The following is a 72,089-nucleotide window of genomic DNA, read 5'->3' on the forward strand; positions in this document are numbered from 1 at the left end:
TTACAAAACTCACGATTTTTTTTTGAATGCAGGCACCCAAGTCGCGAAATCATTGAATATATTTACATACTCGTACTTTTTAGAAATACAACTCTCAGGACCGTCACACCTATTCACAGTTACCATCCGCACACAACATCCCCAGCTGCCACAATACCAGCTAAGGAACTTTTATTACTATTCGCCTTTTATTTCCTGCATTGCATAAGGCTACCATTTTGCCTTCCGAGACTAAGCTCTGTCTCCATCTGCATTCTCTGCATTGCATAAGGCTACCATTCTGCCTTCCGAGACTAAGTTCTGTCTCCATCTACAGTGCATAAGGCTACCATTCTGCCTTTCGAGACTAAGCTCTGTCTCTATCTACATTCTTTGTATTGCATAAGGCTACCATTCTGCCTTTTGAGACTAAGCTCTATCTCCATCTGCATTTCTGCATTGCATAAGGCTACCATTCTGCCTTCCGAGACTAAGCTCTGTCTCCATCTGCATTCTCTGCATTGCATAAGGCTACCATTCTGCCTTCCAAGACTAAGCTCTATCTCCATCTGCATTCTATGCATTGCATAAGGCTACCATTCTGCTTTTCGAGACTAAGCTTTGTATCCACCTGCCTCGGCTGAAAGATTGCCACTTTTATTTAAATCCTGCACCGGCTGAAATATCGCCACTTTTATTTACATCTTGCATTGGCTGAAATATCGCCACCTTTTATTTACATCTTGCATTGGCTGAAAGATCGCCACTTCATTTATACCTTGCATCGGCTGAAAGATCACCACTTCATTTACATGTTGCATGGCTGAAAGATCGCCACTTCATTTATACCTTGCATTGGATGAAAGATCGCCACTTCATTTATACCTTGCGTCGGCTGAAAGATCGCCACTTCATTTACGTCATCTCATGGGATGAAAGATCGCCAAATTATCATAGGGCATCATTCTTTAGAGGCACCATTTTCATAGCCCGAGAACACCATGCCATGGCCCGAGGATCCCTTTTAATCTTTTGCATATCATTATTCAAAGGCATCATGGTTCGGAGGCATCATCCTCATAGCCCGAGAGCATCATTTCATGGCCCACGAATCCTTTATTATACGCTTCATGGCCCAGGACATCTGGTCCAAGGACGTCATCCTAACCGTCCAAAGACAGCATTCATGGTCCAACGGGAACTTGCATCATGTTTAAATTTACGCATAATATACACTTGTATTGCTTATTTGTAGGTAAACCGGAAAACCACGGTCGTCTCAGTAGGAGCAATCCCGCTCCAGTTCCTGCATCCCTATTAGACTTTAACCATCTATCCCAACCTGAGTATCGCGTTCGTCCTTGGGAAAACCTCCATCGGCATATTCCGCCGATGGATCCTGAACTACATATGGCCTGATTCCTATAAGACCAGGGATATGTAGGCAGCTCAGGAACCAGAGCACGGTCAAATTCTTCAAACCATTTCGTTTAGTCAAATTGGTCATCATATCTTTACCCAACAACTCTTTCATCCTTCCCGGGTAAAGAGGGACAACTTTTGATACCCAATTTTTTCCTATGTATTTTTATATGCAAAATACTTTTAAAATAGCATATATATGCATATATAAGTATGTCCAATGTTTTAGTATTTTTCCTAATTTTTAAAAGATTTTTAAATCAATTTATTGCCCTATTTTACAATAAAAAAACAATAATTGTTCCTCAAATTATCATTTTAGTGAATAACTTATTTTATTCTCACATTTATACCAAAATATAGCTAAGGTAATTTTGTACGCATTTTTTCAAATTTATTTAGTATTTTTAAAGCTAAATTGCATATAATTACAATTTTAGCCTACTTTAAGATTTAATAGCATTTTATAATTATGAAATTGATTCCAGTATTTTTAATTTAATATCTATATATTTTTAATTAACTCAGTACCTTTAATTTATTTTTAGAAATCATTTTACTATTTTTTATAAAATAAAAAGGGAAAACGTGGCTATTTAAAACTTAGCCCTAACTATTTCAATTTTAGCCTAAAATCAGCCCCAATTAAACCCCAATTCCAATTCAACGGACCAACCCAATTTCTAAAATTACCCGCCCCTAACCCGTTTATTTTACCCGCCCGACTTCCCCTTTTGATCCAGGCCGTTGATCATTTTTGATCAACGGCCAGAATTCCCTCTTTCCTTTTTAATTCAACAACCCCCACCAACCTTATCCAGTTTCGCACCAACCGCTGTCTCTGAAACCCCTCCCATCTACCAAATTCTCTCGAACATTCCCTAACCCTAGCCACCTCTCACCGTCTTCAACCTGGATACCCACCGGAACCCATGGCTTCTCAGGCCATGGGAGCCCTATACTCACCTCTCCTTGATCTTATACGCTTGATACTTGAATATTCGAGGCCTGACCTTGAAGGTTTTCGCCCAAACCTCTGCCGATTCAAGGTTTCACGGCCATCTCCGACCTTGCTCCGGCGTACCATGGTGTTTTGAGCCTGGTTTTGACTTCTCCGACTCAGATCAGACCTTTTCCAAGCCTTTCTCATTTCTAGGGCTCTTCTGAAACCCTAACTCTTCGAGGCTTTCTCCGATCTTTTTAGATTTGTTATGTATTTATGCTCTATTTGAGTTTTCATACGATTTCCCCAACTTTCTTTCAAATTACTTCCAAAATCGCTTCTTTTTCGATTTAGGGTTTTCTGAAATGCTTAAAATGTTTCTCCGACTTTTCTTTTCCTTTTCTTTGTGTGTATTTGTCTCTACAATGCTCATATGTTTCCTTTTTACCACACATGTTCTTCTGTGCTTTCTGTTTTTCGTTTTCCTACTGTGTTTCTATACCATGCTCTCACATGTTTATCTCATTGTGTTTTCCTATATGTTCTTTTGCTATACTTTTCGGGTGTTCTTGTGTTCTTCTACTGCATTTTCTCTACTAAGTTCTTAAGTCTCTTTGTTTGCCTTCTACTGAACCTTGTTTTAAGTTTCTTCTAAAAGACCCGTTTAAGCATGTTTTCCTCTACTATTTCTTCTACTCTCATTATGCTTCGAATATCTTCACTCTATTTGCTTTGAACTTTCTACTGAAGTTGCTTGTTTTCTCATGAGTTTCTGAAAGAAATCTCTGAACTCGAGGTGGAAACTCTAGAATTTGGGGGTTCTGCCGAGGTTTGGTCATGTGATTGAACTAGGTTCTGTTTGAGAACCCTTGACTCTTTTAGACTAATCTCTGAGTCTGTGAACTAAGTTTGAACTTCTTTGTTTTCACACAATTCTGAGTTTTTTAAATTCTTCTACACTAGACCCTTCTACTGATTGACATGACAATTTTCTTTCATACTTAACGTGTCTGTATGCTTTTTATATGTGATAAGTCTTTCTTCAAAAAGGTTTTCCAATTTGTGATTGGTTCAGAATCCCTTTTTAATAGGACTAATTGATTGTTGCTGATTTTCCTTAAGTAAAACCTTTCTTCACCTTTTCTGACTGGGTTCATTCCTACAAATCTTTGGACTTCTGATTTCTTGGCTGTTAACTGATTCCCTTGCCTTATTTGCACAAACCGTGTACTATCAAAACCTTGTCCTTAAATAGACCTTTATGTATTTACCCCTATTATACTACTTTGCACAAAGTGTTGATTAATTTTTTTCCTTAATGGGTTTATACCCGTTTGTAATCCGAATCCCTTAATTAAAGGGAAAACTTGTGTAATTGATTGACAATCGATTTTCAATCTATTCTCTTACCTAATTTTTGCTTGCCTTCTATACTATAAAAGGGCATGACCCCTTTCTCACCAAACACACTCTCAACTCAACACTTTTACACTTCAGACTTCCCACCCACAATCTCAATTCTCTTCTAAACTCATCGTATTCTGACTGCCTGTTTGCACTTTGGCTTTACAAGACTACTGCTTTCTTCTTATTTGTTTCTTTAAGACTGGTATGTTCTAGTTTTAGCTTCAACATCATCCCAATGTGTTTACTTATAGCCTTTACATCCATGTCTACTTTACTGTCTATGTGGAGTTAAATGTTTAACTAGCATGTCAATTTCTTTTTACCTGTTTCTTCTGTGAATCCCTACACCCCTGTTTCTTTCTATGTGCTTTGAGTTGTAGTTCAGGACATGGCAATATGAAAGTTATTGTTCATGTCTGGACTTGATCCATTAGGGGATCTTGACTCCCAAAACAATGTGTTTTAACAAGCTTGTAGGGTGTGCCATCACTTCTCATTGCTAGGTATGCCCACTAACCTGTCTTTGCTTCTTTACCACTTCCCCTTTCCCCTTTTTCAAACTCTGCATTTAAACTCACTCTTAGCTTCTAAGTTCTGCCCCCCTCCTGTGAGCCTTGCCTTGGGACCTTGAGTTCCCTCTAAACTTGGACACCTAAGGACTGGCCCTTCCACATTGCACTATGACTTAATCCTGCACATTTGGGTGTGAGCACTGCCCAGAGTCCATTTGAGGATCTTAGGAAACTCTGACGCATCCAAATGAGAGAAAGGCTTTGGATTCTGATCTTTGGAGTTGGTTCATCACATATTTCAGACATGGAGTCCGAATTAGGCTCCCCTTGGTTGTACTGTTAATTTCTGATGTAATATTGCTTTTCTTATTCATTCTGGGTTGTAATAATTTGTAATAACTATTGGGGGTGGCTAGTGAAAAGGGACGGGAATGACTGTATGCAAAAAAGGGTAGATATCATGCCTATAGGCTTATTAATTTCTGCAGATACCATGCCTATTTCTGCATTCTCATCTTTAGATAACATGCCTATAGGATTATTAATTTCTACATCCACGTAGACATCCTACTCATAGGTTTACTTACAGAATTCTGCACTTGCATATAGACACCATGGCTATAAGAATTCTTGCATTATATAGGTACCATGCCTATAAGAAAGTTTTGCATCTCTCATATAGATACCATGCTCGTAGTTAACTAGAAATTCAAATCCTGCATATGCATCCGTCACTAGACAAACCTGTCTATAGGATTTAAATAACTAACAGCATTTAGATACCATGCCCATAGGATTTCTGCACTCTCGCTACGTCTGTAAAAATGTTTTAAATCAAAAATGCTTAGAAATTATGCCTATAGAAACTATCAACCAAATCTGAACCGCCTCACTCGTTTTAAGTTTAATCTGTCAGTGGTAACGCATTATCAACTGCAGAGCTTGTATTATTCTATTAAAAACTGGCAACCTTTCTGTAATCAGTTTTCTTCTTTATTTCTGAAACTAATAGATGTCATGCCTATAGGTTTCATCTAACACCTAGGAAAGCCTTAGGATAAAAGTTATAACTAAACCAGGGTTTGTTAATTACAACCAGCGGGTAGGCCAAATTTGGACTTCTTATCTGAAAATATGTGATAAATCATCTTGCTTTAACTTATTAAGTTTGATTAGACCTTAATCAGTACATGTAAGACATGCTAAACTCTATGCTTTTCTTTGATTTAAAGAGGTCTATTTGAGCCTTTCTATCTGTTTATGTGCTTTCCCAATACTTACTACATATATGTTTTGATTGCCGCCTTAGAATTTTGTCATTTTAAAACTATGAAACCTCATACCCCTTACCTTTTAGAATTAGTAGTCCCAAGTACCTCTGGGACTGATAGGATTTGGGCGGGTAATAACATGCAATAAGTAAACGAGACTATTCCGCGCTTTAATACCTTAACGGGCTGGGAAAGGGTAGATATGGATATGATGACCACGCGATAACATCTCGTGTAGCCCCTCTTTGAGGAGTGATTACCGGATGTTGTGTGGGGTGATCCATATTATTTTTAAACCTAGGACCCCCCCCCCCTCCCTTTACTTGTTTATTTTATTACTTTCAAAATTTCCCAAACTATTCTCTCAAAAAATTCAACTTTCTTTTATTTCTTTAAACTTTAATCTATTTGCAACCATTATGTGAAAACCCCCTCATATTTGAAACTTTTTTTACTTGCCTACTTGTTATTTGTACTTAAGGTCACAATTATAGTATGGTCGGGAACCACACTAGTGGATCCTAAGGGGTGCCTAACACCTTTCCTTCGGGATAATTTCAAGCCCTTACCCGATTTCTGGTTTTTTAAATCAAACTCTTCTTAGTGTCCTAATGCAGTTTAATCATTAGGTGGTGACTCTTCTCTTTTAATAACCGTTAAAAGAGTTGTCAATGTCATAAACCTGATTTCGCGAGAAAAAGGGGGCGCGACAGATGATGTGATCACATGTATTGTTTCAGTGTTCCACAGAGATGCTTTAGTGTTATTTGACCCTGGTTCCACTTACTCTTATGTGTTATCATATTGTTCTCATCATTTGGATATGCCTCATGATTCTTTAGATATGCATGTTCATCTGTCTATACATGTGGGTGATTCTATTATGGTGGAGCATGTATATCGATCTTGTGTGATTATTATTGGGGTTATGAGACTAGAGTTGATATCTTATTGCTCAGCATGGTTGATTTTGAGTTGATTTTGGGTATGAATTGGCTATCTATGTACCATTCTATCATTTATTCTCACGCTAAGATTGTGACATAAGCGATGCAGGGGTTGCCTAGGGTAAAATGGAGAGGTTCTCTTGGTCACACTCCCAGTAGAATGATCTAATATTTGAAGGTCCAACGGATAGTTGAGAAGGGGTGATTGGCGTCTTTGGACTTTGTGAGAAATGTTAGTATTGATACTCCTGTTGGTGAGTCAGTTCCAGTAGTGAGGGAATTATCAAATGTGTTTCCTGCAGACCTGCCAGGCATGCCACCTGACAAGGATATTGATTTCGGCATTGATTTTGTATTGGGCATGCATGTTATATCTATTCCTCTGTATTATACGACTCCAGCAGAGTTGAAGGAATCGAAGGAACAATTGCAAGAGTTGCTAGATAAGGGGTTCATCAAGCCTAGTATTTCACCTTGGGGTGCACCAGTGTTGTTTGTCAAGAAGAGGACGAGCTATGCGGATGCGTATTGATTATCGGCAGTTGAATAAGGTGACCGTCAAAAACAAGTATCCACTATCGTACATTAGTGACTTATTTGATCAGCTTCAGGGTGCCATGGTGTTCTCGAAGATTGATTTGAGATTGAGGTACCATCATTTGAAGATCAGGGCTTCAGACATTCTGAAGACTGCTTTTCGGACTCATTATGTCCATTATGAGTTTTTGGTGGTGTCGTTTAATGAAAAATACCCCAACAGTATTCATGCACTTGATGAATAGTGAGTTTTAGCCCTATCTGGATTCCTTTGTTATTGTGTTTATTGATAATATATTGGTATATTCTCGCAGTGGGGAGGATCATGAGCAACATTTGAGGATCGTGCGCTAGACTTTGAGGGAGAATAAGATATATGTTAAATTCCCCAAGTGCGATTTTTGGTCAGACTCGGTAGAATTCTTGGGTCATGTGGTATCCAGTGAGGGGATTAAGGTGGATCCTAAGAAGATTGAGGTAGTTCAGAGTTAGCCCAGACCTTCTACCTCTATAGAGATTCGGAGTTACCTTGGATTGGCTCGGTATTATCGCCACTTTGTGGAGGGGTTTTCATCTATAGCAGCCCCATTAACTAATTGACTCACAAGGGTACCTTATTCAGGTGGTCTAACGAGTGTGAGTAGAGCTTTCAGAAGTTCAAGAGTGCTTTGACTATAGCTACAGTTCTGATTTTGCCTTCGATATCGAATTCATATACAGTCTGTTGTGATGCTTCATGGGTTGGCATTAGGTGTGTATTGATGTAGGATGGTAGGGTAATTGCTTATGCTTCGCGTCAGTTGAAGCCCTATGAGAAGAAATACCCAGTGTCTGATTTGGAGTTAGCATCCATTGTACACGCATTCAAGATTTGAAGGAACTATTTTTATGGCATGTCTTATGAGGTGTTCACGGATCACCGGAGTCTCCAGCACCTAGTCAAGCAAAAGGACTTAAACTTGAGGCAACGGAGGTGGTTAGAGCTACTAAAGGACTATGATATCACCATTTTTATCATCCTCAAAAGTTCAATATGGTAGCTGACGCTTTAAGTAGGAAGGCAGAGAGCATGGAGAGTATTGTTTTTATCCTAGCTAGAGAGAGACTGTTAGTTTTGGATGTGCAGGCTTTGGCCAATCGGTTCTTAAAGTTGAATATTTCGGAGCCTAGCAGGTTTCTTGCTTGTGTTGTATCACGGTCATCCTTGTTTGAGCGTATCAAGGTGTGTAAGTATGATGATCCCCACTTGCTTGTCCTTAAGGACACGGTGCAACACGGTGATAATAAGGAGGTGAATATTAGTGATGATGGGGTATGGAGGCTTTAGGGTTGTGTGTCTAATGTGGATGGATAGTGGGAGCTAATTCTTAAGGAGACCCATAGTTCATTGTATTCCATTCATCTGGGCGCCATAAAGATGTACCACGATTTGAAGCAACACTACTGTTGGAGAAGGATAAAGAAAGATATTGTCAAGTATGTGGCACGGTGTTTGAACTGTTAGCAGGTTAAGTATGAGTATTAGAGACCTGGTGGTTTGCTTTAGAGGCTAGATATACCGTAGTGGAAGTGGGAGCATATCACCATGGTTGGGCTGCCATGAATCTTGAGGAGATTTGATGCGGTGTGGTTCATTATGGATACACTGACCAAGTCTACACACTTTATTCCAGTTATGAGTACCTACTCTTCAGAGCAACTAGCTCAGATTTATCTTCGTGAGATTGTTTACCTTCATGGTGTGCCCGTGTCTATTAGCTCAAATCGAGGCAAGTAGTTTATATTGTATTTTTGGAGATCATGCAGCGTGAGTTGGGCACTCATGTCGAGCTGAGTATAAAATTTCATCCCTAGAGAACGCACTATTCAGATCTTGGAGGACATGTTACGAGCCTATGTTATTAACTTCGGGGTAAGTGGGATCAGTTCCTACCGTTAGTATAGTTTGCCTACAATATCTATCAGTCAATTATCCATATGGCTCCTTGTGAGGCCTTCTATGGGAAGTGATGTCGTGCTCTGGTTGGTTGCTTTGAGCCTAGGGAGGCTAGGTTGTTGGGAACTGATATTGTCAGTGATGCTTAGGAGAAGGTGAAGTTGATTTAGGAGTGGCTATGTACAACATAGTCCACGCAGAAGAGGTTATGCTAATAGAAAGGCTCATGATGTGGCATATATGGTGGGAGAGAAGGTTCTACTTAGAGTTTCACCTATGAAGGATGTGATGAGATTCGGGAAGAAGGGCAAGTTGATCCCTCGGTGTATTGGTACATTTGAGGTGCTAGAGAGAGTTGGAGAGGTGGATTATAGACTTGCCTTGCCACCTGATTTATCAGGATTCTCCCAGTGTTTCACGTTTCCATGCTCTAAAAGTATTATGAGGATCCATCATATGTATTAGACTTTAACACTATGCAGTTGGACGAGGATTTGACTAATGAAGTAGAGCCAATGTCCATTTTGGACCTACAGGTTTGAAAGTTGAGGTCGAAGAATATAGCATCAGTGAAGGTTTATTGGAGAGGTTAGCCGGTTGAGGAGGCTACTTGGGAGACCGAACAGGAAATGCAGAGTAGATATCTTAACCTTTTTGATACCCCAGGTATGACTCTAGAATCGTTCGAGGATGAATGTTTGTTTAAGAGGGGGAAAATGTAAAGAATTCAGCAAGTCGTTTTGAGTACTTTAACCTCATTTCCCCTATTTGATGCTTTAAATATGTGCATTTGTTGTTATGTGACTTGCGGGGGCAGTTGGTTTGGTTTCGTGGGAGTTTTAGATTGAATTAGGACACTTAGTCCCTTGGTTAAAGGCTTAAGTTGTAAGAGTTAAATAGAGTTTGATTTTTGCTTAGACGGCCCAGGAATGGTGTTTTAATTGTTCCATAGGTTCGTATGGAGATTTTGGACTAAGGCGTATGTCCAGATTTAAATTTGGAGGTTCCTAAGTTGTTTTGGTTTGAATTGGCAAAAGTTGAAGGTTTGGAAAGTCCATAGGTTTGATCGGAAATTGACTTTGATTATATCCAGTTAGAATTGTGGTTTCGAGGGTTGAAGTTGGTTTGTTGTGTCATTTGGCACTTGTATGCACAATTTGAGGTCAATCTGAGTTGTTTTGATGTGATTCGGCATGAGTTTTGGTTGTTGAAAGTTCATTAGTTCCTTAGGCTTAAATTGAGATGCGATTCGTGGTTTTTGATGTTGTTTTGTATGATTTGAGGACTCAAGTAGGTTTGTTTTATGTTTTGGGATTGGTTGGTGGATTGGAAGAGGTTTCGGGGGCTTCAGGTGTATTTTGGATGGGTTTCAGACCATTTTCCTTTGTCTTGGACTGCTAAATTTCTGATGTCTGATTTTCTTCATTGCGATCGCGACAAGGTAGTCGTGTTCGCGAAGGATTGGTGTGAGCTGGTTAGTTGCCCTTTATCGCATTCGCGGTTGGGCACTACATTCGTGAAGCAGTTGGGAGTTGGGAGCTTTTGGCCTACACATTCGCGAGATCCTGGCCGCATTCATGTAGGGTCGGCTGAGTTCTTCATAAAGTTCGTGAATGTATGGACGCGAACATGAAGGGTATTTAGAGGAAATCATCATTTTGTGCTTCTCAAATGCGAGGCATGTGCCACGTTCGCGGGTGGTATGCCTGGGAAACTACATAAGAATTCTATTTCGAGGGTTTGAGTTATTTTAACATATTTTGAGATTGGGAGCTTAGATTTAGGCGATTTTGGAAGGAATTTTTACGATTTGAACTGGAGTAAGTGTTTTTTACTCGGATTTTTTTATTGTTTATGATTCAAACCTTGATTATAGCGTTTGATTGATGAATCTAAGTGAAGAAATTAGGGATTTTGGTAAAAACTTTTCAAAAAATATTTGAGGATTTGAACCCTTATTTCGGGTCGGAATGGAATGAAAATTGTATGGTTGGACTCGTACTCGAATGGATATTCAAAATTTATGACTTTTGTCCGGTTCCGTGAGGTGGGTCCGAGTTGAATTTTTGGGTTGACTTTTTGGTTTTTGATAAAGATCGAAGCATTATTATTTGGGTTTATTTCATATGGCATTATTTGATGTTAATAAGTTTTTTTTTACTAGATTTGAGCTCTTTGAGGTCTATCCGCATGGGAAGGACTTTTTGGAGTAATGATTCACGCGCCTTGAGGTAAGTACATGTCTAAACTTGGTTTAAAGGTAAATTTCTCCATTGGCTATGGTATTTGAGATATATTAGGGGTGGCACACGTCCCATGTGACGGGCGTATATGTGTGCATCGAGGTTATTCATGGATCGGGCAAACCTTAGGTTATTATATGCATGTTGGCTATCATGCCTCGTTATATCCGCGTTTTCTCTACTTGTATGATTATTTTAGCTATAATTCATGTTAGAAATCATGTTTAGGCTATGTACTTATTTGTTTAACATATGATAGGAATATTCTTATTATTTTGAGTTGTTTGCCTTAATTTTAGACATACTCTCAGTCATGATGCTATATTCGTGTATGATATCTCTGTCTCAGTGCATTCCTATTATGATTTATCACATGTTATTGATGCCTCATATGTGTAACACTGTTGAACTGAATACTATGAGATGTGGTTAATTGGGACTTGAGCGGTTGATGACTAAGCTTGGGCCGTAGAGCCGATTTGATATTAATTTTAAGGTGACGCGTACGTCAAGCCCTATATTGGGCTAAGTGGTACTGACTAGGGAGAACGCATGTACGAGGCTCCATTATTGGGATATGTGATATTGATTGTTCGCTTATATCCGATCAGCGCTTAGGCAAGGATCCGCCTATCCAAAGTCTGATATTTACCATGAGTGCAGGCATAGGGTCATATGAATGTGCTTGAATGAGGGGCTTATGTCAGGCACCCGTATAGTGCTGGGTGATGATGTTGTGTGTGAGGGTTCCGGGGCAATTGTTCCAGGCACAATACATGTGCTGAGATATGATATATTTGATGAATTAATCGCAATATTTAGGGATTTTAGCATGTTTACTCGTCATGCAGGTACCAGGTTATGATTTCCTTTATGTTTGATGGTTCTGGATGTCCTTTTTTGGTATTTTGGGCAGAAAATTATTGTTAAGTTAAAAAATACCATGCTTAGAAAACTCTGTGAAAGAATTCATACCTTTATAGCTATTCTTGAAATGCATGCTTATTTTCCTGTTGTTTGTGCAAAGGTTGAAATTAATATTGCTTAAGTTACTTCTCTGTACCATTATTATTTTATATTGTTATTATTGGTTATTGGCATTGGATGTTGGAAAATTTTCAGGCTCGTCACTGCTTTCAGCCCGAGGTCAGGCTTGTTATTTATTGAGTACATGGGATTGGTTGAACTCATACTACACTCTATACTTTATGTGCGGATCCAGGTACTGCTGAGAGATGTAATTTATAGCTTGATGCACCGGTACCAGATTATTAGAGATTTCGAGATAGCGGTGATTTCGTTCGCTAACCTTGGAGTCTCATTTTGCTTTTTTTTATGCTATCACTGTTCTATCATTCAGAGAGTTCTATATTTGTAGATTAGACGTTGTATTTTGATTCTATAGTACTCATGTGCTCGTTGACACCAGATCATGGGATGGTTGTAGTTGCGTTATTGTTGATATTTCAGATATTTGTTTTGATTATTCCACTATTGAGATTCTTAACTTCTATTATTGAGATTATTGTTATTTTTTAATTATTAGCTTGCCTAGCAAGTGGTGTTAGATGCTGTCACGGCTCCGGTGGGAGTTTGGATCATGACAGATCACCTTTGTTATCAATCAGCATGGAATTTTAGGGCCTTTTTTAACAATATCCCCAAGCCCTAAGTCTTCTCCTTCCAGAAAGTCGCACATCTTCTCCTTCCACCAACCATAGTATTTTTCATTGAACAGTGGTGGCCTAACGGTTGATTTTCCTTTCTGAGCATCTAGTGGTACAATCATAGTAAATTCTTTCAAGGTGTTAGCCTCTAATGAAAGAACCTGCTCTAATACCGATTATTATTTTAGAGTTCACTCATACAAAAGAAGGGCGATTGAATTGTGTCTTGTCCGATTTTTGTGATTTTAAAGAACCTGGTTCTTTGAACAAACTAAGCTGACACAACCAGAAAGTAAAGTGCAGAATTTAAATAACACACCGATTTAACGTAAAAACCCTCATTGCTCAGGAGAGTAAAAACCACAACCTACCTAGTAGGATTTGCTTCAAAACTTCACTAACTTCAATGAGCAGTTGTAGGTTATAACTCTATAACCAAGGGGACTGACTCTAGTACCCTAACGCTTACTGTTCCAATTGTAGTTATCCCTTCCCAAACTAACTCTAGTATAGGAAGCGAACAAAAAATTAAAGTTTTGCACTAACCTATGATTACACTTCTCAAAAGCAAATAGGTTACAATTTAGAACAATTAACTCAACCTAAACAACTAAAGAACTTTAACAACTTCATCTTCTAGAACAGGTTCTTTAGTAGAGCAGCTTGAATGTCCAAGAGCACCTTTTTGCCGAGATTACTATAGCCAAGAGTAATTCTGTGAAATAATTCCAATAGCTTCACCTTGAATAGTTTTAGAAGGTATTCTTAAATAGGTATGAGGTTGACCGAAAATCTTTTCCAATTAAATCCAAACTGTATAATATTTCAGTTAAGAAAATCCTTTCCAACTTTGATTTGGTTTCCTTATCTTTCCCAACTCCTCAAACATTTTCCTTTAATGCAAGTATTCCAATAAATGTCAAATCTTTTTCGAACACAAATTCCTCCAGCTAATATTTTACTTGTAGTGCGAAAAGGTTTTCTACAGGAATCCAACTTGCACATGTATTCTGACTTACCATGTCTGATCAGCACTCTACACTTCGTCTGCTACGAACCTAGTTCTTGCATTATCAGTATAACATATCTGTGCACCAGTCTAGTAGCATAGCAACTTGTCCATCAAAACCTGGTTCCTTCAATACAGTTGTTCTTGATTTGTTAATCATCAAAACATAACACGTGTTCAGCTCAACAGATTTTCATATAACGCGTTTTAAATCCTGATAATTTTCCACTAATATATCAGCAAGAGAAATAGCTAGTATCCGTCTTATCAAATCTGAAAACTTTGTAAAGCTAAGTATCAGTATTTCAATGGAGTAAACGTTAGCTTCTCTTTGCTCTGGTGCAACATTTGCGTGCAAGTGAATTAGCGCTTAGTCAAGATGTATTTCAGCGGCTACTAATTCACCGTAAAACTTCTTTTTGCTTACTCCAACCATCATGCTCCATTATACTCCCAAGTATGTACATTTATATAAACATAAAAGAAACACATACTTAGGTTTTAACTTATATATCTACTAATAATGTTATACCATACTTGTAGTTTAACCTAAATATAGAAAATTATTTACCTTATATTTTACGTTACTAATTCTACTGTGAATTACATGTAATCACTCATTATGGGTAGTTCCTAATTTCAATGCCTCACGGAAGTTAAAACATGAAAATCAAAAAACAACCTTTTGTCGTTCTTTCCCTGCTATGAAATTTGAATAATAAGAACCCTACATAAGTCTATGGAATGTCAATATATCATGTTATGAGAGAACATAAATTACATTTTATACATACAAGAAGATACATTATAAATCACTCTGAAAATTCTTACACAGCCAATGAGGGACAAGTGTATTCTCTAACATTACTAGTGTATTAACCCTAGTTCTGAATAGAGTGACCAATTCCAGGGCTATGACCAGGACCTGAACGCCTAAAGCCATCTACTTGACCTGGTGTTGAGGGCCGAGACACTAATGGCTCAGGACTCGGCGGTGTTGATGCCATTGGTGTTCCAAGTTCTGGCTCATTGTCAAATGTTTCCTTCTTTGTGGCATAAACATTCGAGTTTTCACTGTAATTTTTGACCCTCCCTGTTTCTCTTTTCGATGCCATAGTGTGACTATGTGGTTTCGAGATATTATTAATATGCTCGAACCTCATGTGTCTTCCTTCAATAGATTGGATAATGTGGGAGAAGAACACTGAAAAGAAAAGGCAAGCAAACATAACCTTTTTTTGAGCCATGAAAGAAATAGTGGCGGATTTAAAATCTAGACACTATGAATTTTGAGTCGAGAGAACAAGCTAATCAAAGAGAGGGAGAAGGAGATAGTGAACTAATGCAGGATGCTTATATTCTCTTCCTACTGTAGTATTTATAGCAAGGTAAGTGACATGAGTGTTATTGGTCCGTACTAGTTGGAGATTCTCATGAGTCATGATGTACTTTAAAAAAATGGAGATGCAGTAACGTTTTCCTATTCTTTAAATTTAAAAAACTTGAAATATAATGCGTGGTAAAAGCTGCAATGCTAGCCTGCCCTTTGTTGTTAAGCCATGCAAGATTAAACTTCATATAGTTTGATTTTCGATAAGCGAAATGCGTCATCTAAAAAGTAAAGTTTAAGAAAAAGAACAAAGACTTGACAAGTATCAAAAATATTCTTAAAGCTTGCATGTAATCTTAAATATGCCGTGACAATTTTATGGTTGTAAGAGCATATCATTTAGGATAAAATAAAATGTTTAAAGCTTTTATTAAGGGTGAACCTAATGTTTAAAGTGGAATAGCTTCCAATTCCAAATATAGAAATTAAGGTTTTTCTATTTTTAGAATAAACTAAAAGGAAAGAGTGTCGTATAAAATGGAACAGATGGAGTAATGTTTTCTCAGTAATAAACAAGCATGAAATTTTTTTGTGTTCATCCGTCCAATCTGTTTGAAGTTAACACCATTGTTAGCCCACAATTAAGTGAATACAAACGCGCAGACATAACAAAAATAAATGTGAAACTTCAAAGGGCATATATTAGAGTTACGAGAGCCCATCATCGTACATGCATGGTATTATAATACACAAATGAAATTCCTTTCTTGTACAAAATGATATTTCTTTCTTATACGATACAAAATGAATTTCACTCAAGTACAAAAATATTGTATTTTTTATTACACGCACATATACATATAGTTTACATGCGCTCCACTGACTGCAGCATGCCCTCTTTGTAGTTTATTTTTATTTTTGGTCTAAGCATGCTTCACTTTCCAACTGTAGATTCTGGCTGTATTCTTTGTACTTTGGTGCCTACATTGTTAATTAAACAGCTCTTTGGGACATTCAGGGGCTAAACTAAACTGGTAGAGTTTATTTGACCTTGAAGTACTACTTGTGGAAGTAATATATGTGTAGCCAAAGGTTATGGTGGCCCTGGTGGGCTGGATATGATACTTTACGCGAGATCTATTTGATTTGGCACGAATTTAAGAAGAAAGAGGAGACTTTTAAACTTGTGGTGTAATGTGGCTGTAAATCATTGCATAGAGGAAAATTGTTTTAAATATGGAAAGAGTTCATTTTTTTGGCGCGGACTAAAAAGGAAATTGATTCCCATAAATTGAAACGGATGAAGTAATAAGGAGCACTTTTTGATTTTTAATGAGCTTTATGCCACGTGAATGTGAATTAGTCGGAATCCAATGCAAATACATCGAATGAAATACCAAATATAAAGTTTGTACCAAAACTGATCGGCCAAACCCGTAATCAGCACGCTAGCTCTGCTACTGCGCCTAATCCTCCAACCCTTGAAATCAAAATGATAGTTCACCGACTTCTAATTGGTCTTCTGACTTCATTCCTAAACTGGAGGGTTTGACAAAATTACTAAACGAGCATTCTCCTTAATACTTAGTAAATGTATTAAAATTAAAAAGGCAATGAAGATGCTAAGAATCATTCTTTTACTCACTTAAACAATAAAATGGTTGCCAACAATGCTTACTTCCAACGGTTACTTCCAAATTAGCTTCGTCATATGGAAATAGTACTTTTTGAACCTCTTTCAACCAATTACCTAAAGAGGCGAAAGGATCATTTCAACTAGATAGATGAATATTATGTCCGTTTCAGAGTACAACATTAAAATTGAGAATTTGTCTTGCTATGCTCCCCACCTCATCCTCATAGATGATGACAAGATTAATCGCTTAGCCCATGGGCAACTACCGAGTATTAGAAGAAGATATGACAAAACTAATTTTTTTGTCACTTGAAATTTGTATATACTTTTGTTTTTGGAAGAGTATAATTATGAATATCTCTTCCTTGTGAAAGATTGAATTAGTCAATCTTCTCTCGCGGAGGTAAAGTCCATATCCCTTTCTGGTTTTGTACTTTTTTGGTGTATTTATATTGACATGGTAGGGATCTAATCAAACCTTCCATAACCAAAGGCACACTGCCGGAGGTTAATGGCTTAATTAAAAAAAAAAAAAAAAAGAAGAAGAAGAAGAAGAGCTATGACAAAATGTTTCAAGGTCAAATCTAGGAACATTCTTTTGGTGCATACGACTGATGTTTGATGTTTCTATGAACTTAAAATGGTTCTTGGCTGGTACTATGTCTTCCTAATTTTTACTAGTTGCAGTACTAAACCCGACTCTATCGTAGGAGATAGAAAACGACTATTACCGTAATTACATAATTATTTGTGGTTTTATAAAAACGGGTCTTTACATCTATATCCAGTTTTGAGGTTACAATTGAACCTATACTCACTTTGTAAAAAATTAGTGAGATGCACTTCAGATGAAAAATTGAGTCTGAAGTTAAAAAATTTCGTCTGAAATGAAAAATTGCACTTCAGATGCACTTAAGGCCAAATAAGTCTGAAGTGCAACCAATGGTTTCATGCACTTAAGATCAACAAGTCTGAAGTGAAAAATTGCACTTCAGATGCACTTAGTGCCAAAAGATCTGAAGTGCAACAAATGTTTTCTACACTTAACGCCGATAAGTCTGAAGTGAAAAATTGCACTTCAGATGCATTTAAGGCCAAATAAGTCCGAAGTGCAACCAATGGTTTCATGCACTTAAGGCCAATAAATCTGAAGTGGAAATTGCAGTTAAGGCCAAAAGGTCTGAAGTTCAACAAATGTTTTCCTACACTTAAGGCCAATAAGTCTGAAGTGAAATATTGCACTTCAGATGCACTTAAGGCAAAAAGGTCTGAAGTGCAACCAACGTTTTCATGCATATAAGGCCAAATAGGCCTGAAGTGCAAATTGCCTAGAAACAGAAATTTGATCTTCGAATTTTAACAATCCAATATACGATTTAATACCTAAATAACTCCAAATGAGCTCAAATTTGAAACATAACCTCCAAATATCATCAAGAACAAATTCCAATCATCAATTTGTCCAAACAACAACAAATCTAACAAACCCATTTGCAATTAAGAAGAAGAAAAAGAAGAAACCATAAGCAATAGTGCAAAAGAAAGTGTCACAATACATCACCACTGTAAAACATCATAAACTACCTTAAAATATATTCACAAATACCATATAAAATCATTGTTACAACAAGAAGAAGAAGAAGAAAGAGGAAATAAAGACTTGAAGTTGTTTAAATAGTGGGTACAAATTATAAAAATTTAAAAAATGGGTACAGGTTAAATGGGGGCAACCAAATAGGGCACCCCGTGTAATTTTTACTATAAAAACATATACGGGATTACATAAAAATCAAAGAAAACTGAGGTGATTCAATGTTAGAAATACAAGGTACCAAACTGCTAAGTAACTGTTGGGCTAAACTAGCCCAAATACACTCTTAACATGGTATGATATTGTCCTTTTTGGGCCAAGCACGCACGGTTTTCCTTAAAAGGTCCATTAAGAGATCCCCACATCTTATATGTAGGCTCCCAATCTTTTCAGCTACCAATGTGGTACTTTGTTTGCACACCCAACAATATCTCCGTCGAAATAATTCACGGGTTTCCCCCTCGAACTAAGTTCCATGTGACCCATTGCCACGATCCACGGGTCAATTTTCGAGATTCACTGTGCCACCCACATGGTTAGAGTATTATGGCAACCGAAGCCTGCAACTAGATTTGTGTTGTGTGTGCACGGCCCTGCATCATCACTTTGCCATCTCCATACTCGTCCCGTCGAACCTGGCTTCTGATACCTAACGAATACTTTGGACGAGAATAAAGACGTGCTGACACATGCACGCGTTACATGCATTTTTTTGGTAATAACGTTACATGCATTCATTACAGCTTTCACAATTATATATTTTTTCGTAATGGTATGATATTGTTCGCTTTGGGTCAAGCCCACATGGTTTTTCCCGAAAGACCTTACACCATTAAGAGATTTATATACCTTATATATAGGTTCCCAATCTTTTCAGGTATTAATGTGGTACTTTGTTCGCACACCCAACAGTAACACTGTATCTTTTCAAATTAGATATCGTTTGGACTTGCTCCCAATTTGGACTCCTGAACACACTTTAAGCGGTTAGCCGTACAATCAGACCGGAGCAGTTGAGGATTTTATTGTACGCATGAAATCTACATGGTCAAAGATAGAGAAGAAGTTCACTTGTATACAATACAATTGTAATTTACATTATTGGTGCATTATAACTTGTTAAAACAGGCCATTTTCTTATTTTCTATGTTTCTAAACTAGGCTTATTATTAAGAGTTACCTATTATTGTAGATCATTTTAACTTGATGTTGTATATAAATTATGCATTGTCAGTGCACAAGAGTTTTACTTTGAGAGTATCAAAGAGCTAGAGATGAAACCAGAAGTGAATGCTAGACTTTTGCACCCATTTGGCATCATCTTAGAAGGAACCAAGAAGCACATCAAAAGAAATGCAGATTACCTAAAGACTGAGTAATGAATAAATTGGAAAATAGATAACCTCTCACCACCTGCATTAATTTGCAGATTTTATCCTTTCCTAGTTTAAGTTACAGAAACCAAGAACATTGAAAAGTTACAAAGAAAAAGTGAAACCCCCCAAAAAAAAGGTGGGGGGAGGGAGGGGTTAACAAGAAGACAGAAGTATTGCCTATAAGATCTTTGACCTTTGACACTCAGCTTAATTACACTTGCAATTTGGAAAAAACAAATATGGAACCTACAGATAAAAGTTGGGCTAAACTGGATTTCTGTTGATTTACATCGACCAATGCACCGTCTATGTGAGCTTGCTCACATTGCCGGTCTCAATCTGTTTGGTTTTCAGGCGTAGCAGTTGCTGTTGTAATGCAGTAAGATATATTTCCAGGTTGATATCTACACCTCCTTCATCAATCAATGAAGGTGAAAATTTAACAGTCAGAGCGAAGGAAACTCTCATATGTTGTTCCGCTCAATGTCTTATTCACATCATCCCAGTTCCTGATATGCTCCCGCAAAGGTCCACTATGTATCTTAACTTGGCGGCTACTTAAATTCATTTGTGGCAATTTTAGAAAATCTAGTACATCTCCCAATTTCTGCAACAAATCCAGAAAATAATGAGCAACAGAAAGGAACGAGTATCTTTCCGTATAGAAAAAGGGAAAAGAATAAATTGGCCCTTCAATCATATAGTGTCCTGACATTACTAAACAATTGATCTTGAATTTCTTTGCATTAAGGAAACTTCAACAGAGTGCATATAGGTTAATTTCCCATATGGTTACTAAATTTTATCAACTACTATAATAGTAAAGTACTAAAACTACTTTTTGACACTTTAAAGTAATTGAACTTTACGTAAAACACAATACTATTTTTTCCCGCATTAAAGTAACTGCATTTTATCCTTTAGCAAAATCACCAAACTTTACCCATTAAAACGACTAGACCTACCCCTCAAGGTGACTTTTCTATTACAGTGGGCAAAGTTTCGTGACTTTACTGTTATAGTGGGTAAACGCCATTTACTTTAATATGACAAAAAGTAGCTTTGTGAGAAAAAAAATTACTGACTATATGCGAAATTAAGAAACTTGACGAGATATAGTTGAAATGAGAAATTATCAGAACTTCTTGGATTTTAATGCAACGACGCATGACAAGGTAATTATAACTTCAGAAATGTATTTTCTTACAGTCTGATTTCTGATAAGATCTTCGTAATAGAGAGTTAGGTGCCGAGTGCTATTGAAGTACTCCAATGCCTCAGTGGCTGCCACTTCCATTTTCTTCAAATCTGTGATCAGTAATGTTGTATTGATTTCTGGTTTATACTTCGCGAGAGTAGAAGCCTAGGAGAAGCAGCAAAGTGATTAGATTGTATATTATGTCCATGTGCCTGCACTGATAAAGAGGGATGGGTTCGAGAAGATACCTCGTCAGGTGAGTGCACATGAGACTTGTGTGTTCCATTCAAGAGTTTGGCATATCGATCATAGGAGTTCGAAAGCACTGAAACCATACGCCGCAGTAGATTCCTTCTAAAGAGAAATATAGCGGAAACGCCTTTGTTGTTGAAGTACTCAACAATTTCCTTATGGTGTTGTATCAGCCCCTGCATTTTCCACAATTAACCAAGTCAATTTTCCACAATAAAACAATAGTTTCAAGCATCTCCACTAGCAAAACAATGAGATCTTGCACAAAATTAGAACTCTCTTTTATCTGATGAAGACCAGCAATATCACAATATTCCGCTAAATTTTACTTGCGCAACAAATGCTGCTAATAAATGAAGTGTTAAACAAATGCTATCCTTTTCAGACTTTACTCTACGTGAACAAGTGCTATTAGTATACGAAGTGGTTTTGAAACAAGACTAGTTCGACCATACAGACTTCCTCTTTTATGTGACGCATCATTGTGTGGATAAATTAGCCAACTGATTTGATAAGATCCAAATTTGCTCAATCAGTAGGAAAACATTGAAAGACCCAAGTTTGATGCATGATCTACTTTTAGAAATTACCACCCATAGCAAATAATTATTTTGATAAAATTACAAACCTGAGTGGATCTCCAAGAGAAATTTATTTCAATGCAATGAAGTCCGGAAGGCTAAAGGTATTCAAGCACAACAAAAATCTGGTTCGAAGAGAAACTTTTCTAAAGGTATTTTGATAATATTTTAGGTTTTTTATATTTTAAATTATGTGGATTTTTTGTCCTAATTGGCTATTTAAAGCCTTGTTATGCTTAATAAAATAATTTGAGAGACATTTTCAGTCAATACTTTTAATCTTTTTGCTGCCCCATCTATTAAAAAACCAACACATCTCAACTCAAGCAGCGCAATCTTAAGCTAGGTATACGTCTCACATGGCACATAGTAGGATGCAGAGTGCCTAGCAATCTGAAACAACTGTGACACCCCCCCCCCCCCCAAAAGTAGTTTGAGAAGATTTTTGGAAAGTTGGAGCACACTGTCTCCCCTTCCACAACATTTTTATCCCTGCCTACATCTCAGCGAAACTTTAAGTTTAAAACATGTAAATCAACGAAAAATATTTTACCTGATTAAGCATCCACTTGAAGCCAACTGCAGCTGAACAGTGATTCTTGGAAGCACTGGTAAACAAGTCCAAATTGTAAACACTGTCCAATGTCCTCAAGATTGAGGAGGAATTTTCTCTCCGCTCTTTGACGGAGAAAATTTCACCATTGGAGCTTATATTAATATGACTATTTAATAGTGTCTCAAACCATCCACTCCCAGACCTCTGGGTTGACAGAACAGCAAACAGCCGTACAGGATTACAACCACATTCACCCCTACAATAGATGGCCAAAGGAGATGAAATGAATACAAGACAAATATGTAAAAGACTGAGCTAAATAACTCAAATACCTACCTGTTAAAGGTTTTCGGTTTAGGATAATGCAAGTATGGAATCTGGGATCGGTCAGTGTCATATTCGTGACACAACCTTTCTATAACTTCAATGTTCCACAATTTGCTCGTTGTCTCGGTGTTAGTTTGCTTAAGACAGGTTGAACAGATATAAACACCGCAAACCATTGCAAACACTACAACAATCATCCTCAATAATGCTGGAGATTTCTTGGGAGGTTTTATGATAAGAGAATCCTGGCATTAAAATAAAAGGACAGATGTCAATGCACCAGATCAACGCAAAAGAGGAAAATAAAATTGCAACATGAATTGACCTCAAATCACAGCCTTAGTAATGAACTCGTTCCTTGGGCAATTAATCTTAAACATCGAGTAAATGCTAGTTGACTAAACAAATAGAGAAATCAACTCATGTAAAGGCAAGTTAAAAAAAAAAACTGATTACTGTTATAAAGAACCACCTGCTATTTTTGATATAAAGCAGCAAACTCAATCTAGTTAGCCTATAAAATTTGGATTAAGTTACATACAATCTTTTGTTATAGGTTGACTATCATTTTTATTAGGTTATCAATTAATGGTAGAAATACCTGTAATACTTTTATAAGTGACCCTTTTTGTGTTAAACATTTTTTGCACTATTAATGCATAGAACTTAAACTCAAAAATTTACCTCCGAGAAGTCATGAACCACATTCTCAAGTAGTGGAAGATGTATAGTTAGTCTCTTTAAGAGGTTAATTCATAGTAGTAAGGGCCCATCTGGCCATAAAAAAATCAGTGTTTGGCCATGAAAATTTCAAATCCAACTTGAAGTTGAATTCCGAAATCTTTTGAAATTTGAAAAACTCCAAAAATCTGTTTTTCAAAATTTTCATCCCAAATCACTCACAAAAATTTAAAAACAACTACAATTTGTATTCGTGTCCAATCACAACTCCCATTTCCAAAATACCATTTTTCAACTTGAAATTTTTTTTTCACTTTTTTCTGGAATTTCATAATGCCCACTAAGTATTTCAGGTGAAGTATTGCATCTTCACAACAACTCTATAAACAAACAGGGAAAAAAAAATGAAAAATCTTCTTCCACTCAGTTTAATACAGACCCTAAAAATGAGACCCCAAAAAATTATTTTAGCTCACAAATGTCTGCACCTGCCTCTACTAATGTGTTTGTACAAAAAAAAGATCAAAACCCCAGATCAATGAGTACAAAATACAGGTAAAATTTGTCATGAAATACATCTGAGACATCTTTAAAACCACCATGAATAAAATTTCTGGACAAATCCGAGTTTCCCAAATAACCAATTAGAGAAAGGGAAGGAGAGTCCAGCTTCAACAAGAATGTAAATGTACCAAGAAGAAATATTTAGCAGGATCTCTTATAGAATATACTCAGCAAAAAGCAAAGCACAAAAAACAGAAAGGAAAGGAAACCATTGTCCATTAATTAAAAAGAGGAACTTGAAGGGGAAAAAATTAAAAAAAACAAACCTTTGTAAAGAAACAGATTTCTTCAGCCATTGTAGTTGAGCCAAAATCAAAAGGGAAACTGAAGAAAGAAGAGGGAAAGAGGAGAAAGAGGTGGAGGCTGTTGAATTAGTAGTTCTTTTGTGCTAGTCTCTTTCTAATTTTCAGAAGAAGGAGAAATAGTGGGAAATGTGGCCCTATAGAAGGAGCATTTGAGTGCAAATAGATACGAATATTTGAATGAATAGTACAAGTGTTTTGGATATATGAGGTTGTCGTCTTACTTTTTAATGCCGGAATCTAAGATAGAGCCATTGTAATTTAATGGGAGATTTTGTCCAACTCACACCAGCACCCATATGGACACTATTTACGTAATTCTATTTGAATTTGTCGAAGCTTATACCATAAAAAGGAAAGTTTTTAATATAAAATTAAATTATATTACTATGAATTTCATTTGAAAAAAAAATTGCGAGATTTACGACTAAAAATAAAAATTTCTCTTGAAACCAGTATTTCATGGTTTAAACTAGTATTATTTGGTTTCAACTTAAAATGTACTCCATTAAGCGCTACTTTTCCCCTTATTTCCTATTATAATTTCGGAATTTTGTTTTAAACCACATAGATAGGATATAGAAAAAAGCATTGTAGTCATTTTTCCTTTTCTTTTTGCCTTTTTTTAAGTTGTGAAATGTTGGCAAAGAATGAACTTGTTAATAGGAAAAATGTAAAGAAGAAGAGATGGTTTGAATTCTTACTATTAAAAAACATAAACTAGGGACAAACAAGTTCTCTAGCTAAACAAAAAAATTTATCGCATAATAAATTATTTATTTATTTATTCATGTCAATACGTGAATTTAGTAATAGAAAAAAGGTAAATAAATTATGTAGCTAAATAGAAAATAGGAATTTGTTCTGTGATCAATTTTTCTTTTGTTTGTTTATTCCTGTTAATAAAAATCTGTACGTTGCACTTAGTTGAAATAACAGATGATGTCAAAAAAAGTACAAAGTAGTGCAAAAAAAGAAGTTGGTGAGTAAAAAAGGACAATGCTTTTGATATGGTAATCCAATTAAAAGTATGTTTGTAGATGAAACCAAAGAGACTTCAAAAGATAATTAAGACAAAAAAGGAAAAAGAGAAAAGGAAAAAAAATTGTAAAAGTGATTAGATTTAATTACCTTATCCGTAACCTTGGTGAGACCCTTGCTTAAGTTTTGAGTCTCACACATTGTTTCATGAAATTTAACTCATATTAGCAAGATTTCATATTCCTTTTAGCTCTTTGGTGGTTCTCATTTATTGATTAAATTAAGCTCTAATTGTGTTAGATGCACTATAATCGCATGTAAAATGAACATATTGAAGGTGCTGATCACGTATGCATGATTTTTATTTATATATATTGATAGTGTAAAGATGTGACGACCCGACCGGTCGTCTTAAGAATTTACGCCCCGATCCCATATTAACTGCTTCCCCCGAGTCTATTTGTACTATTTTGATTTGCCGGGATGTTCGGTTTTAAGTTTCGGAGAGTTTTGGGATACTTAGTCCCTAAATGAGAGCTTAAGTGTTGGAAAGTTGACCGTAGTCTGAACAGTGTGAAGACGGCCTCAGAATGAAAATCTGATGGTTCTATTAGCTCCGTTAGGTAATTTCGGGCTTAGGGGCGTGTTCGGATTGTGTTTTGGAAGTCCGTAGCTAATTTAGGCTTGAAACGCCAAAAGTTGAATTTTTGAAGTTTCCGGTTCGATAGTGAGATTTTGATCCGAGGGTCGGAATGGAATTTTGAGAGTTACAGTAGTTTCGTTATATCATTTGGGATGTGTGTGCAAAATTTCAGGTCATTCGGAGGTGGTTTGGTTGGGTTTTTGATCAAAAGCGTAATTTGGAAGATTTTGGAAAACTTAGGCTTGAATCCGATGTGTTTTGGTTGATTTGATGTCATTTGAAGTGTTTTGAAGATTGGTACAAGTTTGAATAAGGTTTTAGGATATGTTGATGTCTTTGGTTGAGGTCCCGGGGGCCTCGGGTGTGTTTCGGATGCTCAACGGATCATTTTTAGTTGTTAAAAAGTTGCAGAATTGCAGGTTCAGCAGTTGCAGATATTTACTCTTCGCGTTCGCGAGTGGACCCTCGCGTTCGCGAAGAGTCAATGGAGGTTAGTGAAATTTTAGCCTTCACATTCGCGAGGAAGGCTCCGTGTTCGCGAAGGGCTGGATACTTATGAACCGCGTTCGCGATTGGGCTTCGCGTTCGCGTAGGAGGAAAATTGGCCCATTAGAATTTACTCATCGCGTTCGCGATGAGAGGAACGCATTCGCGAAGGCTTGTCTGGGTAAATCATCGCGTTTGCGAGGGCCTTGTCGCGTTCGCATAAGAGGACTTTTGGTCAACGTCATTTTTGTGCTTCGCGAACGCGAGGCCTTGACCGCGTTCGCGAAGAAGGAATTAAATGCCTGGGCAGAATGTTTTAAAAGGTTTATTTCGTGAATTTTAGCCTAGGTTCCTCCATTGTTAGGCGATTTTGAAGCTTTTTCAAGAGGGTTGAAGAGGGATTCAAGGGGAATCACTTGGAGGTAACATTTTTGATTTCATAACTCATTTTATGTGATTAGGGACCTAATTAGTGGTAAAAAATTTGGGAAAAATGAGTAATTAGGGCTTGAGTTTAAGAGACCTTTAAATGAGGATTTGAGGGGTCATTTGGACTCCGATTTTAGTATTCTTGTTATGTATAGACTCGTGAGAGTACGAGATTTCTGAAAATGTAAATTTCGCCCAATTCCGAGATGTGGGCCCGAGGGGCGTATTGGTCATTTTACCTAATTTCGCGTATTAGCTTAGAATTTAATTGTAGGATTAGTTACTTGAAGTGTTATTTACATTATGAAATTGAATTGAATAGATTTGGGTCATTTGGAGTCGAGTACTTGTGGCAAGAGCGTGGTTTCAAAATGATTTTTGAGCCGGTTCGAGGTAAGTGGCTTGTCTAACCTTGTGTGGGGGACCTTCCCCTTAGGATTGGTGTAATTAGTAATTGAAATGCCTTGTACGGGAGGTGACGAGTGCATACTTATGCTAATTGTTGGAAATCCGGTTTTCTTAAAGTAATTACTAGTATGTTTCCTTTCCTGTTTCTATTACTTGCACTATTAAGCCTGTTGTTAGCTTAGGAAAGCATGTCTAAGTGACTTAATTGCTCTATTTGCTCAACCTATCTTACTTGACTTATGTGCAGCATGCTATGCTAGAATCACTTGTTGCCTTAATATGAAATTTTTGCCATTTCTGTATATTTTTCTGTTGCTGCTATGTATTTATTTTGGGACTACGGATGTGAGATTCCAGTAGCTCCCCCTTGTATGTTTATTATGGGACTACGGATGTGGGATTTCGGTAGATCCCCTGCACAGTTGTATCGAACTACGAGAATACAGCCGGTAGATTCCCCTAGTACTGGATATTTACATTTGGGACTACGGAACGGGATTCTGGTAAATCCCCGCGCACTATGAGTTGGACTACGGGACGGGATCCTGGGAGATCCGCTGGACATATACATATGGGACTACAGGACGGTATCCTGGGAGATTCCCGATTTGTTATTATTGGTGCTGAGCTGTATTTCCTTTCCGTGTTTACCTTGTTTTTGTATAGTTGTTGCTGTCTGTACATCCTGTGTTATTTTATTGTCGTACTTATTTATACTGTTTTGTTCTATACTGTTGAATCTTTATATTCTATTTAACCTTAGTAGGGCTCTGACCTTCCTCGTCACTACTCAACCGAGGTTAGGCTTGGGACTATTGAGTACCACTGTGTTGTACTCATTCCTCTTCTGCGCATGTTTTTCATGTGCAGATCCAGGTACCGCTACTCAGGCCTTCCATCCTTGAGAGAGGCGACTACTCTAGAGACTTCGAGGTACATCTGCCGCGTCCGTAGATCGAGAAGTCCCTTTCTATTTTAGCTGTTAAACATTGCCCTTCTATATTTTTCTTTCTCGTTAGATATTCTGGAGGTAAACTGTTAGATATTCCAAAGGCTTGTGATTCGTGGGTTTTCAGGTCTTGGATTTATGTTTTGGGTTTGAGAGTTGAATATGGTGTATGCCGAGTGGCACATTTACACACTGTTATTACTATTTAAAGTTGTTTATTCTTCCGCAAATTTTGTTTTTTTTCCGCAATTTAGGCTTACCTAGTCGTAGAGACTAGGTGTCGTCACGATGGTTCACGGAGGACGAACCGGGGTCGTGATAAGTTGGTATCAGAGCTTTAGGTTCATAGGAGTCATGGATCACAAGCCGGTTTATTAGAGTCTCGCTGATCGGTATGGAGACGTCTGTACTTATCTATGAGAGGCTATGTAACTGTTAGGAAAATTCCACTTCATTTGATTTCCTTGTCGTGTGATATTTTGACATCACAATTCTAAACTTCTGTCTTCTATTCTCTCACAGATGGTGAGGACACGTGTCATCCGAGATGATCAGGCACTCGCGCCCCCTACTGCAGCTGTCAGAGGTCGGGGCTGGGGTAGAGGCCGAGGATGCGCACGTGGTGCAACCAGAGTACCTGCGCGAGCTGCCGCCGAGGTACCACCAGCAGTTCCAGTCGGAGTCCAGGCACCTAACACGTCTACTGCTACTACTACCCCAGCTCTTCAGGAGACTCTAACACAGTTCATGGGCATGTACACCACTCTGGCTCAAGCAGGGTTACTTCCCCTTGCTGCAGCTACATCTCAGGCCGGGGGAGGAGCACAGACTCCCGCCGCCTGCACTCTTGAGCAGCGAGTGCATGTTGAGCAGGTCCCTGAGATTATTCCTATACCACCTGTAGTGCCAGTTTAGCCCGAGGACAGGGTAGCGGCTTCCGAGGATGAGCAGCTGAGGCTTGAGAGGTTCAAGAAGTACAAGCCTCCTGTATTCAGTGGTCTAGCATCAGAGGATGCTCTGGGATTTCTTGATGAGTGTTACCGCATTCTCTGTACTATGGGTATCTCAGGATCAAGCAGGGTTTCTTTCACTACCTTCCAGCTTTGAGGAGCCGCATATGAGTGGTGGTGCACCTATGAGTTAGATAGTCCAGATGAGGCTGCATCACTAACTTGGGCTCAGTTTTCAGATCTGTTCCTGAAGGAGTATGTTCCTCAAAGCCTCAGGGACGCATGGCGCGCGGAGTTTGAGCATTTGTGCCAGGGTGCTATGACTGTTTCAGAGTATGCGATCCGTTATACCAGCTTGGCCAGACATGCCCTAGCCTTGGTTTCTACTGTTCGCTAGAGCGTTCGCCGGTTTATTGAGGGCCTTATTCCCAGCATCAGATCTAGCATGACTCGTGAGTTGGAGATGGATATTTCTTATCAGCAGGTAGTGAGCATTGCTAGGAGGATTGAGGGTATGCATGCTATAGAGAGAGAGGAGAGGGAGGCCAAGAGGTCTCGAGAGTCGAGCCATTTCTCTGGTGCCCGTGCTCCAGCTGTAGGTCGTCAGGGTAGGGGTTACATGAGTCGTCCTATTCATTCAGCTCTTCCAGCAGCCAGTAGTGTTCCAGCTCCTCCTAGGCCTCAGGAGCTTTATTATGCACCACCGGTATCTAGCACGCCTCCTGCGTGGGGTGCTTTCAGAGGTCAGTCTAGCAGACCTGGCCCGAGCCAGTCACTGCCACCACATCCTGCCAAAACTTGTTTTAAGTGTGGTGACACACGTCATATGGTGAGGGATTGCCCCAGACTTGGGAGGGGTGCACCTCCACAGACTTCTCAGCCATAACGTGCCCCGCAGAGTTCTTAGGCTATGGTTACAGCTCCAGTTGCTATCCCACCTGCTCAGCCAGCTAGAGGTGGAGGTTGGGGAGGTAGAGGTTTCCCTACAGGGGGAGGTCAGGCTAGATACTATGCCCTTCCTGCCCGTACCGAGGCGATTGCCTCCGATTCTGTCATCACATGTATTATATTGGTTTGCCACAGAGATGCCTCGGTTCTATTCGATCCAGGCTCTACTTACTCTTATGTGTCTTCGTATTTTCCTCCGCATTTGGGTGTATCTCGGGATTCTTTGAGTTTCCATGTTTATGTTTCTACTCTTGTGGGAGATTCTCTTATTGTGGACCGCGTTTATCGGTCATGTTTGGTTGCTCTTAGTGATTTTGAAACTAGAGCTGATCTATTATTGCTCAACATGGTAGATTTTGACATGATCTTAGTCATGGACTGGTTGTCGCCCCATTATGCTATTCTTGATTGTCACGCCAAAACCGTGACGCTGGCTATGCCAAGTGTACCGCGTGTTGAGTGGAGGGGTACTTTAGATCACACTCCTAGTAGAGTTATTTCTTTTCTTAAAGCTCAGCGTATGGTTGAGAAGGGGTGTGACACGTATTTAACTTATATGAGAGATGTCAGTATTGATACCCCTTAAGTTGATTCAGTTCCAGTAGTACGGAACTTTCCCGATGTGTTTCCAGCTAATCTTCCAGGCATGCCACCTGATAGAGATATTGATTTTGGCATTGATTTGTTGCCAGGAACTCAGCCCATTTCTATTCCTCCGTATCGTATGGCTCCTCCTGAGTTGAAGGAGTTGGAGAATCAGTTACAGGAATTGCTTGATAAGGGTTTTATTAGGCCCAGCGTATCACCTTGGGGTGCTCCTTTCTTGTTCGTAAAGAAAAAGGATGGTTCTATGCATATGTGTATTGAATATCGCCAGTTGAACAAGGTTACAATGAAGAACCGTTATGCTTTGCCTCGTTTTGATAATCTGTTTAACCAGCTTCAGGGCGCACAAGTGTTTTCTATGATTGATTTTCGCTCAGGTTACCATCAGTTGAAGATTCAAGAGCCAGATATCCCGAAGACTACTTTCAGGACTCGGTATGGTCATTACGAGTTCCTTGTTATGTCATTTGGGCTGACCAATGCCCCAGCAGCCTTTATGCATTTGATGCACAGTGGGTTTCGGCCGTATCTTGACTCGTTCATCATTGTCTTTATTGACGATATTCTGGTGTATTCCCGGAGTCGGGAAGATCATGAGTAGTACCTGAGGACTGTGCTTCAGACTTTGAGAGAGAAGAAGTTATATGCTAAATTCTCGAAATGTGAGTTTTGGTTGGATTTAGTGGCATTCTTAGGCCACGTGGTATCGAGTAAGGGTATTCAGGCGGATCCGAAGAAGATAGAGGTCGTGCAAAGTTGGCCCAGACCATCCTCAACTACTGAGATCCATAGTTTCCTTAGTTTGGCGGGCTACTACCATCGTTTTGTGGAGGGGTTTGCATCGATTGCAGCCCCTATGACCAGGTTGAGCCAGAAGGGTGCTCCGTTTTAGTGGACGGAAGAGCGTGAGGCGAGCTTTCAAAAGCTCAAGACAGCTTTGACCACAACCCTAATTTTGATACTGCCTACAGGTTTGGGGTCTTATATAGTCTATTGTGATGCCTCGGGGGTTGGCCCCAATATGGTGTTGATGCAGGACGGTAGGGTGATTGCATACACGTCCAGACAGTTGAAGATACATGAGAAGAACTACCCTGTTCACGACCTTGAGTTAGTTGTCATTGTTCACGCCATGAAGAATTTGGCTCCATTACTTATACGGTGTTCCCTGTAAGATTTATACTGACCATCGGAGCTTGCAGCACCTGTTCAAGCAAAAAGATCTAAATTTGCGCCAGAGGAGGTTGTTAGAGTTGCTGAAGGAGTATGATATCACTATTTTTTATCACCCGGGCAAGGCCAATGTGGTGGCCAATGCTTTGAGTCGCCGAGCAGAGAGTTTGGGGAGTTTGGCTTATTTACCAGCATCGGAGAGGCCTATGGCGATGGATGTTCAGGCCTTAGCCAGCTAGTTTATGAGATTGAATCTTTCGGAGCCCAATCGGGTTATAGCTTGCGTGATTTCTTAGTCGTCTTTATTAGATCGTATCAGGGAGCGACAGTATGATGACCCTCATTTGCTTGTCCTCAAGGAAAAGGTTCATCACGGTGATGCCAGAGATGTGACTATTGGTGATGATGGGGTATTGAGGATGCAGGGTCGGATTTGTGTACTCAATGTTGATGGGCTTCGGGAGTTGATTCTGGAGGAGGCCCATAGCTCGTGGTATTCCATTCATCCGGGTGCCGCGAAGATGTATCAGGATTTAAGGCAGTACTACTGGTGGAGGCAGATGAAGAAGGATATAGTTGGATTTGTAGCTCGGTGCCTCAATTGTCAGTAGGTGAAGTATGAGCACCAGAGGCCGGGTGGGTTGCTTCAGCAGATAGAGATCCCAGAGTGGAAGTGGAAGTGGATCACCATGGACTTTGTAGTTGGGTTCCCGCGGACTTTGAGAAAGTTCGATGCTATTTGGGTGATTGTGGATTGGCTGACCAAGTCTGCTTATTTTATTTCTGTGTGTACTATTTATTAATCGGAGCGGTTGGCGGAGATTTATATCCGAGAGATTGTTCGTCTGCATGGGATTCCAATGTCCATTATCTTAGATAGGGGTACTCAGTTTACATCACGATTCTGGAGGGTCGTCCAGCAAGAGTTGGGTACTCAGGTGGAGTTGAGTATAGCATTTCACCCTCAGACGGACGGACAGTCCGAGCCCACTATTCAGATTCTTGAGGATATGCTCCGTGCGTGCGTGATTGAGTTTGGAGGGTCTTGGTATCAGTTTTTGCCATTGGCGGAGTTTGCTTACGACAATTGCTATCAGTCCAGCATTCAGATAGCACCATATGAGGCTTTATATGGGAGACGGTGTAGATCCCCGGTGGGCTGGTTTTACCCGGGTGAGGCCAGATTATTGGGCACGGACTTAGTTCAGGATACTTTGGAGAAGGTTAAGGTGATTCAGGACAGACTACGTACAGCTCAATCCAGACAGAAGAGTTACGCGGACCGGAAGATTCGTGATATTTCCTATATGGTTGGAGAGTGGGTTCTGCTTCGGGTTTCATCTATGAAGGGCGTTATAAGATTCGGGAAGAAAGGGAAGTTGAGTCCGAGGTTTATTGGCTCTTTTGAGATATTGAAGCGTGTTGGGAAGGTTGCTTATAAGCTTGCCTTACCTCTCAGCTTGGCAGGACTTCATCCGGTATTTCATGTTTCGATGCTCCGGAGGTATCACAGTGATCCATCGCACGTGTTGGATTTTAATTCAGTCCATTTGGACAAGGATCTATCTTATGTTGAGGAGCCAGTGGCAATACTGGACAGGCAGGTTAGGAAAATAAGGTCAAAGAACATCGCTGCAGTAAAGGTTTAGTTGCGGGGCCAGCCGGTCAAGGAGGAGACCTGGGAGACCGAGCAGGATATGTGCAACCGTTACCCTCATCTTTTCACTACTTCAGGTATGTCTTTACGCTCGTTTGAGGACGAACGGATGTTTAAGTGTAGGAGGATGTGACGACCCGGCCAACCGTCTTAAGAATTTATGCCCCAATGCCCTATTAACTACTTCCCCCAGTCTATTTGTGCTATTTTGATTTGCTGGGATGTTCAATTTTAAGTTTCAGAGAGTTTTGGGACACTAAGTCCCTAAATGAGAGCTTAAGTGTTGGAAAGTTGACCGTAGTTGGAACAGTGTGAAGACGGCCTCGGAATGGAAATCTGATGGTTCCGTTAGCTCCGTTAGGTGATTTCGGGCTTAGGGGCGTGTTCGGATTGTATTTTGGAAGTTCGTAGCTAATATAGGCTTGAAACGCTGAAAGTTGAATTTTTGAAGTTTCCGGTTCGGTAGTGAGATTTTGATCCGAGGGTCGGAATGGAATTCCGAGAGTTGCAGTAGTTCCATTATGTCATTGGGTATGTGTGTGCAAAATTTCAGGTCATTCGGAGGTGGTTTGGTTGGTTTTTTTTATCCAAAGCGTAATTCGGAAGATTTTGGAAAACTTAGGCTTGAATCCAATGTGTTTTGGTTGATTTGATGTCGTTTGAGGTGTTTTGAAGATTGGTACAAGTTTGAATAAGGTTTTAGGATATGTTGATGTCTTTGGTTGAGGTCCTGGGGGCCTCGGGTGTGTTTCAGATGCTCAACGGATCATTTTTAGTTGTTAAAAAGTTGCAGAATTGCAGTTTCAGCTATTACAGATATTTACTCTTCGTGTTCGCGAAGAGTCAGTGTAGGTTAGTGAAATTTTAGCCTTCGCGTTCATGAGGAAGGTTCCGCGTTCGTGAAGGTCTGGATACTTATGAACCGCATTCGTGATTGGGCTTCGCGTTCGTGTAGGAGGAAAATTGGTCCAGTAGAATTTACTCATCGCGTTAGCGATGAGAGGAACGCGTTCGCGAAGGCTTGTTTGGGTAAATCTTGCGTTCGCAAGGGCCTTGTCGCGTTCACGTAAGAGGACTTTTGGTCAACGTCATTTTTGTGCTTCGCGAACACGATACCTTGACCGCGTTCGCGAAGAAGGAATTAAATGCCTAGGCAAAATGTTTTAAAAGGTTTATTTCGCGAATTTTAGCCTAGGTTCCTCCATTGTTAGGCGATTTTGAAGCTTTTTGAAGAGGGTTGAAGAGGGATTCAAGGGGAATCACTTGGAGGTAACATTTTTGACTTCATAACTCATTTTTATGTGATTAAGGACCTAATTAGCGGTGAAAAATTTGGAAAAAATGAGTAATTAGGGCTTGAGTTTAAAAGACCTTTAAATGAGGATTTGAGGGGTCATTTGGACTCCGATTTCAGTATTCTTGCTATGTATAGACTCGTGAGAGTACGAGGTTTCTGAAAATATAAATTCCACCCGATTCCGAGATGTGGGACCGAGGGAATTTTGGTCATTTTACCTAATTTCGCATATTTGCTTAGAATATAATTGTAGAATCAATTACTTGAAGTGTTATTTACATTATGAAATTAAATTGAATAAATTTGGGCCATTTGGAGTCGAGTACTCGTGGAAAGAGCGTGGTTTCGGATTAATTTTTGAGCCAGTTCGAGGTAAGTGGCTTGTCTAACCTTGTGTGGGGGACCTTCCCCTTATGATTAGTGTATTTGGTAATTGAAATGCCTTGTATGGGAGGTGACGAGTGCATACTTGTGCTAATTGTTGGAAATCCGGTTTTCTTAAAGTAATTACTAGTATGTTTCCTTTCCTGTTTCTATTACTTGCACTATTAAGCCTGTTGTTAGCTTAGGAAAGCATGTCTAAGCGACTTAATTGCTCTATTTGCTCAACCTATCTTACTTGACTTATGTGCAGCATGCTATGCTAGAATCACTTGTTGCCTTAATATGAAATTTTTGCCATTTCTGTATATTTTCCTGTTGCTGCTATGTATTTATTTTGGGACTACGGATGTGGGATTCCGGTAGCTCCCCCTTGTATGTTTATTATGGGACTACGAATGTGGGATTCCGGTAGATCCCTGTGCACAGTTGTATGGAACTACGGGAATGCACGTGGTAGATTCCCCTAGTACTGGATATTTATATTTGGGACTACGGAACGGGATTCCGGTAGATCCTCGCGCACTATGAGTTGGACTACGGGACGGGATCCTGGGAGATCCACTGGACATATACATATGGGACTACAGGACGGTATCCTGGGAGATTCCCGATTTGTTATTATTGGTGCTGAGCTGTATTTCATTTCCGTGTTTACCTTGTTTTTGTATAGTTGTTGTCTGTACATCCTGTGTTATTTTATTGCCGTACTTATTTATACTATTCTGTTCTATACTGTTGAATCTTTATATTCTATTTAACCTTAGTAGGGCCCTGACCTTCCTCATCACTACTCAACCGAGGTTAGGCTTGGCACTATTGAGTACCGCTGTGTTGTACTCATGCCTCTTCTGCGCATGTTTTTCATGTGCAGATCCAGGTACCGCTACTCAGGCCTGCCATCCTTGAGGGAGGTGACTGCTCTAGAGACTTCGAGGTGCATCTGCCGCGTCCGTAGATCGTGAAGTCCCTTTCTATTTTAGCTGTTAAACATTGCCCTTCTATATTTTTCTTTCTCGTTAGATATTCTAGAGGTAAACTGTTAGATATTCCAAAGGCTTGTGAATTGTGGGTTTTCGGGTCTTGGATTTATGTTTTGGGTTTGAGAGTTGAATATGGTGTATGCCGAGTGGCACATTTACACACTGTTATTACTATTTAAAGTTGTTTATTCTTCCGCAAATTTTGGTTTTTTCCCGCAATTTAGGCTTACCTAGTCATAGAGACTAGGTGCCGTCACGATGGTTCACGGAGGGCAAACCGGGGTCGTGATAAGTTGGTATCAGAGCTCTAGGTTCATAGGAGTCATGGATCACAAGCCGGTTTATTAGAGTCTCGTTGATCGGTACAGAGACGTCTATACTTATCTATGAGAGGCTATGTAACTGTTTGGAAAATTCCACTTCATTTGATTTCCTTGTCGTGTGATATTTTGACATCACAATTCTAAACTTTTGTCTTCTATTCTCTCATAGATGGTGAGGACACGTGTCATCCAAGATGATCAGGCACTCGCGCCCCCTACTGCAGCTGTCAGAGGCCGGGGCTGGGGTAGAGGTCGAGGACGCGCATGTGGTGCAACCAAAACACCTGCGCGAGTTGTCGTCGAGGTACCACCAGTAGTTCCAGCCGAAGTCCAGGCACCTAACACGCCTACTGCTACTACTACCCAGCTCTTCAGGAGACTCTAGCACAGTTCATGGGCATGTACACCACTCTGGCTCAGGTAGGGTTGCTTCCCCTTGTTACAGCTACATCTCAGGCCGGGGGAGGAGCACAGACTCCCGCCGCCCGCACTCCTGAGCAGCGAGTACATGTTGAGCAGGTCCCTGAGATTATTCCTGTACCACCTGCAGTGCCAGTTTAGCCCGAGGAGAGGGTAGCGTCTTCCGAGGATGAGCAGCTGAGGCTTGAGAGGTTCAAGAAGTACAAGCCTCCTGTATTCAGTGGTCTAGCATCAGAGGATGCTCTGGGATTTCTTGATGAGTGTTACCGCATTCTCCGTACTATGGGTATCTCAGGATCGAGCAGGGTTTCTTTCACTACCTTCCAGCTTTGAGGAGTCGCATATGAGTGGTGGCACTTAACCGAGGTTAGGCTTGGCACTTACTGAGTACCGTTGTGGTGTACTCATGCCTCTTCTGCGCATGTTTTTCATGTACAGATCCAGGTACCGCTACTCAGGCCTACCATCCTTGAGGGAGGCGACTGCTCTAGAGACTTCGAGGTACATCTGTCGCGTCCGTAGACCGAGAAGTCCCTTTCTATTCTCGCTGTTAAACATTGCCCTTCTGTATTTTTCTTTCTCGTTAGATATTCTGGAGTTAGACTATTAGATATTCTATAGGCTTGTGATTCGTGGGTTTTCATGTCTTGGATTTACGTTTTGATTTTGAGAGTTGAATATGGTGTATGCCGAGTGGCACATTTAAACACTATTATTAATTTATTACTGTTTAAAGTCATTTTTTCTTCCGCAAATTTTGGTTTTTCTTTCGCATTTAGGTTTACCTAGGTGTAGAGACTAGGTGTCGTCACGATGGTTTACGGAGGGCGAACCGGAGTCATGACAAAAGAATTTTGTACTATCAACGTATTTTAAATTGTTTTAGTAGGTTACACTCTTTAACTATTTTGCAATTTATTAAAATCACTTATTATGAACTATTACCTATGTAGTTGATTTTTTAGATAAATTGATAGCATTTTTTTTTATAAATTATCAGTTTACAAAAGGTAAATTATGTTGAGAGTAATATAACTTAAAGCAAGACCTGTACTTTGTATTATTTATGAGTTGGTTAGTTTGTTAAGTAAGTAGTTAGTGAAGAAGTTAATTAGTTGGTGACAGCTAAGTATAGATAGTATATATATTAGTCACGTGTACATCATTCTCTTTTTTGAGCTTCAATAAAATAGTTCCAAAATAGAGTCTTCCTCTTCTCTTCTCTCTCTATCTGTACATGTCATCTCCTTTGTTTCTCTCTCTCTTAATTCTTCATGGTATCAAAGCAAAGAGCTATGGATTGTAGCTCATAATCGATTCAATCTAACGTCTTCTTTGCATTCTCTGAATTTTCTTCTCAAATTCATTTTTTAGTACAATTTCTTTATCGGCGCCTTAATCTGCTCAACAATGGTGGTAAATGATTTGGAGTCAGGAAATACAGCTACTAAAGCTGATAATTCTCAAATCTCATCTGATGATGAATTTGAAAAGGGCGTTACAGTCGTTGCTACTCATCCTCTATATCTCGCTCCTGCAGATACCAGTGGGATTTCTCTCATCTCTTTTCAGCTCACCAGTACGGACAATTTCTCGTTGTGGTATCGATATATGAGAATTGCTTTGCTCAATTGGAACAAGCTCGGAATTGTGGATAGCAGATGGAAAAAGGAACGATTTCGTAAAAAATATTGGTGCCAATGGAAAAGGTGCAATTCAATTGTGCTTTCATGGTTAATGAATGCATTTGCTCCAAAACTAATCAGTGGAATTGCTTATGCCACCAATGCACATGCAATATGGATGGATTTACAAGAGCGATTTGATAAGGTAAATAACACTTGATGCTACAATTTGCACAAAAAAATTGCTACTCTCATTCAAGGTACCTCCTCTGTCTCTGCTTACTATTCCAAGCTTGAGGATCTTTAGGATGAAGCTGGCACTAGTGCCTAGTCCTGGTTGTCACTGTGTTAAGTCTAGGGATTTCATTGTACATTTGCGCAAACAGAAATTTTATCAATTTCTCATGGGCTTGAATGATTCCTATTCACAAGCACGCAACCAAATACTCATGATGAAGCCAGTACCCTCTGTAAATCAAGCTTATGTTATACTAGTTAGTGATGAAAGTCAAAGAGCTGTAGCAACCACCTCTGGCATTCTAGGTCCTCTACCTAATGTACATGATGGTCACTATGAATTTACAGCATTGTATAGTTCTAAACTAACTGGAGGTCAGAAATTTAGAAAGAATTATAACGTACAATGTAAGTTTTGTAAACTTAAAGAACATAGCAAAGAGAACTACTATAAGATCATTGGCTATCCACCTGATTATAAGCAAGAAGAAATGGGGAGCACCTACCACTCCCAGTAATGCTTATAGTGTGTTTTCTGAAACTAACAATGTTGTAAAAAATTCCACACCTCAAATGTGTGTGACTACAGGATGAATTCCAAGAGCATCTCACATGTACACTATAGAGGGAAATACTACAGGAAATGCTGCAACTTCATATGCATTAATGAATCAGGAACTTCCATAGGCTCCATTGACTCTTACTAGGGATCAGTATGATCAAATATTTCAGTTTCTCAACAGGAATCCTGCTCTTCATCTGTTGCCAATGATGCAGGTATAAGTACTTCTTAGCTACCGATAATATTTAAGAGTGGATTATTGATACAGGTGCTACTGATCATATGGTCTTTCACCTTAGCCTGTTAACCTCATTTAATACAGTTGTTCCTCCTTACTCTAAGAAGGTATTCTTACCTAATGGTGATGTTTCATATGTTAAGCATATTGGTACTATTGTTATTTCAAACAAGAGTGTTATCAAAAATGTGCTTCATATACCACAGTTCAAGTTTAACTTGATGCATATATCAAAGGTAACCAAAGAGTTGCAGTGTTTGGTTGCCTTTTATCCTGATTTTTGCATATTTTAGGATCTCTTCAATGGGAGGGTGAAGGCAATTGGTAGAGAAGATAAAGGTCTCTACATATTACCCTCTTGGAGATCATTAACTGTTAATAAGCACACTATAGAAGCATTACTATCAGCCACACAGAATAAGGATATGTTCACTAAGAGAACACCTACAAATGTGGATCTCAAACTATGGCACAAAAGACTTGGTCATGTGCCTCCTTAGTTCTAAACAAACTATTTTCAATAAAGCATGAGAGCTGTATTTCTGTTGTAAAAGGTTGTTCTGTTTGTTCATATGCTCGACTGACTAGACTACATTTTCCCAGTAGTACAAATAAAAGTGCAGCTTCCTTTGACTTACTACATTTGGATGTATGGGGACCCTATAACACTACAACTATTGATGGTAATAGATGTTTCATAACTGTAGTGGATGACTACTATAGAATGACTTAGATTTTCCTTTTAAAACTCAAGTCAGATGTGTGTGTTGTCTTACATGATTTCCTGATGTATGTGAAAACTCAGTTTGACAAACAAGTTAAGTGTGTTAGGACTGATAATGGAGCTGAATTTGTTAATTCTGTTTGTAATGCTTTGTTCAAGAATCTTGGAATTATCCATCAAAGAACTTGTGTTTATACTCCTCAGCAAAACGAAGTTGCTGAGAGAAAATATAGGCATATTCTAAAAGTGTGCATAGCTCTAAGGTTTCAAGGTTTCATTCCTTTAAAGTTTTGGGGGCACTGTGTATTGGCAGTTGTTTATCTCATAAATAGGATGCCCTCCTTACAGTTAGGTCACATGTCTCATTATGAGTTATTATACAGGAAGAAGCCTATGTTTGGACACCTTAGGGTCCTAGGTTGTCTGTGTTATGCCAAGATTGTAAATGAGATCGATAAGCTCCATCCAAAAGCTATCATTGCTGTCCACATGGGCTACTCTTCTTCGCAGAAGGCATACATTCTTCTTAACTTGTCAACTAACTCCTTTTTTTAACAGAGATGTAATATCCAAGGAGGATATTTTTCCATTTCAACAGTTCTCCTCTCATAAATAGTCTGTGTTTCCTGATACATCTTCCTCTGTTTTACCACATACTACTGAGCAATGGTATTACCAAGATGCTTTATCAGGATCTAAATAGTTTTATGAAATACAACCTCTTCCTCTCTTAGCAGTACTGACTCAAATGCAAGTTCATTACCAGTTGCTGCACCACCAGGTGTTGAGGTCTCTCAAGTTGGTTCTCCTGCCCTTAGGAGATCATCCAGAGACAAGCATCCACCATTATGGATGAAGGACTTTATTTCTCTTCATGCTAATCAACACACTCCTTATGGCCTAACAACCTATCTGTCCTATGATCACCTGTCTTCTCACTATCATGCTTTTATTGCCTCTTTCTCTTCTAAGGATTAGCCTGCCTCTTATGCTGAAGCAGTCAAGAACCCCAAATGGGTGGGTACTATAAAGTCTGAAAACGATACTCTAGAGGATAATCATACATGGGCTGTTGTGACCTTACATACTGGCAGAAAATCCATTGGATACAAATGGGTGTACAGGATAAAGTACAAAGCATTTGGTGAAATTGACAGGTTCAAAGCCAGGCTAGTTGCCGAAGACTATAGTCAAAGAGAAGGCATTAACTATCAGGAGACTTTCTCTTCTATTGTCAAGATGGTTACAGTCAGAACAATTCTTTCCATTGATGTTGTGCAATACTGGCACATTCATCAAATGGATGTGTCAAATGCTTTTCTCCAAGGTGATCTTCATGATGAGATCTACATGAACCTGCCTCAGGACTTTGTGAGTCAGGGGGAGCAGCAGGTATGCAGACTCATCAAATCCCTTTATGGTCTCAAGCAGGCTCCTAGAATGGAAGAATGCAAAGCTTTCATAGGCTGTGTTACAGTTTGGTTTCACTCAGAGTCAACATGATCATTCTCTATTCATAAAAGGATCAGGAGGTGACCTAGTACTCATCCTAGTCTATGTTGATGATATAATAATTACTGGCAGCAATCTAGCAGTAATTAAAGAATCCAAATCTGCTTTGCAGCAGGCCTTCAAAATGAAGGATCTAGGAGAATTAAGATACTTCTTAAGGATTAAATTTTCTAGGTCCAAGCAAGGAATCTTAATGCACCAGAGATACTACACTCTAGAACTTATCTCTGAGCTAGGACTGGGAGCAGCAAAGCCAGCATCTACACCACTTGAAACCAATGTAAGGCTTACTATAAAAGAGTTTGATGATCACCTGGCTAGTCCAAGCTAGAGGGAGGATGAGTTACTGTCTAATGCAAGCCCTTATCAGACGCTTATAGGCAAGCTACTCTACTTAACCATAACAAGACCAGACATTGCATTCAGTATGCAAACCTTAAGTCAATTCATGTATCAACCAAAGAAATCACATCTTGAAGTTGCCCTAAGAGTGGTCAAGTATGTGAAAAATCAGCCTGGACAAGGATTACTTCTATCAAGTAAAGATGACAAAAGGATCACAGCCTACTGTCATGCTGACTGGGCAGCTTGTCCACATTCTCGCAAATCTATAACAGGTTTTCTTGTCAGGTTTGGTGATTCACTAATATTTTGGAAGTCCAGGAAACAAAGCACCATATCTAGAAGCTCAGCTAAGTTAGAATATAGGAGCCTAGCCTCTACAACTGCTAAGTTAACATAGATTTTGGGGATATTCAAAGAAGTTGGAATAGAGGTGCAACTCCCAGTTGAGGTTCACATTGACAGCAAAGCAGAAATGCAATCCAGTGTTTCATGAGAGAACCAAATATATAGAGATTGACTGTCACTTTGTAAGAGAAAAAATATAAAAGGGGCTGATAAGAGCTGAGTACATTCCCACCAAAGAGCAACCAGTAGATTTGCTAACCAAAGGGCTCAGCAGAGTTCAACACGAATATCTTTGTTCCAGCTAGGAATGCTTAATGTGTTTGCACCACCTAACTTGAGGGGGAGTGTTGAGAGTAATAGATCTAGAACTTAAAGCAAGAGCCGTACTTTGTATTATTTATGAGTTGGTTAGTTTGTTAAGTAAGTAGTTAGCGGAGAAATTAATTAATTGATGACAACTAAGCATAGATAGTGTATATATTAATCACGTGTACTTCATTCTCTTTTTTGAGCTAAACAATTCCAAAATAGAGTCTTCCTCTTCTCTTCTCTCTAACTCTGCATGTCATCTCCTTCGTTTTTCTCTCTCATAATTCTTCAAATTAGAATTAATATATTCAAGATTAGAGCTCTCAAATGAGTAGAATTTTAATAGAATATCATGCAGTCTTTTTCTGTAATTAAAAAGAAATTATCCATACATCTTTCTTAACACATAGAGAGAAATACACGTATATGTCACCCATTTCTTGTAGTGGAAACAATGTTTGCTTAAGATGAAATAATTCTTTTTTTAGTAATCATAAAAATAAAAGAATTAGCTTATTTACTTGGCAATGGCAATTGACTACGTAACCGGCCACCATTAATAATTTGCAGTCCTCGTGTTTTACAACCAAAAAAAAAAATTTAACTCCAGTTTAGTTTAGCTGTTGAACTAACGTAGTTAAGCCGCATGAATATATATATATATATATATATATATATATATATATATAGTCTCCTTCCTTTCTTTCTTCTGTTACATTTATTAAGTGACTTGTTTGTATTAGACGACGATTTTGAATAATCAGATTGTTGATCAGTCACTTTTTGATGAACGGAAGCATTTATATAAACAAAAATGTCTTAAATGGGTCCTTAGTTCAAGCAATTAATTAAAACCCCGTGTATAAATTTATCTTTCTCTTTTTCATAAATTGAATTAAAAGTCGACCGAATATGATGAAAATGGTTCGAAGTTATAATTTCTTCTATGCTCCACTTATCGCTTTATATGTCTTACAATTTGAGAAAAAAGGAGAAAGAAGTCATACAGTAGTAGTGTTTAACTCTTTATGCAGTTTGAGCGAAGACGGGATTATTTGGTGCTAATTAATGAATAACTGATTACAACTAATAATGAATGGTAATATTGGTGTGTTTAAATATTTATAGTGGTTGGTAAATTAATTTGTTTTAACAATAGCTCATAAATTTTCATAAATTATCAACTTTTCCGGTTTTGACTTGATAGTTTAGCTGACAATTACTAATGATGTAATTGAAGTGGACAAGAGCCTTGGATAAGTTAATCCAAGAGTTTGTCCTTCTCACCAACATTGTAATTATGGCTATATTAAACATATCTCATGGCTTATGACGCTAAGTCTTAACCTACATTTAACGTTTAATTTTCAGTCAGTGGAGGACATTTATCTATATATGCATGTTCTACTTCTAATAAATTCTCACCCAAATTTCTTTCTATCGGTCCAAGTTTTAATGATCAGAGACTTGTATTCATAGTGGGAGGTAGCATATATTTAATGAAATAGTAAAAGTGTGCATAAATTGACCCGAACACTAATGTCATTAAAAAAACCTCAGCTAATTATGGATTTGAACCCTTGATTTTAATAATCCACTGATCTTTGAAGTTCTCAACAAACTAGGGGTTGACTATCATTTTCTTTTTTTACATGAACATCTTCCCATTTCCCAATTTTATTGGTTTTGAAGTTCTCAACCTAGTGTGAAGTGTCAATCTTGCTTGAAGCCTTGAATTGGATAAACAAAATTATCTCTAGATATCGTTTCCTCAAGCAACATGAAATCTATTCATGTTAAAGGGGAGACAAAAGCAGCAGTCACTTTTATGTTTTTTCTTTCCTTTTTGGTTTCTTCACAGTTTGTTAAAAACAAGCCATATATCATTTCATCTTTAACGGGAGGTTTTCGTTTCAAATCTTGAGAATAAATAAAAATTTGGTAGAGATTCTTCTCCGTTAGTAGACTTTACGGGGCGCAAATTCAATGTTAACCAGATATCCAAACAAATAAAGTCATTACTGCTGACCACAAAATTGTGTCTCTACACAATATAACCGTACGAATTCTTTTCTATTTTCATATAAGTGGAGGCCACATGTCAGTATATATAAGCTAAATTCAGCTAAAAAATAATCTAATTGTAGGCAGCTTGTACTCATATTCCTGTAGTACTAGTATTATATATTGGTCGTTACTACTACTAGTTTATATAATTTCTAAAAATAAAGCTAAAGTAACAAGTCATGAATCATGAGACACCCCACTTCACCAACCGAGCCGTTGGAAATGCACATCATTTGTCGACTACTTATCAGTTTGATTAAACTTTTGATTGCTTACCTCATGTTTTAATTGTAACTATTACTTGAATGATCATTTTCCTGCAAAACGCAAGGTTCTCGTTGTTTGCTTCTTTTTTTCGTTTTTTTTTTTCTCTTTTGGGGTTTGCTTTTCTTTTCAAATAAAAGGCTCTTTAGTTTCTTATAGTAGTAGGGTACGGATGAATATTTTATGAATAATAAAGCAACCCTTGCTTTTTATCATTAGCTCTTGCTTAAAATTGAAGACAAGTTTCAATTATAGTGGTAGCGGTGTGGCCTTATGAGCGATATCGCACAAAAGGATCTTTTTCTAAGTGTTTCTTTTCCATTCTCTTTTACTTAGTTTTATCAGATGAATAGTTGTCAATCTATCAATCAGATTCATGAAAAAAAAAAGTATATCAGCTTTATAATCTTGCTAATAGCAAATATACCTCCATCTCATTTTATGTGACATTATTTGATAATGCATAGAGGCTAAAAAATAAAATTTTAGTCTAAAACACATTATATATTTGTGAGGCTATAAAATCGTGCCATTAAGGATCTAAGTTATAAGAAAAAAAGTGCACTTTTGAACTATGTGATTAAAACGCTATAAATATTTGTGTTGCTATAAACTTATGTATTTAATAGTCAATTAAAAAATTAAATTTAAATTAAATTATTTTTAAATATAAAAATATGCTATTCTTTTTTAGAACACACTGTATATGCCACATACAATAGGACAAAAGGTAACTTCTTGTTTTGCTCAAACTATGGCAGTACCTAACAAGTACTAAGAGCTCGTTTGGTCAAGCTGTCAAAAACTAATTATCTTAAAAAGCATTTTTGTTTAAAAGTATTTTTCGAAGAGGTACTTTTATAGATTAATAGTTTGTGTTTGGCTAATTCGTCTCAGAAGTATCTTTTGCGATATTTGATAAATAAATTGTGTTTGATCAATCTTTCCAAAAAATACTTTTGATAGTCAAATTACGATAAATGACAATAAATGCTTAGTTTACAATTAACATTATTTTTTTTTAAAAAAAAAAGAAAGTTTCAAATATTTATTATAAAAGAATTTAATTGTTTTTATTTACTTTAATATATTAAAAATTTTAATCAATATAAAATATAAGTATGTAAAAGAAATTAATATTGATAGGAACATATGTGCTTACCAAAACTACATGTATGAATAACACATTCAATTATGAGAAAATAACAAACTAAGTAGTATTGTATTATCTCAACTATATTATATGGATGCACGCCAAATAAAATATAAATAAAACTATAAACTGGAGATCATATAATACTGGTACACTATAAAAGGAAAAAAAAATCATACCTTATAAAGAGTATTCAAATTTGATGATTAGCCTTGTTATTCAAAAAGAAATAGGAGATGAAGAAAAGAAAAATGACGAAAGAGAGAAAAAATTTATTTATAGCATAGAGATTATTCCAAGTAGGCATAAAAAAAGAAGAATAAAAATACGGTAAAAATAAAAAAGAGAAGAAAGGGATAGTAGAGATAAAAAAAAGTAAAGGTTACATTAATAAGGAATAATTTAAGAAATATATTTTTATGGTAAGGATATTTTTGTGTTGAAAAAATTAATTTTTTGTTTCTACTTCTTCCTAAAAATAGAAAAATTATTTCTGATGCTGCTCAAAAGCACCTTTTTGTTTTGAACAAACACCTTATATTTCCAAATAAATAATTTTTTAATGAAAATTGGCTTTTAACATCTTAGAAGCTTGACCAAACAGGTCGTAAGTTGTTTTGAGCATGCCGACAGGCGACACTCTTGGAAAACAATCAAACATGTTTGAAGCACTAAATTTAGACGATTAAGGCGCAAACCAAGGTCCAACGTCAAACCTTTAGTATAGTCTGCTACACTTTAGGGTTTAGACAGCCTTGATTTTTGCAAGCATCGCTATTGCATCCTTCATACGCTAATTGCCTTATCTGTCTTTTGATGTATTTATTAAGAAAGACACGTAATAGTTTTAATTATAAGAATATTTATTATTTAAATTACTATTTATTTCTCCTAAACGTCCCGCTTGATTAATATTTTACAATTGGAACAGTAATTATAAATTCAGAAGAAATATAAATAACCTCTTATTTTTAAAACGTTAAATTCTTTGAAATAAATTTAATTTATAAAAATCTTTATATTTGAAACTGGACGGAGCGCGCTTAAGTGTCATCCTTTCTGGAGTACAACTGAAGGATTAATTAATAGCTAAAACAATAGCATTGTTATTCACAGAACGGATCACAAAATTTGTATAAAGAATGCTACTAGTTGGTAAAAATTTACTTGCATTTGATGTGTTCACCAATTCTATGAACACATAATATATGTCTTCACATACAATTTTATTACTAAATCATAATTAATAAATATTTATTCTCACCTTAATATATAACTTAATCAAAGTAAATTAGGATGATTTGATATAAACACGGGTATGGTTTTTACCCCACTAGTGCTAGGAGTCCAAAATCTAAATAATGAGTTTTGAGACTCAAAATACCTTTATACAGTTAAAAAAAAGTTATCTTTCTAACTAAAATGCAGTATTATACTGCGTTTTAGTTTAACGGAATTGTAGCCGTTAAAGGAAAGCGCAGTATAATACTTCATTTTAGTAAAACGCAGTATTATACTGCATTTTCCTTCTTCAATTTAAAATCCCCCTTTCTTCCCCACCCAAGATAGAACAACCCCTCCCCCATTAAAATACTCCAGCAGCGCCCCCCCCCTCCCCCCTTTAAAAAAAAACTCGAGTGGACCCCATCCGTCACACAAAAAGTGAAGATTTTAGGTCCCGCATACAACTCAAGCCTTCGATTATTGTGGTTTTCTTGTTTCGGGCTCAAAATTTCAAATTTCCGACATTCTAAAAACATAAATCGATCGAGATATTCCGATTTAGTTTATGTCGAAACTCGTATAATTATGCATATTTGTTTTCTTGAATGTGTTTTCACGTTGTTTTGTATTTTGTTTGCGATTAAATTTGTATGTTATTTTTATTTGGATTAAATTATTAATGTTTAAAAAAATAGTTAGAAGTTGAGAAATAATTTTTATTGGTAATAAAAATGTTCATAAATTTCTTTTACTATTTTATATGTAATTTCGTGAATGTTATGTTAATATGTTTGTTGTTTTTATTTAGTTTAGATTATTTATTTGGTTAAAGAATAGTGCATTTTTAGCGTAGTAAAATATAGAGCCTTTTAGCATAGTAAAATATAGAGCCTTTTAGAGTAGAATTCTGTAGTTTAAGTATCTACTAACTACAAACTCTATCCAATTACACTTTACAAAAATTAATTATTTAATTTATAAAACAAACACACAGAACTAACAAATTAGTATATGGTGTCGAATTAAATATCTAGCCTGCAACCCATAGATATATAGTTTGTCCAATTAAAAATTAATTATTTAATTTATAAAACTAATAAAATTGTAAAAATATTGAAATTGATACACATAAGAATTCAGGATAGCTAGGTGCTACTGGGCCTCAAATATCGAGTCTGGAACCCACAGATATATACTCTGTCTAGTTATATAATTAAATATTAATTATTATAACACAAACAAAATTGTAGAAATATTGAAATTGATACACATAAGAATTCAGGATAGCTAGGTGCTACTGGGCCTCAAATATCGAGCCTAAAACCCATAGATATATACTCTGTCCAATTAAATAATTAAATATTAATTATTATAACACAAACAAAATTGTAAAAATATTAAAATTGACACACATAAGAATTCAGGATAATTTGCTGCTACTAGGCCCTGAAACTCATAGATATATACTTTGTCTAATTAAATAATTAAATATTAATTATTATAACACAAACAAAATTCTAAAAATATTGAAATTAACAGACACAAGAATTCAGGATAGCTTGGTACTACTGGGCCTCAAATATCGAGCCTGGAACCCATAGATATATACTCTGTCCCGTTAAATAATTTAATATTAATTATTACAACACAAACAAAATTCTAAAAATATTGAAATTGACACACATAAGAATTCAGGATAGCTAGGTTGAGTTTTGGCTCATCTCCGACAGTTGATGCGGATCTATCACAGGCGCAGGTATGTTTGTATTACTGTTAAATTTTAATTTATTTATTTTCCTTAATGATTTGTCATAAATTAATTTTTAATTTTCTTATTAAGGCTTCGTCCCAGCCCATCATGGAGCCCACTGTATGCGATGATGAGGACACCATAGATGCTTATACACAGGAACCCGACGAGACCATGGTGAGAAAATGTTTTTGACTTAACACGTACATTACTAATATACATATTCATATGCTAAGCTTAGTAATTGTTTTGTAGGTTGCTGACAGACCGACGACCCCTTCTACTGATCCTGCCGCCTGTACTGACGATCGTGCTGCTGCACATCCTCACATAAAGAGACGACGTGATAAGGATGATCCTGATAGTGTACCTGGGCGACAGGGGATGCGCTTCAGGCCAGCGGCTGCATTGAAGCACACAGGCTGTGGGACTCATTGATTTTTTTTTTTTTTTGCATTTTGTGTAAATACTACGTTATGTAAATAATTGCAAGAATTTTATTTTAACAATAATTTTATTTTAACACAATTTGAACAACAAATTTATTTTAACAGTACAACACAAAGATAAACATAGCAACACCTAACATAACATAAATTCAATACAACTAATGAAAACATATGACAAGGGAAACATAAAGATATACTACTACGCTCAACACATACATGTCATTGTTTAGTCACGACCGCCTAGTATTCTCTGCTCCAACCACTTGAGTTGGTCTTCCAGCTTATTTTTTTCTTCTTTCACCTCCTTGAGTTTCGCCTTCAACTCCGCAACTTCTTGTTTGGATTGTCGCTCTTTTTCCCACTGCTTCAGACACAAACTATGAAGAGAATATAACTTGTCTTTGTAGTATTCCTGCTCACAGGGTTCATCAATCCATACCTCAAAATTGCAAACATGTTCGTCGGGTTGCCTATAAAACTTGTTCATACACACCCAGTAGCGGCGTCTAGCTTCTTCCCAAAAATCGTGCATCATGCATTTTTTGCCGCACTCGCACCTTGGGACATAAAGGGGTTGTTGAGACATTTGTTAAAGCGTAAAGAGAAACCTTGCTTTTATGAAAATATTTGCTATTGGTTATTGTTAAGCGCAGAAAATAACTAGAATGCGCCCGTTATTTATATGTAAGATTTCACACAAAACGTAGTATTATACCGCGCTATAGATATTAAATTTTTCTGAAAGGAAACAGCTTTTGCGTAAGTGGTTCAGCTTTTTTCAGACCGACAAGACAACACACAAAACATAGTATTATACCGCGCTATATATATTAAATTTTTCTAAAATGAAATAACTTTTGCGCAGTCGGTTCAGCTTTTTTCAGACCGATAAGACAACAGACAAAACGTAATATTGTATCGCGCTATACATATTTAATTTTTACTGAAACGAAACAACTTTTGTGCAGTCAGTTCAGATTTTCAGACCGACAAGACAACACACAAAATGTAGTATTGTGCCGCGCTATACATATTCAATTTTTCTGAAACGAAATAGCTTTTGCGCAGTCGGGTCAGCTTTTTAGACCGACAAGATAACACACAAATGTAGTATTGTACCGCGCTATACATATTCAATTTTTCTGAAACGAAACAGCTTTTGCGTAGTCGGTTCAGCTTTTCAGACTGACAAGACAATACACAAAATGTAGTATTGTACCGCGCTATACATATTCAATTTTTCTGAAACGAAACAGCAATGTCTTGATTTTTCCCTTATTATCTTTTATTTTCATGTATGTTGCTTTAGTTATAGTTGTTGTACATTTATCTCTTCTAATATTATGTTATGAAATTTCAATCTTTAGATTGGTCTTCTTTACTAACACCAATAAGTTGAATGTTGGACTACCATATCATCATCCCAATTCAAAAGGTCGTGTTAAAAAATAAGATGTAACAAGATTGTGGAATATAATTTTATTTGATAGATATTGCAACATACACAAGTACTGACACTAATTACAAAAAACATTACGAAAATAAAACACTAGCTGTATCCTTGATAGTTGGGTACATTCGACGAACTTGCACCAGGATTACCACCGCCACCCACACTAGCTGAAGGATATTTTACGACGATCGTATCCTGTTTGCAAGCATATGCCACATTTACGCGCATAAACGGTATCACCAACATCCATTTTGTTCCGTATACGCGTTCCCTTTTGAACTTGTAGCTTGCGCAAATAGTCCTTGTTACACACCATTTTAAAAGGTTCCGGCGGCCAATAATGTTCAGCACCCAATGGCTGCAACTGCCCACTATATGTGTCTACATATGCAGCAATACTATATTGCCTATCAATATAGTTGGTTGCCTCTAAACCAACTTGTTGAAAGCACTTCAAGACATGTGCACACGACATGTGGTAGATGGTCCATTTCCCACAGGAACACAACCTGCTGGCTTTATTCACCGTCTGTAGATTATTCCCCCGGTGTCCGCGGATAGCGGTGCGAACTTTAAAAATACCCTGGTCGTGATCGTACTGTAAAAATGAATGCCAATGTGCTCGCCTCTTGTACTTATCAAATCTTCTCATTGGTATTGGCATAAATTTAACACCCCTGTCCATCAATTTTGATGCAGCTCTATGCCTTTCAACAAACCTCTCCGCAATCTGTTTGAATATCATCCGGACCATGACAGTGATAGGCAATCCACGTGCAGATTTCAACAAACCGTTGAATGACTCCGACACATTTGCAGTCAGGGCACCCCATCGTCTGCCACCATCATCATACAATGTCCACATGTGAAGCTCATGTCCCATCAGCCAAGTATAGGCTCTTGGATCTAACTATCGGATCGCTTCTATGCGCCTCGTGAATTTGCACTGCTGGTGCTCAGTTGCTGCCATCCACATTAAATCATGCAAGGCCTTGTCGTGATATTTCTTCTGGAAATTGGACTTCAGGTGCCTCGCACAGTAACGGTGGTATGCATAGGGTTCCTGCCATCCAGGAAAATGTCGAACAGAACTTAAAATACCACCATGTCAATAAAATATTAGACAATTACCTGAACGCTGTTTGACAACGAGCTACTTCAAGTGGTTCGAAAAAAGCATCCACGTCTCTTCGCTTTCATTGGCACAAATGGAAAAAGCTAATGGAAATATTTGTCCATTGCAATCTATTTCAATTGCAATCAAAAGCTTAATATCATACTTTCTATAGACATGAGTACCGTCTATGGAAATTACAGGACGACAATGCACAAAACCATCAATTGCTGGTTTAAATGACCAGAACACATAGTTGAAAATATATTCGGGTCTATCCGGACTCCGCTCATGCCTCCATTCAACAACAGTCCCGGGGTTAAAGTGTTGCAGTGCTGCCATGTACCTGGGTAGAGATGAAAATAACTTATCCTAGTCACCATAAATAATTTCAAAGGCACGTTTGCGCTCGAGATATGCCTTTCTTTTGGTTATAGTACACCCATACTCCTGGTGGATGGTTGTAATACACTCTTTAATCTTGAACCTAATGGACACTTTCAAGTATGGAATCAAGACAAGAGAAATCAAGTCTACATCCAGGTTGAAGTGATTCTCATTGAATATGTCTATTTCACATTTGTGGGTGCTAATATATTTACCTAGTTTTCACAACCCTGATTTCTTCTTGCTGGCACGCAACATCCAGTGGCAACCCATAAAGTCTCTACGACATACAGCCTTGTATACCTCTGTAGTTGACTCCCTTACCGTCATCTCAAGGCACTCTCTTACGCTGTAGATTTTTACATCCCTGATTAGGCGAGCTTTATCAGGGAAATACATGCCCTTTGCCAGCACCACTGGTCTAGACTCATCCCACATTACTGACCGAAATTCGTCAGCATCCCTTGTGAGGGCATCCACGTCCGGCATACTTGGCAAATTATCAAGGTAGGGAATATTCCGCTCATGAAACGACACGTAGGACTTGTACACTCTTGGTCTAACGGGAGGTGGATGAGCATGTTCCCTTGTCAGCTAAGGTTCGACATTCACTTCCTCCTCCTCGTCACCCTCATCAGGGAAGGGTGCGTCAACTCCAGGCTCATCGGTATTGTTGTCATAATCTTCCTGAATCTGCGCATCTGCCAAATCACGAGTCAATATGACATCTATGGGCAACTGTGTGAGGTCAGGAACATCAAGTTACTTGTTTTCACTACACAAAAAGAACAAAATGATAAGCTACTCAACTAGATAAATACTTTACATATAGCTATATCACTTTACTTACAAGTCGTATTGTGTTGATGTTCCACGATGGACATTGTTTTGTTGGTGGTGACTCCCGGATGGACCATCGTGGTCCAACACGCCAGAACTACGCATATTCCAACTAGGAGCGGGGTCATAACTTGTAAAATTCATATCCGGACGGTACCCCCTATGAAAATTATGAGTGTTAATACAAATCCAATTCAAACATAAAATAAACATCGCTAAAGCGTAGAAAAATTAAAGTTTACCAGTAGTCTTGTGGATTATATAAAGTCGAAAAATTATTTCCTCGCTGCTCATTCATCGGTGGTAACAAGTTTAAATCAAGGCAAGCTCTTTCATCAGGAATCTGTCCGGCAAAAACTGCTTCATAATAACCACCCGATGACTGGGGGTTATCCCTGTAGACATGTGATTTTTGACCCTCCCCAAGATTTTTCACATTTTAGCGCGTAAATATTTAGTTTAGGCATAATATAGATATTTTAAGTAATTTTGACTTTTTACTTTATTTTATTACAAGAAAACAAAATTACAAAAATAGGTTCATTAATGTTTTGTAGTCATTTTTAATCTTAAAAAAAATACAAAAATCGTATCGTATTTTTATTTTAATATGATATTTGAAAATACCAAAAATAGATTTGTTTTAATGGTTAGTTTTATTTTAATAATTTTTTTATAGTAGGATTAATTAATAAATGAGACCGTAATTTTAATCTCGTCTGCAGGGAAAGAATAGAACTTGGGCTCGAGCAACCCATTTTTAGGCCTAACTTTGGACCTAGCCCATAATTTCCAAGCCCATAATTCCTAGGCCCATACCCCTTAACCTAAAAACTCTACAATCTACAATATAAAAAGAAGAAAAAGAGAAAAGAAAAACGGGGAAAGAGGCTGAAAACAAAAAATACACAAAAGATGCGCATAGGAACCCCCCCTCTCAGATTGTCTTCTCCAAACACCCCTTTCCCCACTGCCTTTTCTTCAACAGCAAAACCAACAGACACCATAACAAGGAGCCGCTACTGCTTCTCCATCTTGCGACCCCTTGCCGGAAACAACTAGTGAAAACTCACACACGCACCAACGACCACCTTCCTTCCTCAACCACGCTACCGACGTTGTTCAGTCCAAACGACACAGCCCTCATCTCCGTCGGAGTCTGGTAAAACAGCAACCATGGCCTGAAACCGCCATGAAACACCAAGAACACAGCAACTCAGCGTCACCATCGCACACCCCCGTCTACGACCACCCTTCAGCTCACCATCATCGCTGGACCTACTCACAACCTTCCAGCGATGCACCTCAGCCCTAGAAGTCGGTCGCCGAGCTCCCCCCCAATTCTGCCGTAACACAATAACAACCCCGACCCTCACGTCGTTCTTTCTTCTCCGCATCCCAACCAGACCTGAACGACTCCCAGCAGCTGAACCCAACGGCCAGTCCAGTGCTGCTGCTTCATCTCCTCACCTCGCAAATGACCACCCTACAAACACCAGGTCGTTGTTGTCCTTAAAGTTTCTGGCACGTCCCGAGTTTTCCGATTGATTATCGACGATCAAAGTTACTGGTTTTTTTGGTCGAAGCCGTTTGATGTTTTTCGTGTCGAAGTCTCCGTTGCTGGCTCTGTCATTGGGCTGGAGTTTCAAAGCAGTCCAAGCGTGCGGGTTTCGAATTCAATATTAAGCTCGATTGAAAAACTTGTTTTGGCCCTTATTTGTTGTTAAGGTATGTTTTCTTCCCAGATCTGGTGTAATCAATGTTTTACTATAAATTGTATCATGAATCTTTAGTGTTTTTGTGTGCCATATTGCTAATATTTCTTCACTCGTTTTCATTTGAGCGCTGTAGCTGTAACCGTGTTATTTAGAGTTGAGATCAAAATGTGTTTGTGTTTATATTGTGCTTATTATAAACTTTGGAAAAGCAAAAATAGCAATTGCTAGTTTGGACAATTTGTTGACATGTCAGTTGATTTAAGTATCTATTATTGTATATCTTTTTTATATGCACCCTTAAGATCACTGTTCTTTTTGGTTTGATCATTTTACGCATTGGTTTTGTTGATTTAATTTTTTTTGGCCGAATTCTCCAGTATTAAATTTTTAGCCATTATATGTTCATCTGCATTTTGTTGTTAGCATGGTTTCAACGACCTTTGGCATGTGTATTGGCTTGAACAAGGAATTTCCATATTCGGATCTGTGGCATCTTAGGGTTCACGGTTTCATATTTCTAGATTGCATAATTGAATGTAAAAATTCATACTTGATACAATCATATGGAAGTTCAATTAGCACAATAAAAGTGAGGTAAAGTACTTGAGGTAATATAATGTCATGTGGATTTAGAGCAGTAGATACAACTTATGAACACCTAGTTTGCATTGGGCGCGATTAATAAATCATCGTGACCATGGGTAAGGTTCCCATGACATAGTTACGATACCTAATTCTCAATTCGGGTGTGCATTTCATGTGACCCGGTCCTAATTTCCAACAAGGTTAAATAGAACGTGTCGTGAATCACGAGTGCATTTCATGTTGCGTGGCTTGTGATATGTTTTAAATAACCTTGAATTAATTCTTTAAATAAATAAAAACGGCTAAAAAGTTAAAATCGGCACATAGGTTCATAATTGATTAAAATCAGATAATTAAGCCAAATATGACAGTTGAGCGACCATGCTAGAACCACGGAACTCGGGAATGCCTAACACCTTCTCCCGAGTTAACAGAATTCCTTGCCCGGATTTCTGGTTCGCGGACTGTTAAACAGAGTCAAGCTTTTCCTCGATTCGGGATTCAACCGATGACTTGGGACACCATAAATCTCCCAAGTGGCGACTCTGAATCTTTTAATAATAATCTCGTTTCGATTGTCCTTTAATTGGAAAAACTCTTTTACGCCCTTCTGGGTGTAGTGAAAAGGGAGGTGTGACAATCCCTACCGACTCTGCTGGGGACTGAACCCAAAATCTCTAGTTCAGGGTTCAAGAATTCGAGCTTAGAATAATTGTTATAGTTGGCTTTATCCATTATCTAATTTTGTTACATGATTTGGGCCTAATGTGCTAATTGATTGCTTTTACCGCTTTGATATTCCATGAACTGTATATAAACTGTTGCGAAATCCCTCTTCTCTCTGAGTCTTCTAAATCATGATGAAGTGTGCACTTCGTGTGACTTATTTTCTATTAGAGTCATATTCCAAATTTAGAACGAGATTCAGACAAGTTGCAAAGCCGGTGAAGCTTCTGTATTCTCGGTACGCTCTCGGCTCGAGCTGTCCGCTCGGGTAAGCCAGGTCTAGAACAATAAACCCAGGTTTTGAACCTAGTATAACAAGACCTCATGCCGGATCCCTAGTAGGAACGTTTGTTTGCATCATGTGCACTTGACTTAGGGGACTCAATACAGGGGTTGGGTCCGTCTAGGACAGGTGCATCCAAAATAACAGACCATCTTGATGTATCCTATGTGCTACATGTTGTATTTCTTCAAGGGTAAAAGGGTCATTTGGCGGACCAATGATAATTGAGGGCGAATGAAAAAAAGAAGAAGAAAAAAAGAAGAGAAAAAGAGAGAGGTTGAAGTGTGTGGATGAAGCGAGTAGGGCCCAATTATATTTATGTTACATCTTATTAAGAAAAAGAGCATGGAAACTTCAAAAAGATTTTACACTCTTTATCATTCTTCAAAAATAAAAATAAAATCGAAAAAAAAATAAAAGAAAATCCAAAAAGATTTTATATGTTTCATCATTTTTCGAAAAAAAAAGAAAGGATGTGTTTTCTATATGTCAGTTGTTTTTTTATTATTCTCGCCCGTATCCAATCTGCCCGAACTACACATGCCTGATTCTCGTCTTTCGGGGCGTGATATGTAGGCAACCCACTTAGGGTCCGGTATTCCTAGTAAATCTCAGGTTCTTGGCTTTGCGGGGTTTTAGCCAAATTTTGCACTTCCAACCACCTTTTGGCCAAATAAGTCATTTTGCAAAATAGCCTCAATCATGTCTTGCATGTGTCTTAGGGAATGTTATTGTCTCACATAGTGTTGGTTTAAGTTTTCTCATACAGGTGTGGATCCACTTAGCGGATTTGAATATGACAGATTTCCCAGGACCACCGCATTCAGGAGTTGCTTAAGGGGATTTGTTTTATTTTTATGTTTTGAGTCTGTTCCTCATTTTATGTCATCTTTTACTTTCTACTTTTGTACAGTAATGTCAAGTCTTTTTATTATTGTTATTTTCTGTTTTATATTTGAAAAAATGTGCTGTAACTCAAAAATCCAAAAAAGAGATGTTGCATTTTTATATTTCCGTTATAAGTTTTCTTTAGAATACTAATTCTAGAAATGAAAAAAAATTGAGGTTGTTTCTCCTTTAGGCAATTAATATTTAGGACTTAAAATGAATTATTTTTATGTTTCCTTTAGTATATTAGGACCAAAATTCAAAACAAAAAAGAGAGAATTTTATTTTAATACTTTTTTTAAAAGCTTTCTTTAAGGCGTTAACTCCAAAATCCAAAAAGATTTTCTTTTGAGGTGTTTCTTTGGGAAATTAATGAAAGATGAAAAAAAATCTTTTTATCTTCATTAGAACTTTAGGATATTCTACATAGAAAAAAATGTACTTTATCTTTTGTTTATCATTAGAATTTTTCCTTCAGGCAATCAAAATTGAAAACCAAAAACATTCTGTTTTATCTTTTTCATTGCTTGCTTCGAAATCTTGAGAAAATTCAAAATATTTTTCCGTGATTTATTCTTTCGATCTTCTTCCTAAAAAAAATATTTGTGTTTTCGATCTAAAAAAAATATTTGTGTTACCTACATAGTGTTCGATCGAATCATTTTTTTTATTAAAAGAAAAAAGAAAAAGAAAATAAAATAAGAAAAGAAAAAAAGAGATGAAATTGTGGGATATGAGATATGAGAGAAAGAAAGTGTGATGATTAAAAAAAAAGAGAAATGAAGGAAAATGGGCAAGCCAGCAAGTGCTAAAAAAGCAAAAAAAAAAAAAAAAAGAGAGAGGTTAAAATGAACAAATCGGGATGATGCCAACTGACCTTTATACCCTCGAAGTCATTTTAGAACCGATTACTGTGGCTAGGTGCATTGCACATAAAGTGAGATTATCTTATGTTAAATGCCTTAACGCTAACGTGATGGCTTCATTTTGTTATATTCATAGCAGAAGGGTGGTTGGTTTGTGGTTTTAAAGTGGTAACTCTTATCTGCAACATAAAGTCAAAAGGCAATGGCAGACAACAACAAAACTGAGTTGGTTGATACCGGTGCTAGAAAGCAGTTGGTTGAATAGGACAATGGCTTGGTTGAAGAGGTAAAGATGTTAAAACAACACATGACGGACATGTATCAGGCCTGGATGACTGGGAAGGCACCACCCCCGCCACCACCTAGCTTCCTAAATGCTACCCTTACCCAAACACCGGTCACAGCGCCAGATGATCCCCCATACTCTCCAGATCCACCCGCTTATCATGGCTTTCCCAACCACCCTAGTAGCTCCATCACTCATCTTCCAACTACCTTTCCCAAAAATTGCCCTCCGGTCTTATCCAACATCCCCAATAATGAACACCCACTCAAAGCTCATGATGCCCAATATTACCCCTCAGAGGATGCCCACAAGGTTCCCAACTCATACAAGCAGGGTCCGCGGGATGTGCCTCATGTTGTAAATAAACAGTTCACAGAAAGAAAAAGGCGAGATGGGATACCCAGGAGGCTGAAAGGCATAGAACAATCCTTAAAGAACAAACAAGGAAGGGGAGACCAGGGTAGCATGGCTTACAAAGAATTGTCTGTGTCCCCTGATGTTCGCCTGCCCGCGGGATTCAAAGTGCCAAGATTTAACTTGTATGATGGGTGTGGAGATCCGGTAGCCCATTTGAGGGATTATTGCAGTGAAATAAGAAGTGTTGGCAAGAAAGATGATTTGTTGATGGCATACTTCAGTAAGAGCCTGACCGGGGCAGCTTTGGAATGGCATAATCGTCAAGATGTTGGTAAGTGGCCTACATTGGGTGACATGGCTCAAGATTTCTTTCGATACTTTCAATACAGACCAGGTGTTAACCCAGACCGCTCCTCCCTATCTAAAATGGAAAAGAAGTCGGAGGAAAGCTTTAGTAAGTTTGGGCTCAGATAGAGGGAGCAAGTTGCTCGAGTCAGTACCCCGATTGGTGAAGAAGAAATGGTTGAGCTTTTCCTACAAGCCCAGGGGCCCACCTACTTCAGTCATTTGATCCCGGCCCTAGGGAAGCCTTTCAATGATGTGTTAAAAATGGGGGAGCTAGTAGAAGAGGGAATCAAGTCAGGCAAAATCATGAGTTGTCCGAAAAACATTCAGAACATCCCAGTAAGCTTGGGTGGAAGAAAGAGAAAAAGAAAAGATGATCCAATGGGTTTTCCCGATCAACACTTCCAACCTCGACATCATCCCCGTGGATATCCTTATGCACCAGATGATCCTCCCCAATGCCCCTTCTCTCCACAGAACTCCCAAAGTCGTACATCACTCTCCCAGTACCCAACTCCACAAAATGCCTATCTACCCCCACGAGCCTATCGAAAACCTCATGGATTAGATTTCCGGCCCAGTCAAGCCTTTAAGAACGAGAGGTTACAGAAGAAGAAAACATTTACTCCATTGGGAGTGTCATATGCCAGTCTGTTCCAGAGGCTAAGGAAATTGGACATGTTGAAGCTGACCCAGATAAAAATGCCAAACCCTCTTCTAAAAAAGTTTGATTTTTCTCAAAGGTGCGCCTATTGCTCACCGGGGCATGACATAGAGAAGTGTTACAATATGAAGAATGCGATTCAGAAGCTTATTGATGCAGGTGACATTGTCATGCAAAGTCCAGATGCAGCAGACACTAGCCAAAGTCCATCGCCTGTGCATAATGAGACACATATGGTGGGTATGGTTTATTCTGAAAAGGAATGTGAGAATTCTTCTGGGAGCCTCGGAGGTCCATGTGCTACTAAGCTTTCAGCGCTATCAGGGGTTGATCTTAAGAATGAGCTGGCAAAAGGAACCCAAAAGCAATTTGTTAAGAACAATGTGATGAAGACTTGTGGAGGTCCTAGTATTGCTGATGCAGAATTCAGTGGATAGGATACCATGCTTGGTAATTGGAAAGAAGCTCTATTTCTTAGTCAGCCGGAGAGGAGCTTTTGGTGGTTTAGTTTGTTGTCATTTCTGTTGTCCGGGTTATTGCAGGTTGTAATCCGGACATCGTCTTGTGACTCAAATCCTTCTATCCTTTATTTTGTCTAGTTCCTTTAGTCGTATTATCTCACTTAGTATTTTCTAGGTTTGTTCTAGGTTTGTAACCCCAGTTTAGTTTGTCTGTTTTGTTGTCCAAATTCTTTCACCATCTGTCTAATGCAATTTTCTGTTTTCTGTAATTTCTAGTCATTTTCGTTTAGTTCTCTTTCTTTTCATAGTTCTTTTCTTGTTAACTCTAGTGACATGACATGCACGCGTAATTCTCAGCCTGGTTTTAAAAGTTAGTTTAATCACGAAGCAATGAAACAATGTTGAAGATGTAAGGACATTTGAGGGAAATAAGTAAAGGCATTTTGAGATCACTTCAAGCCTGAATTGTGTGAAACTGGGGCAGATAGAACAAAAGAAATACTGTTGAAATGCATCCTACCGCATCAGGTTGAATCTAAAGGCAAGTTTGCCCCAAATTGGCAAGGGTCGTTCGTGGTAGTGAGAGTGTGAGTGTTGTCCAATTGTGCTTTGTATGTAACAGATGTAGAAGGCGAATGTGTGGATATGGTCATCAAGTCTGGCGCAATCAAAAGATGTTAGGAATGTTTTCCTTGGTTTGTTTAATTGTGTTGTTTGTATTTGGCATATTTTGAAGATTGAAATGATGAAGACATTTTGTTCTGCTATCTAAACACCTTATACTTCTTCACCCCTTTGAGCCTTGTTTATTTTCTTTCATACCCCTCTTTCGGAATCAGTAGCAAAGATCAGAAACACAAGCGTGAAAGATAAGTAAAGAAAAAGGAGAAAAGAAAAGAACGAAAAGGGAGAGAAGAAAAATGAAAATCAAAAAAAAGAGAAAGGAAAAAAAAAGAGAAAAAAAAGAATGAAAAGAAAAAAAAGAAGAAAAACAACAAAAAGAGAAAAAGAAAGCAAAAAAGAGAAAGAAAAGAAAGAGAAAAGAGAAAATCACAACTACAAAGTAATTCCTATGTCATGAACTACTTTCGACCTGATTCCTTTTAAAGATACGTAGGCAGCTTCACGGTTCGGTCTCATCGAAATAAAAATTCAAAAGTCCCCAAGCAAGAACTGGGGCATAAGTTGTGGTTGTTGTAAGAAATCTAATTCCGAAAGTTGTAATTTTGAACCCATGTGAATTGTTTTGAGCCTTTGATATCCTTTCTTTTTAACCCTATCCAAAAGCCCATGTTACGGTCCAATGAAAGACCTTCCGATCAGTCTTCGAGAGATGCCAAGTCAAGCAAGGAGAGGTAATTCATATCAGGGGCAACACTCTGGTCCAAGTAGAAAAATAATAAAAATGAGAAAGTCTTATTGGTGAAAACCCTCACGGGCACCGTAAGGCGAAAGTAAGTTGAGAAAAAGAACAAATGAGAGAGGCTTGATGGTGAAAACTCCCCGGGCACTACAAGACGAATGAGGATTGTGAATCAGATTGGATAATCGGAGCATTGAAGCCCAGTTTCACGGTTTAAAGGTACAACAAGAGTTGAACATCATGCTTACTTGACAGAATAGGCCACAGGTGCATGTCATAGTCATTAGAGTTGGTATCCACAACTGATAGGTTTCTACTTTGTAATTTTCATTGTTAGGAATCATATTTTCTATTGTCCTTCACTCTGTTCTTTTTGTCTTGTTCTCTTCCTCTTCCTGAGTCTGTGCAGTTAGAACAAGTGAGAAATGACTTCAAAATTTGCCACCAGCTTTCCAGTTGCACAAAACGGGATCTGGCCAGTACATCAGTGTCATAAGTCAGGAAAGAACAACAAGCACACTGAGTTGGTAACAATCAACATGCTTTGGGGTTCATCATAAATACAAAGGTTTGGTATATTTCAATTCGTGAACAGTGCAACAGATAGAGGATGTTGGGTGAACGGGTCAAAGGTATTCTCTGTGATGAGATCAACAAAGAAAGTGTTTAACTAGTAACAAGCAAGGTATTCCAAGCCGACATCAAAGTTATCGTGACAAGTGAGAGAACAATAGACTTCAAGGACAAGGTTAGTAATTTAAGTCAGGAAGGAACAACATGCGCACTAGGTGGATGGTAATTAACGTGCTTTGGAATTCATGTCAACACAAGACGCACAATGCAACATATGGAGGGTGTTAGGTGGATGGATCAAAGATATTTTCGGTGAAACGCAAAGGTTGGTAAATGCCAGTTCATGAGCAATACAACAGATAAAGGGAATTGGGTTTGAACGGAGAAGAGGTATTTTCTGTGATAAGGATGACAGAGAAAGTGGTTAGTCCATAAGCAAGCAAGGTCCTCGAGTGGAAATCAGTTATCATGGGAAGTGAAGGGGCAATCGCCCTCAAAGTCAAAACCACAAACCAACCACCACATTTTAAACTGACAATATTTTTCTTTGATTGAAACAGGGGCAGAAAATTTCATTTGTTTCGGAGAAACCCTCCGCAAGGAAAATCAAGCACCAAACAGGTTTGACCGTAAATTTTCAGGACCCTCCTGGAACATGGGACCTAGTTTAAAGTTCAGAAACAACATAATCTAGCATAAATGTATCCCGAAAGAATGTAAGTTAGCTAGAAGTTTGCATGTTCGAGATAGGACTCAATTAGGAGTTTCTAGGACCCTCATGAATAATGGGACTTAGCTTTAAGATTTCGATTAGATAACAATATTTAGTGTAAACTCTGCTGTAGGGTAGTATAATTCAGCCATGAAAGTTGTCACCCTTAAGATAAAAATTGACCTTTGATTTTCAGGACTCTCATGGATAATGGGGAGTAGTTTAAAGACCCTCTTAAATAACAAGATTTAGCAGAAGTCACACTTTAGAAGATATAACTTAGATTTTTAATTGTCGTTTAACTAGGTGTTTTCAGGACCCGCCTGGATAATGGGACCCACCTTCCAAATTCTTAGTAATATTTGATAACATGATGTAGTTTTACACTCACACCCGTGCCCAGCCACCAAACTGGAGAAGGAAAAATTCTTTGTTTTATCTATTTGAAGTCAGGAGCCCACCTGGAGAGCAGAGAATACATTTCAAGTTGAAGTCAGGAGCCCTCCTGGAGAGTAAGGAGTACTTTCAAGTCAGTAGTCAGGAGCCCGCCTGGAGAGCAGGGAATACTTTCAAGCACAGCAGTCAGGAGCCCGCCTGGAGAACAAGGGAGTACAATTTAAATTTTAGCTTTCAAATTCTTTATTTTGTCTATGTTGAAGTCAGGAGACCGCCTGGAGAGTAGGGAATACATTTCAAGTTGAAATCAGGAGCCCGCCTGGAGAGCAAGGAATACATTCAAACGTAGCAGTCAGGAGCCCGCCTGGAGAACAAAGGAGTACAATTTAAGTTTTAGCATTCAAATTCTTTGTTTTATCTATTTTGAAGTCAGGAGCCCGCCTGGAGAGCAGGAAATACATTTCAAGTTCAGCAATCAGGAGCCCGCCTGGAGAGCAGGGAATACATTTCAAGTCAGCAGTCAGGAGCCCGCCTGAAGAGCAGGGAATACATTTCAAGTCAGCAATCAGGAGCCTGCTTGGAGAACAAGGGAGTACAATTCAAGTTTTAGCTTTCAAGTTCTTATTGATATTTGGTAATATGATCCGTTTTACACTTACATGTGTACCCAGATACCCAAACTGGGGCAGAAAAATTTCTTTATTTCTGTCTATTTTGTTGAAGTCAGGAGCCCGCCTGGAGAGCAGGGAATACATTTCAAGTCAGCAGTCAGGAGTTCGCCTGGAGAGCAGAGAATACATTTCAAGCTCAGTACTCAGGGGCCTACCTGAAGAGCAGGGAATACATTTTAATCCAGCAATTAGGAGCCCACCTAGAGAACAAGGGAGTATAACTCAAGTTTTAGCTTTTAAGTTCTTATTGATATTTGGTAACATGATTCAGTTTTACACTCACATCTGTGCCCAGCCACCAAACGGGCATAAAGTTTTCTTTGTTTTTTGTTTATTTTGTTGGGGTCAGGAGCCCGCCTGGAGGGCAGGGAATACATTCAAGTTTAGCAGTCAGGAGCCCGCCTGGAGAGCAGAGAATACATATCAAGTTGAAGTCAGGAGCCCGCCTGGAGAGCAGGGAATACTTTCAAGCGTAGTAGTCAGGAGCTCGCCTGGAGAACAAGGGAGTACAATTTAAATTTTAGCTTTCAAATTCTTTGTTTTGTCTATATTGAAGTCAGGGGCCCGCCTGGAGAACAAGGAGCACTTTCAAGTTGAAGTCAGGAGCCCGCCTGGAAAGCAGGGAATACTTTCAAGTCAGCAATCAGGAGCCCGCCTGGAGAACAAGGGAGTACAATTCAAGTTTTAGCTTTCAAGTTTTATTGATATTTGGTAATGTGATCCATTTTACACTTACATCTGTGCCCAGCCACCGAACTGGGGTAGAAAATTTTCTTTGTTTTGTCTATTTTGTTGAAGTCAGGAGCCCGCCTGGAGAGCAGGGAATACATTTCAAGTTAGCAATCAGGAGCCCGCCTAGAGAGCAGGGAATACATTTCAAGTTAGCAGTCAGTAGCCCACTTGGAGAGCAGAGAATACATTCAAGTTTAGCAGTCAGGAGCCCGCCTGGAGAGCAGAGAATACATTTCAAGTTCAGCGGTCAGGAGCCCGCCTGGAGAGCAGGGAATACATTTCAAGTTAGCAGTCAGGGGCCCCGCCTGCAGAATAGGGTCAGTTTTTACTTTAGTCAATCTTAGTTTATAGTTTTCCTAGTCTATTCTTTAGTTTAATTTCATCATTGCATCAATAGTACAAGTGGTTTACAATTTTGCTAACAACTCACAAATCTTCCTAGTGTAAACTGGGGCAGAATTTTTTTTTTGTTTTGTCTATTTTGTTGTAATCAGGCGCCCACCTAGAGAACAAGGGGAAACAACTCAAGTTTCTAGGGAAAACAGTTTCGAAGGAAGACAGTTCAAGTTTCAGGAGAAAATGGTTCAAGGTGCAAAGAAAAACAGTGTCAAGTAATAATAGAAGACGGTTCGAGTCCAACAGTCAGGCGTCCACCTGAAGAAAAGGAAAAGTATCTCAAATTGCAAGTCAAGTCAGCAACCAAAGAATCTCGCGGCAAGAATGCGAGTCAACAGTCCGAGGTGATCAACAGAAGTTAGTCACAATAAAGAAAAAAGAAAGGCAAGAAGTGAACCCAAATGCAGAAGTTGATGAAATATGTGGGTTGCTCAAAACATGGCCGAGGTAACAAGCATTGCATACCTGGTCTTGATCCGAAAAGTTGAAGAAGGATGAACTAGCACCTGCAACTAGCAAGCATCAAGGTTCAAATCTAAAGTCTGCATGAAGAACCATTCAAGACTGAAGATCAAGCTTCAGAAGACTTATAGATAGGAATCTTGTAACTCGTAATTGATAGGCTTAGCTAGTCTTTTTCATGTTTTGATTTTGATGTAATAGCAGGACTGCAGACCAGAACCTCGACGGAACGGTACCTCGACCGGCTCTCCACCTCGGCATACTCCATCATCTCACTCACCTCTAAACTACACGTGGCCTGATTCCTTTATAGCCAAGGATATGTAGGCAGCTCAAATACCAGAGCTCGGTCACATTCCCCTTTTCTCTTAGTTTTAGTCTCTCCAAATAAGGGTCGGGTCAAAAACCTGTCTAGTCATTCTTTGTCTGAAAATACTACGTCTTTCCAGTCAAAGAGGGGCAGCTGTAAACATGTGATTTTTGACTCTCCCCAAGATTTTTCACATTTTAGCGCGTAAATATTTAGTTTAGGCATAATATAGATATTTTAAGTAATTTTGATTTTTTACTTTATTTTATTACAAGAAAACAAAATTACAAAAATAGGTTCATTAATGTTTTGTAGTCATTTTTAATCTTAAAAAAATACAAAAATAGTATCGTATTTTTATTTTAATATGATATTTGAAAATACCAAAAATTGATTTGTTTTAATGGTTAGTTTTATTTTAATAATTTTTTTTGAATAGTAGGATTAATTAATAAATGGGACCGTATTTTTAATCTCGTTTGCAGGAAAAGAATAGAACTTGGGCTCGAACAACCCATTTTTAGGCCTAATTTTGGACCTAGCCCATAGTTTCTAAGCCAATAATTCCTTAACCTAAAAACCCTACAATCTACAATATAAAAAGAAGAAAAAGAGAAAAGAGGCTGAAAACAAAAAATACACAAAAGTTGCGCATAGGAACCCCCCTCTCAGATCGTCTTCTCCAAACACCCCTTTCCCCACTGCCTTTTCTTCAACAGCAAAACCAACAGACACCATAACAAGGAGCCGCTGCTGCTTCTCCATCTTGCGACCCCTCGCCGGAAACAACCAGTGAAAACGCACACACGTACCAACGACCACCTCCCTTCCTCAACCACGCTGCCGACGTTGTTCAGTCCAAAAGACACAGCCCTCACCTCCGTCGGAGTCTGGTAAACCAGCAGCCATGGCCTGAAAACACCATGAAACACCGAGAACATAGCAACTCAATGTCACCATCGCACACCCCCGTCGACGACCACCCTTCAGCTCACCATCGTCGCTGGACCTACTCGCAACCTTCCAGCGACGCACCTCAGCCCTAGAAGTCAGTCGCCGAGCTCCCCCCCAATTCCGCCGTAACACAATAACAACCTCGACCATCACGTCGTTCTTTCTTCTACGCATCCCAACCAGACCTGAACGACTCCCAGCAGCTGAACCCAATGGCCAGTCCAGTGCTGCTGCTTCATCTCCTCACCTCGCAAACGACCACCCTACAAACACCAGGTCGTTGTTGTCCTCAAAGTTTCTGGTGCGTCCCGAGTTTTTCGATTGATTATCGACGATCAAAGTTACTGGTTTTTGGTCAAAGCCATTTGAGGTTTGTCGTGTCGAAGTCTCTGTTGCTGGCTCTGTCGTTGGGCTGGAGTTTCAAAGCAGTCCAAGCGTGAGGGTTTCGAGTTCAATATTAAGCTCGATTGAAAAATTTGTTTTGGCCCTTATTTGCTGTTAAGGTACGTTTTCTTCCCAGATCCGGTGTAATCAATGTTTTAATATAAATTGTATCATGAATCTTTAGTGTCTTTGTGTGCCATATTGCTAGTATTTCTTCACTCGTTTTCATTTGAGCGCCGTAGCTGTAACCGTGTTATTTGGAGTTGAGATCAAAATGTGTCTGTGTTTATATTGTGCTTAGTATAAACTTTGGAAAAGCAAAAATAGCAATTGCTAGTTTGGACAATTTGTTAACGTGTCAGTTGATTTAAGTATCTATTATTGTATATCTTTTTTATATGCACCCTTAAGATCACTGTTCATTTTGGTTTGATCATTTTACGCATTGGTTTTGTTGATTCATTGTCACCAAGGTCTTAGAAGCTAAATCCCAACATATTGGGCGCTTGCTACAAGAAAAGGGCATCATAAGAGAAAGGGTTAGGAGGATTGCTGACTACATCGCAATGAAATGCAGTTTGTGTGAGGACATGACCAGATCCATATTTTTCGCCACTGTAATGATCTTTGTCCGTCAGATAATGGAGGATCTATATCGTCTCCAAGATGACATAGCAAGTAGGCCCACTGCAAGACCAGTTGGTGTTCCTAGGACAGGATTGGAAGCACTGATGTTTTCTTGATTGTATTTTCTTTTTCTTTTCAAGTCTGTATTTTCATTTAAAAAAAATGTTTTGAGTCTGTTTAAAGTCTTAAAGTCCTAGAAAAGTATGTTTCGAGTCTTTTGTAATTCAGTAAAGTTGTATTAATGAAAATTTGAAAAACCACAAAAATTGTTCTTTTATTTTTCGCATTTACCTCTTGAACTACGTTATGATCTAATTTGTATGGTGTTGTGGTATGTAGGCAATCCTCATCGAATCCAGTCATGATTTCTGTAAACAATTTAAATAAAAGAAGGAAAAACCGAGAGAAAACCAAAAGAAAGGAAAATAGAAAAATGAAAAAGAAGAGAAAGGAAAGAAAAGAGAGGAAAATAAGGAATAAGATATGAGGCAAGAAGAGAATATTGGGAAAGGTAAGCAACAACCGGGATGAAACATGCAAACCGCTGTGAAACATGTAGAAACACATTTAAACTGTATAGGTGCCTCACACCCCAACGTGCGATTACCTATGTGTTATTTGTTTCAAACTAACATGTTTGTTGTATACTGTTAAGCTAGGTTTTACAGTAAGGTGGTTGGTTTTGTGGTAGTCTGGCTTCGCATCCATACTTCACAAGGTTGAAGGGTAGCGTTGAAATGTCTTCGGAAATGACTCTGCCAACAATTCCTATTGCGGATGATAGTCCAATCTCGGGCATCCCAACTTCAGAATCGGCAGCTGCTGAGGAAAACAGAATTTTGCGTCTCCACGTAATGGAAATGTGGGATGCCTGGGCCAATGGAAGAGAACCACCAAGTGTGATCCCTGGGTTCCCTGAGCTTTTTCCTAGGGCAAGTGGAACCTTCAACATCCCGATCAGTCACCCCAATACCCCACTGGGTTATCCTACCATCTCGGCCCACTTTGTTGGAATGCCTTCTGAGGTTCGCCCCCAGGTGTTAGCTTCAGGTGCGGCCTCAAATATCTTTACTGCTCCGCCTTGCTCGGCTATTGCACAACCCACACTGCCCAGGCCTAGCTTTGACCCATCATCTTTCACCTTCCAAACACCATCTTTCCCACTCGAACCTGCACAGTTCCCCACCTATACCTACTCTCAACCACCCTGGTATGAGTTCACAGCAGGGCAAGAAAAAGCCACCAAAACCCCTGAGCAAGAGGATATTGTGAGAAAGATGTGAAGCATGGAGCAGAGTCTCAAAAACACACAAGGTTTGAGCGGACAGAAAAATGTATCCTATGCCGACTTATGTATGTTCCCTCACGTGCATCTTCCCTTGGGATTTAAAACCATGAAGTTTGAGAAATATGACGGGCACAGAGATCCCATCGCCCACCTCAAAAGATATTGCAACCAGTTGCAGGGAGCGGGCAGAAAAGAGGAACTCCTCATGGCCTACTTGACAGAGTTGAACATCATGCTTACTTAACAGAATAGGCCACAGGTGCATGTCATAGTCGTTAGAGTTGGTATCCACAACTGATAGGTTTCTACTTTGTAATTTTCATTGTTAGGAATCATATTTTCTATTGTCCTTCACTCTGTTCTTTTTGTCTTGTTCTCTTCCTCTTCCTGAGTCTGTGCAGTTAGAACAAGTGAGAAATGACTTCAAAATTTGCCACCAGCTTTCCAGTTGCACAAAACGGGATCTGGCCAGTACATCAGTGTCATAAGTCAGGAAAGAACAACAAGCACACTGAGTTGGTAACAATCAACATGCTTTGGGGTTCATCATAAATACAAAGGTTTGGTATATTTCAATTCGTGAACAGTGCAACAGATAGAGGATGTTGGGTGAACGGGTCAAAGGTATTCTCTGTGATGAGATCAACAAAGAAAGTGTTTAACTAGTAACAAGCAAGGTATTCCAAGCCGACATCAAAGTTATCGTGACAAGTGAGAGAACAATAGACTTCAAGGACAAGGTTAGTAATTTAAGTCAGGAAGGAACAACATGCGCACTAGGTGGATGGTAATTAACGTGCTTTGGAATTCATGTCAACACAAGACGCACAATGCAACATATGGAGGGTGTTAGGTGGATGGATCAAAGATATTTTCGGTGAAACGCAAAGGTTGGTAAATGCCAGTTCATGAGCAATACAACAGATAAAGGGAATTGGGTTTGAACGGAGAAGAGGTATTTTCTGTGATAAGGATGACAGAGAAAGTGGTTAGTCCATAAGCAAGCAAGGTCCTCGAGTGGAAATCAGTTATCATGGGAAGTGAAGGGGCAATCGCCCTCAAAGTCAAAACCACAAACCAACCACCACATTTTAAACTGACAATATTTTTCTTTGATTGAAACAGGGGCAGAAAATTTCATTTGTTTCGGAGAAACCCTCCGCAAGGAAAATCAAGCACCAAACAGGTTTGACCGTAAATTTTCAGGACCCTCCTGGAACATGGGACCTAGTTTAAAGTTCAGAAACAACATAATCTAGCATAAATGTATCCCGAAAGAATGTAAGTTAGCTAGAAGTTTGCATGTTCGAGATAGGACTCAATTAGGAGTTTCTAGGACCCTCATGAATAATGGGACTTAGCTTTAAGATTTCGATTAGATAACAATATTTAGTGTAAACTCTGCTGTAGGGTAGTATAATTCAGCCATGAAAGTTGTCACCCTTAAGATAAAAATTGACCTTTGATTTTCAGGACTCTCATGGATAATGGGGAGTAGTTTAAAGACCCTCTTAAATAACAAGATTTAGCAGAAGTCACACTTTAGAAGATATAACTTAGATTTTTAATTGTCGTTTAACTAGGTGTTTTCAGGACCCGCCTGGATAATGGGACCCACCTTCCAAATTCTTAGTAATATTTGATAACATGATGTAGTTTTACACTCACACCCGTGCCCAGCCACCAAACTGGAGAAGGAAAAATTCTTTGTTTTATCTATTTTGAAGTCAGGAGCCCACCTGGAGAGCAGAGAATACATTTCAAGTTGAAGTCAGGAGCCCTCCTGGAGAGTAAGGAGTACTTTCAAGTCAGTAGTCAGGAGCCCGCCTGGAGAGCAGGGAATACTTTCAAGCACAGCAGTCAGGAGCCCGCCTGGAGAACAAGGGAGTACAATTTAAATTTTAGCTTTCAAATTCTTTATTTTGTCTATGTTGAAGTCAGGAGACCGCCTGGAGAGTAGGGAATACATTTCAAGTTGAAATCAGGAGCCCGCCTGGAGAGCAAGGAATACATTCAAGCGTAGCAGTCAGGAGCCCGCCTGGAGAACAAAGGAGTACAATTTAAGTTTTAGCATTCAAATTCTTTGTTTTATCTATTTTGAAGTCAGGAGCCCGCCTGGAGAGCAGGAAATACATTTCAAGTTCAGCAATCAGGAGCCCGCCTGGAGAGCAGGGAATACATTTCAAGTCAGCAGTCAGGAGCCCGCCTGAAGAGCAGGGAATACATTTCAAGTCAGCAATCAGGAGCCTGCTTGGAGAACAAGGGAGTACAATTCAAGTTTTAGCTTTCAAGTTCTTATTGATATTTGGTAATATGATCCGTTTTACACTTACATGTGTACCCAGATACCCAAACTGGGGCAGAAAAATTTCTTTATTTCTGTCTATTTTGTTGAAGTCAGGAGCCCGCCTGGAGAGCAGGGAATACATTTCAAGTCAGCAGTCAGGAGTTCGCCTGGAGAGCAGAGAATACATTTCAAGCTCAGTACTCAGGGGCCTACCTGAAGAGCAGGGAATACATTTTAATCCAGCAATTAGGAGCCC

General features: G+C 38.5%; 2 protein-coding genes across 2 annotated transcripts; one reads left to right on the forward strand and one right to left on the reverse strand.

Moving 5' to 3' along the window:
- Window positions 1–19,817: 19,817 nt before the first annotated feature.
- On the reverse strand, window positions 19,818–24,503 carry LOC107773096 (uncharacterized). The gene is made up of 6 exons (XM_075242085.1): window positions 24,232–24,503; window positions 22,730–22,965; window positions 22,391–22,649; window positions 21,253–21,432; window positions 21,014–21,169; window positions 19,818–20,413 (listed from the first exon to the last, which is right to left on the reverse strand). Exons 1-6 carry the CDS (start codon window positions 24,259–24,261, stop codon window positions 20,246–20,248), a joined length of 1,029 nt encoding a protein of 342 aa, XP_075098186.1. The 5' UTR covers window positions 24,262–24,503; the 3' UTR covers window positions 19,818–20,245.
- A 13,808-nt stretch (window positions 24,504–38,311) lies between these two features.
- Window positions 38,312–42,130, forward strand: LOC142175187 (uncharacterized). Its single transcript, XM_075241766.1, has 9 exons — window positions 38,312–38,731; window positions 38,787–39,171; window positions 39,496–39,540; window positions 39,648–39,799; window positions 39,857–40,051; window positions 40,369–40,550; window positions 40,671–40,800; window positions 41,266–41,679; window positions 41,780–42,130. The coding sequence occupies exons 1-9, from the start codon at window positions 38,312–38,314 to the stop codon at window positions 42,128–42,130; spliced, it is 2,274 nt and encodes a 757-aa protein (XP_075097867.1).
- Window positions 42,131–72,089: the final 29,959 nt, after the last annotated feature.

This window comes from Nicotiana tabacum, chromosome 21 (genome assembly GCF_000715075.1).
Source record: "Nicotiana tabacum cultivar K326 chromosome 21, ASM71507v2, whole genome shotgun sequence".
Lineage (NCBI taxonomy): Eukaryota > Viridiplantae > Streptophyta > Magnoliopsida > Solanales > Solanaceae > Nicotiana > Nicotiana tabacum.

Excerpts from the sequence above, each read along its gene's own strand:
- LOC142175187 (XM_075241766.1), top strand. The coding sequence starts at position 38,312 with ATGGTGGTAAATGATTTGGAGTCAGGAAATACAGCTACTAAAGCTGAT. Across the intron at positions 40,551-40,670 it reads AAAGTGTGCATAGCTCTAAG|GAAGAAGCCTATGTTTGGAC; the intron begins GTTTCAAGGTTT and ends GTTATTATACAG. Across the intron at positions 41,680-41,779 it reads TGAGTCAGGGGGAGCAGCAG|AGTCAACATGATCATTCTCT; the intron begins GTATGCAGACTC and ends GGTTTCACTCAG.
- LOC107773096 (XM_075242085.1), bottom strand. The coding sequence starts at position 24,261 with ATGGCTGAAGAAATCTGTTTCTTTACAAAG. Across the intron at positions 21,433-22,390 it reads TCAAGTGGATGCTTAATCAG|GGGCTGATACAACACCATAA; the intron begins GTAAAATATTTT and ends TGGAAAATGCAG. Across the intron at positions 20,414-21,013 it reads ATCTTATCAGAAATCAGACT|AAATTGGGAGATGTACTAGA; the intron begins GTAAGAAAATAC and ends GATTTGTTGCAG.